We start from the raw sequence: 72,089 nt of genomic DNA, 5'->3' as shown, positions 1-72,089 counted from the left end.
CCAGCCAAACATCACTTGAATATTTATCCCAACCAAAGAATAGCAAAATATCCCCTTATTCACTCCTGGCATTTGCATGAAAAAGGACAGGTGGGGAATGATAAACATGAACTGGACAATACTGAGAGTGATAGGGCAGCTGGTAATAAATTTTCTTTCCATTCAAAGGAGTTAACTCATCCCTGCTAACTCTATATTTAGGCCCTGGATTTGACTACTGTTATTCTTTGACATAGTAAAAGAAATAGCAAGGCCTAGTGGATAGACCACAGGCCTAGGAGTCAGAAGGACTGGTTCTAGTCCTGACTGCCACTTGTCTGCCATGTGATCTTGGACAAGTGACCTGTCTTCTCTGCCTCAGTTACATCATCTATAAAATGGGGATTAAGATTATGAACCCCATGTGGAACCTGGACTGTGCCCAACATGGTAGCTTGAATGCAACTCAATTCTTAGTCTAGTGCTAATTAAGCCCTTAACAAATACCATAAAAAATTCCTAGCTCCCAAAGTAAGGTATAATTTCTTAGAATTGTACATTTTCCTGGAATGAAAAAAAATCCACTTCTTGATTTTCTGGCCAGCAAAATAGACTGGGTTTTCTAGTGAACATTTCTAAACCCTTATTTTGTCAATACATACCAAAAAAACCTAGATTTCACTTGATTATATAGATACAAACATATATATGCATACAGACACCATTGCAGACATATCCAAGCATGCATACACATATACACATATATATTTACATATACCCATACCTACTCTTCCAGTTTGAAGAGAACATTGTTGATGTTGAAATCTTATCATGTGAGCCCTTGTGGCTGGAAGGACCCAATATGTGCCTCTTCTAGACTAAGTTCATTATGGACAGAAATGTGTCTCTGTTGTTATATCAGCATGGCTCAATGGAAACAGCCTGGGCTTCGGAGTCAGAGGTCATGGGTTTGACTCCCAGCTCTGCCACTTGGCAGCTGTGTGACTGTGGGCAAGTCACTTCACTTCTCTGTGCCTCTGTTGCCTCATCTGTAAAATGGGGATTAAGACTGAGAGCCTCACGTGGGACAACCTTATTACCCTGTCTACCCCAGTGCTTAGAACAGTGCTCTGCACATAGTGAGCACTTAACAAATACCAACATTATTATATTGTACTCTCTCAAATGCTCAGATGAGTGCTTTGCACACAGTAAGCTCTCAATAAATACAATTAACTGACTGACAATACAATCCTCTCACCACCATAGAAGCCATGTCATGACAGCCTTGCCGAATGTATAAAAATAAAGGCCAGCAGGATAGTCAAGCTGCTGGTAGATGATCAACTCAAAGGGAGCATGTGCAAGCAGAGAGGGCAGAATATATGGTTTAAAGGTGTAATGAAACACAGCACATATAATGTAAAACAGAAGTACACTGTTGGAGATTCCTGGAGCAGACAGACAAGCCTTTCAGCCTACAGTAGGGAAAGGAGGAGTTCTGTTTGAACGAAGACTTCAGGAAGATCAAGATGCCAAGTGGCAGATTAACTTGGCGCCAGTAAGCAAAAATTTCATTCTTACAAGCAAAAATTGAGGCAGGATGTGTAGGTTTTTCATTGCTCTTTTCAGCGATTCTCATATGTGGATATGATTTTAATTTCAGGACTGTTATTTTTGAAAGTAAAGGATGATATGTATATATATATATATATATATATATACACACACACATGCGTATATCAATCAATGGAATTAAGTGCTTACTGTGTGCAAAGTACCATACAATTTATGGGGTAAATTAGATCCTGGGTACCACCATTTATATCAATCGCCAATTGTATTTATTGAGCACTTATTGTGGGCACAGCACTTGTACCAAGGGCTTCGGAGGGGGAAACTATAACAATGTAAGAGTTGGAGACGCATTCCCGGCCCACAGTGAGTTTACAGTCTAGAAGCAGAGACAGAATTAATACAATTAATAAGAGATGGGTGAATAAAGGAAGCAATTATTTTATACCTCTATATAGTTTTATTGATGTATTGGACACCTTTATATGTATACAAACTTAGTACAAAGTTTCAGAAGTGGGCTGGGGACTTGTAACCTGTTAACACTTGCCTCTAAGTGACTAATTACTAAAATCTTATCTAGGGTATATAGTAATAATTAACTAAGGTGCAAGTTAAGGGATTTGCCCAAGGTCACACAACCAGCAAGTATTTGATCTGGAATTAGAATCAGATCCTCTGAGTCCTGGGCCAGTGTGGCCTTTCCATAGGCCACCCTGTTTACTAAAGATATAGATGACTTTATTTGAAGAGGCCACCCAAAACTTCAAAAGCAGACACTTTAAGATATTTTTAGTGAAGTTGAAATCTCTACACTTATGATTTCTGAAATTTCCAGAGCATTTTTTCTTCATTTGGGAATTAAAGATTGTAGGAAATTTACCTGGTCAGAAAGTACCTAAAAGACAATATTTATATTGATTGCTTTACTTTACATCTATGTACAAAATTGAAGGAATATTGACATTCAGCCACAAAGTCAAATTCCAAAAACTTGGTTTCCCATTCTGGTTTTGCAAGCAATGTATCTGAAAATTAAAATCAATTTGAATATACTTTTCCGTTGCACAAAACCCCTTTCTTGTTGTGCTGGTAATATTTTACAAATTATATAACTTGAGAAGTCTAGAAATATATCATAAGCTGTGGTATACAAGTGAAATATGTGAACAAAATATGTTAATGCTTGAAATGAGGATTTTTTATTATTTTTGATTTGATCAAGCAATTCTATTAAATTATCATGAGATGATATAGTGGATTGGTCTGTTGAGGTATTGATATCATTAAAGAGATAATATTCACCTTTCTTGCATGATAGATAATATACAATATACTGCTTGTCCTGATGAATATGCTTGTCATATAAACTTTTGACAATTAAGCATAATTCCTTGAGAGTCTCTTCAGTCTGACCATACTATTCATCAGACTCCTTACAGTCATGAGGTAGATATATCTTGACTTCTATTAGTGAACAAAAAAAAAAATCCCTTTCATCTAAGGATTCCAAAATGCTTTGCAAATACCTTTCATTATCTTTATTTTTCAGATGGGAAATCAAGGCACTGATAGTAAAAATGGCTTTAGGAAATTCATATGGTGTGTTTAATGCATTCAGTGGAAAAATCAAGGTTAAATGGAAATCAGTTTCCTGAGCCAACCAGTAGAAAGTAATCTTTCACTTCCCAAACAAGTTTTGTTGAAATTTGATTTCCACATAGTATATAAAAAAGAGTATTCACTCAGTGATATTTACTGAGCACTTACTGTGTGCTGAACTAAGTATTCTAGGGGAAGCAGCGTGGCACAGTGGAAAGAGCCCGGGCTTCGGAGTCATAGGTCATGGGTTCGACTCCAGGCTCTGCCACTTGTCAGCTGTGTGACTGTGGGCAAGTCACTTCATTTCTCTGTGCCTCACTTCCCTCATCTGTAAAATGGGGATTAACTGTGAGCCTCACGTGGGACAACCTGATTACTCTATCTCCCCCAGTGCTTAGAACAGTGCTCGGCACATAGTAAGCGCTTAACAAATACCAACATTTTACTTAGGAGAGAGAATACAACAGAGTTGGTCACCTTTCCTGCCCACAACAAGCTTACAGTCCAGAGGGACCCATGGCTCAGTGGAAAGAGCACAGGCTTGGGAGTCAGAGGTCATTGGTTTGAATCCCAGCTCCGCCACTTGTCAGCTGTGTGACTGTGGGCAAGTCACTTCACTTCTCTGGGCCTCAGTTACCTCATCTGTAAAATGGGGATTAAGATTGTGAGCCTCACGTGGGACAACCTGATTACCCTGTATCTACCCCAGCACTTAGAACAGTGCTCCTCACATAGTAAGCACTTAAATACCAACATTATTATTATTATTATTAAATGACTGTGTCAGTAAGCTGTTGTGATGCAACATTTATCATATGTACAAGGACTCAAGCTAGGCTCTCTGTGGTTCTCAGATCCTGTACTATTTTGATGAGCACAAATGTAAGGCAGATCCTACCTTACTACCTACCTTATTTTATGTTTCAATCCCTGGGAATCAAAAGAGAGTGAAATTGAAAGAAGTCCAGAAATGCAAGGATCATACCTGGTTCTGATTTGCTCCTGGCAGAAGAAAAATTCTGCAAAATAATCAGTGGCAGCTGCAGGAGTCTATGTTGCTCTGGTTGCTGGAGCTCCTCGCTTTGCTGGGATCCCAGTGTTCGAGAACCCAGGCAGAAGCAACTCAATAATCAATCAATGAATCCACAATTGATTTTCATCACACCTTACACACTTACATACATATCTATCTATAATTTTTTTAATGTCTCCTCACTAGTCCAGTCTATAAATTTCTTGTGGTTGGGAGTCTACTTACTCTATTGTCTTGCAGTTTTCCAAGCACTTAGTACAGCAGTACTATGCCCATAGTAAGTGCTCAGTAAATACCACTGATTGATGTTTCGCTTCTTAAAAAAAAAAACTTAGATAGGATCCTTTATTACAGCTGCTCCTTTATTAGGTTGAGTCCACAGTAGACTACCACTTACACCTGAGATTCCCTTGATAAAATACTAATTTTCCTGGAAATCCTAACAAAATAATAATAATAATGATGGTATTTGTTAAGTGCTTACTATGTGCAAAGCACTGTGCTAAGCGCTGGGGGCATACAAGGTGATCAGGTTGTCCCATGTGGGGCTCACAGTTTTAATCCCTCTTTTACAGATGAGGTAACTGAGGCCCAGAGAAGTAAAGTGGCTTGCCCAAAGTCACACAGCTGTCAAGCAGCAGAGCTGGGATTAGAACCCATGACCTCTGACTCCCGAGCCCGGGATCTTTCCACAGAGCCATGCTGCTTCTCTGAATGATAAACACATTTGATTACGTTGGTTTCCCCTTATGTTTGGGTGTATTGGCTGGTTTGTTATACATCCAATTTAATTTAAATCCCAAGGGACAGTGGTACATTTTTTTTTTTGCATTCCTAAATCCATAGATGAAAAATCCCATTTCTTACACTTGTATAAATAAGTGATTGTGGTAAACCTGTAAAGAGATAACTCCATTACACCTGCTTAGGTAGAGTACAAGAATACTTGCAATATTATCTCCCTTGTCCATGAAAGCTTTGTCTATCTCTCTTTTCCCCTCTCTCTTTCCCCTCTCTTTCTGTCTCCCTTCATGGTCACACACACTTCATACACATGACAACCATATGGTTAACAGAGAACCTAGCAGAGCATGCTTTTTCTGAAAGGAAGTTTCCCCACTCCTCAAGATCTTCCAGTGGCTGCCCAATCATCTCCACATCAAACAGGAACTGCTTACCATTAACTTTAAAGCACTTAATCACCTTTCCCTCTCCTATGCTACCTGTGGATTTCCTACTACAATTTAGCAGGTTTGCTTCACTCCTCTAACACCAACCTACTTACTTTACATTCATTTCCTTTATCTTGCCACCAACCCTTTGTCTGTTTGCTGCCTCTTTACTAGAACTCCCTACCCCTTCATATCTGACAGAAAATCACTCTCTCCACCTTCATAGCCTTATACTACTACTACTACTAATTACTGTGGTATTTGTAAAGTGCTTACTATGTACCAGGCTTAGTACTAAGCACTAGGGCAGATACAAGCAAATTGGGTTGGACATAGTCACTGTTCCATGTGGGGCTCACAATCTCAATCTTCACTTTACAATTGAGGTAATTGAGGACCAGGGAAGTGACTTGCCTAAAGTCACACAGCAGATAAATGGCAGAGCTGGGACTGGAACAGTGACCTATTAAAACCCATGACCTATTAAAATCACATCTCCAAGAGGTTTTCCCAGAATAAGCTCTTATTTCCCCAACTCTTTCTCCCTTCTGCACTTGAATTTGTGCCCTTTTTTCACCCAACCCTCAGTACGCCAGCACTCATACACATAACTGTAATTAATTTTAACATCTGTCTCTCCCTCCAGACTGCAAACTCCTTGTGGGCAGAAAATGTGTCTACCAACTCTTTTATAGTGTACTCTTCTGCATGTTTAGTACAATGCATTGCACACAGTTTCTGCTCAATAAATATGGATTGTTTTTTGGCATGAGGTTGTAGCTGAAAAGACATAACTATAGACAATTCAAGAAGCATGGCTTAGAGCATACTATACGGCCTGGGAGTCAGAAGGACCTGGGTTCTAATTATGGTCTGCCACTTGTCTGCTTTGTGACCTTGGGCAAGTCACTTTACTTCTCTGTGCCTCAGTTACCTCATATGTAAAATGGGGATTAAGACTGTGAGCCCCATGTGGCACAGGGACTGTGTCCAATCTGATTTTTGCTTCTATCCACCCCAGAACTTAGTACTATGCTTGGCACATAGTACTTAGCAAATACCACAATTATTATTATGTACAACCTATCCTTTTAATAAAAAATTTTAATGCCCTGTTATTCAGAGCAAGCACTCTTTCACATTGAGATAATGCTGCAAAGTTTACCTTGGCTTTACTACTTCCTTGCCCATCCTGTGAAGTATTTTAATTGATACGACATAGTGATTAAAACCCATTTCAATATGGCATTATGCAATGACAACAGATCATTGCAGGCCTGATAACACATGGTGCCTTTTTACTAAGCTATGAAAGATAACACTAAAAATTAAGCCCAGTATTTACATATATTCATGAAAAAAATTAAATTCAAAATCTCTCATAATTGCTTATTCATTATTAGATAATAAAGGTATTTTTACTGAAATATCACTATTTTAAAATATATTCATATCATTTGAGTCCTTTAGTTTTAGATCATATCATTACATATCCCTGTACTCTGTTTCCTCCCCTACCTGTAACTATTTTAATGTCTGTCTCCTCACCCTGGACTGTAAGCCTATTGAGATGGGGGATCGTGTCTACCAACTCTATTGTATTATACTCTGCAGCACACTTAGTAGTGGACTTTCTTTGTCCACAGACAACACTCAGTAAATACAACTGATTGATCTTGGGAATCGAGTACCTTACGTGATTCTCTGAGGAAAGGTATCTACTTTTAGGCACCCTTTGGCTTAACGTTCTGTATTCATGGATCCCACTATGAGCACAAGTTGGGTTATAGCAGTCCACACAGTAAACAGCATGGCTCGGTGGAAAGAGTCTGGGCTTGGGAGTCAGAGGTCATGGGTTCGAATCCAGGCTCTGCCACTTGTCAGTTGGGTGACTTTGGGCAAGTCATTTTACTTCTCTGTGCCTGTTATCTGTAAAATGGGGATTAAGACTGTGAGCCCCACGTGGGGCAATCTGATTACTTTGTATCGCCCTAGAGCTTAGGACAGTGCTTGGCACATAGTAAGCGCTTAACAGATACTATTATTATTAAACAGTCTCTTCCCAAGGTTGTGAATTTACCACTGGGCAGAGCCTATCATTAATATGTTTGGATCTTCCAATTTTCCCAAAGCTGCTTCTTCAGCATGCTAGTGTGAGTATACAGTGCAGAGTAGGAGTGTGATTTGGGGATGCTGGGGGTGGCACGATCATTAGCGGACCACTGCCATTTCATTTCACCTCTGACATTCCCTAGCGTGCCAAAGAATTGCTCTGGAGAGGTGCAGAGAAGGTCACAATACAGGAAGTTACCACCTGGGGAGACAGTCTCCATTGGAAGCAGGCAAAATCCTGTCTCCAGTAGAGAATAAGGGAAAGATGAATAGGGCTTGTTTTCCCCATTGCAGTTCTGGAGGGTTTACAGCAGCACACTGGGAGTTCAGATACAAAGATGGGCTCATCTCGCTTTCAGAAGGCCATCTAAATAGGATACATTTAACAAGGAGGAGAAGTTTTGGAAATTAATTCCCTGAAAATATGAGTAAAATAGCTAAATGCCAGTGGCTTGTGCTCCCTTTTAGGACCTTCTCCTTTTTTCAAGACAATGTAAAAACAATAACATGAGTGAGAGACTGAGATGGATATAGGGTGTTTCCTGTTCCAGCTCATAACTTTCCTATTAGATGCTTCTGGGCTATTAAAGGTTTCATGAGCTCAGTGCCTTTTTAACATCTTTGATTCATCTTGGCTTTGGGAGAAGGAAACTGATTTTCCTTAATCTTTCTTTTGCATATGAACATATGGAGCTTATACAACCCCATCACATAATAAAATTCAGTGACCTTCTTCCCAGCAGATGTGACTGTGTCGGAGTAAGCACTCAATAAAATACGATTGAATGAATGAATGAATTTTGACAAAAGAAAGCACTCACATTGAATAAAATCTCTTTCCAAGTTTCAAAAATGATTATATCCTCTGGCCTCACTGTAAGCACTGAATTTCCAAATTCTAAATATTTATACTTTAGTAAGATTTGTCTTTGACACTGCTAAATCATGTAGGCAGCATGCTCTTAAGCATGCTCATGTCTCCTATTCCAAAAAAATCCCTACCTTGACCCCTCAGCTCCCTCTGGTTATCACTCCATCTCCTGTCTTCCATCTTTATAAACCTTGAGTGAGTTTATACCCACTGTCTCCACTTCTCCTCCAGTTGTCTCCTTGACCACCTCCAGACTTCTGTCCCTTTCACTCCTCAGAAAATGTCATCTCAAAGGTCACTAATGATCTCCTTCTTGCCAAATCCTATGGCCTCTACTTCAACCTAATAATCCTTGACCTCTCAGCTGCCTTAGACACTGCTTATCACTGCCTTCTCGAGGAAACATTATCTAACATCTGCTTCACTAACTCTGTCCTCTCCCGGTTTTCCCTCTATATCTGTGGCAAATCATACTTATTCTCTTTCAGAGGCTCCTTCTCTGCCTCCCATACTCTGTGGGAGTCCCTCTAGGCTCACTTGCCCCCTCTATTCTCCAAGTACACCTACTGCCTTGGAGAACTCATTCACTCCCATAGCTTCAATTAACACTTCTATGCAGAGGATTCCTAAAACTACATCTCCAGATCTCTCTCCTCTGCCATCTCACATTTTCTTTTTACTTGAGGATACCTCTACATGAATGTTTTTCCTACACCTCAAACTGAACATGTCCAAAACTGAAGGCCTTATCTTTCCACACAAACCATGTCCTCCCCTGACTTTGCTATCATTGGTATAGACAGCACCACCATCTTTCCTGTTTCACAAGCCTGTATCCTTGGCAGGCTCTAGACTGTGAGCTCACTGTGGGCAGGAATTGTGTCTCTTTGTTGCTGAACTGTACTCTCCAAGCGCTTAGTACATGGATTTGCACACAGTAAGTGCTCAATAAATACGATTGAATTAATGAATGAATATTTTTGACTCATCTATATCATTCTACCCACATATTCAATCACTAAATCCTGTCCAACTTTTGCAACGTTGTTAAGATCTGCCCTTTCCTCTCCATCCAAACTCATCTTGTGTTATTCTGTTGAGTCAGCTCCAACCCATAGCGATTATATGGACATCTCTCTTCCAGAACACCCCACTCTCCACCTGCAGTCATTCTGGTAGTGTATCCATAGAGTTTTCTTGGTAAAAATATGGAAGTGGTTTACCATTGCCTTCTTCGGCTCAGTAAACTTGAGCCTCTGCCCTCAATTTTCTCCCATATTCCCCTTCAGCACTTTGTACAATGCCTGGTACATAGTAAGTGTTTAACAAATATGACAATTATTACATATCTATAATTTATTCATTTATCAAAATCAGGAAAATACAGAGTATGTTCAGAAGAAATATTAAAGATAAACTTTTTAGATTTTCTCTATTCTGTATTAAACCAAGGGTTTTTAACAAGAACTAAGGTTATGAATCACAACTGTAAACTTTACCTTATTTCTCTTTTTCTCTCTGTCTCACCCCCTCATTCTTTCTCTCTTTCTCTCATGGCTCTGATATTTCAGTCTGCCAAGTTGTTTTCATTGTTTTTGTAAGCCACTTACTGATAGTAACTGCTGTGACCCTGGTTATGTCAACTCTGGAGAAAAAAACCTGGATGAAATAATTTTAGATTAAGTGACTTACAGTCTGACTTCATCTTCATAGCTTGACCCATCATTTTAAATGCTATGGGTGCTGTAAGTGAAAAAGAACACATCTTGTGGAAATTAGATAATGGAGATTTTTGTGGGTCTGGGTATTGAATCCAGAGCATTAAAATTGCGTTTTAGTTTTTGTTTTGTTTTTAAGAAATTGTTTATGGCAAGAAACTAAAAGCTAATTAACATGGAGCAAAGATATATTTGTTAGCATTGTGGTAGTCCTTGGAGACTAATCAGATATTGTCACCTGTGCCCTTAATCCCCTGAAAAAAATGAGTGCATTTTTCTTTCTGGGTTCACTTACACTGCTCTTCCTAAAGGAGTTTGGGAAGTGAAGGATAGTGTCATGACAGCTTTTGAATTACTTTCTCATTGAAACTTAGCTTTTTTATATGAAGTGAATGTCATCTAAAGGAAAATAGAGTATGTTCAGAAGAAATGTTAATGAAAGAAATTAAAGTTGTTAGATTTTCTCTATTCTGTATTAAACCAAGGGTTTAAACAAGAACTAAGGTTACAAATCACAAATTCAATGAAAGTGAAGGTTTAGCAGGAGTGCAAACTCTAGTAGGTAGCATCAAAAGGAGAAGATGCAATCAAAACTGAAAAAAGCATTGAAAGGGATCACCGAGTCCTGTAAACTTTCCTGAGGATTTGTTTTCAGAGAGATGATTCATTTTGAAGAAAAATTTGAAGAAATTCAGCGAAATATTTGGCAACAAAAGTGATAAATCAGAGGGTAAAATCTTCTTATGGGGGTCCAGTGAGAATAAGTAATGGCTGGAATCAGAAAGGATGCTGGGATCAAATGAGATGCTCACAGACCCTTAACTAGAGCTGTGCTAGCAATGCCTCGATAATACTTAACACATAAAACAAATTATAACAATATCCTTAAGATTACTATACAAGTAATAGTGCTATATAAAAACTCATAAAAACAAAATGTATGGCTACAATAACCATATTAAAACTACAGTTCTCCTTTAAATAACTGTATAACCCATGCTTTGAGGATATTATGCTATTTAGTGATTAAGCTCAAGAAGAGACCTATTCTAGTCATTGGAGGCCTGAAAAGAGAAGAGACACCAATTTCATCCTTTACTCTAGATACTACATCTCTAACTTGTGATAATGACCTCAGAAGGAGGGAGCACACTCTTCTCCACAAATTTACTCTGAAGATAAGAGGAAGCATCCCCTTTGATGGCAGAGACAGAAAACCTAAACCAATGAAACCAGTTCCTTTTATGTACAAAGGAGACTTTTTGGTTTTTCTTGAAGGGTTCAACAAGGTGCTACATAATTACAAAGCACAACAATTCAGACTTTGTTTTGAGCATTTCATCTCCTTTCTTCCTTCTTGTGTTGTCCTGATTCCTTAGAGGTGAAGCTTTGAACTGTAGGACTAAGGTACTTGGACATTTAGTAGTTGACACTAACCCAGGGTGAATTAATATGATCTGCTGTTCCTTCAAATATTGCTTTGTCAGAGGTGCAGGGAACTGAACAGTTAGCAGCCTGGTTAGAAGTACTTCAGAAAAAAAATTTGAAATGAAATTTTCAGCAGGATCTGGAGCTAACGATTTTAGGCTTCTCCCAGTCTGAATCCTCTAGCGCCAAAATATGCTTCACTGTTTTTGATGATAATTCAGTGTTTATCTTCAGTTTCCATAAAGCAAATGCAGTCTTATTGTCATTTATGCTGCAGTGCAGAGGTAAGACTGAGGTTTTTGGTGCCTCTTATTAGTGAGCCAATGTCAAGGGTTCTGATATCAGCATGTCTACTTGACTGATAAACTGAACCTGGGGGTTTCCTATCTTCCAGCCTGTTCCTATACTCCACATTTCTACACAGGACAGGCTACAGGCCGTTTTGAAAACTGTTCAGGAGGGGAACCGCAGGAAAATAACTTAGGGTAGCAACTGTCAATTGGGTGGGCCATGGGGCCCAACAAAATATTTTTCAGGCCTGCTTCAGAACTGGTTTAACAAAATTGATGTTCCAGCTGAGTGATACCTAATTATCTCATATGCAAATGCCTCTAATTTTAGCCCATTTCATCCCTTTATCACTTTCCTTAACTCTAATTTAAGCTCTGTCACCCTCTTTCATGTTGGGAATCTGGCTGTCACTCTAGGACAACAGGCAAGGTTGTGATTCCCCCTCCTAGTGTTTACACATTTATCTATCTTCCTCTTCATTTCCATCCTCATCATCACCACCTTCCCTCCCATTCCCACCAGGTGATCCTCTTTCCTTGATTTAAAGGTGATAACCCAAAAAGGTATCTAGGAGCTGGATGTAAATGAAGCAATCTATTGAGAAGCAGAGTGGATTAGTGGAAAGAACCCCTGGATTGGGAGTCAGAGGGCATGGGTTCTAATCCCAGCTCTGCCACTTGTCAGCTGTGTGACTTTGGGCAAGTCACTTAACTTCTCAGTGTCTCAGTTACATCATCTGTAAAAGGGGGATTAAGGCTGTGAGCCCCATGTGGGACAACCTGATAACCTAGTACCTACCCCAGCACTTAGAAGAGTGCTTGGCACATAGTACGCACTTAAATACCATCATCATTAAAGAGAAGCAGCATGGCTTTGTGACAAGAGCTCATGCCTGGGAGTTAGAGGTCATGGGTTTTAATCCTGCCTTTGCTACTTGTCAGCTGTGACTTTGGGTAAGTCACTTAACTCCTCTGTGCCTCAGTTACCTCATCTGTAAAAATGGGAATTGAAAAATGTGAGCCCCACGTGGGACAATCTGATTACCCTGAATCTACCCCAGCACTTAGAACAGTGCTCAGCACATAGTAAGCACTTAAGTACCATTATTATTCTTATTATTATTCACATATTCTGGCTCACCAAATTCTTCATTGTGAGGCATTAGTGGTCCCTCAGAGAAAGGATGGGATTAGACAGTTCTTCATGATTGCCACATATGTATGGAGATTTAAACCTAACACCAAATGAATTAAGGAAATGGCTTCTGAGGTAACAGAGACTGGTTTTGATTTTAGTTTGATACTAAGCAATCAGCACTATCCTTTGATAATTTTCCTTAGCCATATTCATTACTAACATCACCATTACTTGTCAGAGTTGAGGTGGACACTGCAATTTCAATAAGGAAAAGCAGCTTTTTGTAGAGAGAATAAAGGCCAATAGGTAAATTTAAATTAAATTTTATATTTTAAATTTCAAGGTTTTTAAATTTCAATTTAGTCTTCTCCCAGCCTGAATTCTCTAACTCCAAAATATGCTTCATTGTTTTTGTTGATAATTTTTTCAATGTTTGGCTTCAGTTCCCACAAAGCAAATGCAGCCTTAATGTTACCCATGTTCCAATGCACAGGAAAGACTGAAGATTTGGAGGCTCTTGTTACTGAGCCACTGTCAAGATCTTTGGAGGCAGTTCATCCTTTATTATCCATATAATATTGTACTGAATATATTATTATCATATTGTAGTATGTGCATTTCAAGTAGTGTTCTAAGCACTGGGATGAATACCCCTCCTTCAAAGCCTTACTGAAGGCCCATCTTCTCCTAGAAGCCTTCCCTAAGCCCTCATTTCCTCTTCTCCACTTTCTTCTGTACCACCCTTGCCCTTTGATTTGCACTCTTTATTCCCCCCTTCTCAGCCCCACAGCACTAATATACATACCATAAATTATTCATATTAATGTCTGTCTCTTCTTCTAGACTCTAAACTCCTTGTGGGCAAGGAACATGTCTACCAATTCTTATATAGTGGACTCTCCCACATGCTTACTACATTGTTCTGCACTCAATAAGTGCTCAATAAATGATTGATTGATCCACTGATTGATTAGACACCATCCCTATCCCACATCAATGTCACAGTTGAAACCGGGTGAAAGAGGATTTAATCCCCACTTTACATTTGAGGTAACTGAGGTCCCAAAAAGGTAATTGTCTTGCCCAAGGTCCTACAGCAGGAAACTGGCAGTGCTGGGATTAGAACCTGGCTCCTCTGACTCCCAGAGGACCACATTCTTCCTCTTGTATAGTTTTAGCAAAGGTGTTAAGTGTCAAGAACAGGTATCTGCTAATTGGAAGAGTGTGAAGATATATTCTGCTTCATGGCCCCAGACTTACTACTCACCAACTGCCTCCCAGTGTATGTTGATGGTCATGAAGGCATAGTGGAAGGGGCACAGGACTGGGAGTCAGGAAACCTGGGTTCTAAATGCAGATCTGTCACTTGCCCACTTGATCACAAGCAAATTACTTAACTTCTCAATGCCTCAGTTTCCTCATCTGTAAAATGGGAGTTATATATCAATTCTCCCTCTTGTGTTTGTTCTGATTTTCCTGAATTTACCCTAGTGCTTGGCATATAATAGGAGATTATTAGTCATATTGAGATCTTATTGTGTACAGACCACTGTACTAAGCACTTGGGAAAGTACAATATAGCACTCTAACAGAGTGGGTAGACACATTCCCTGCTCACAAGATTATAGTCTATTATCATCATTATCATGCTGAGCAGCTGCGTGGCTCAGTGGAAAGAGCCCAGACTTGGGAGTCAGAGGTCATGGGTTCTAATCCTGGCTCCACCACTTGCCAGCTGTGTGACTTTGGGCAAGTCACTTCACTTCTCTGGGCCTCAGTTACCTCATCTGTAAAATGGGCATGAAGACTATGAGCCTCCTGTGGGACAACCTGATGAACCTGTATCTATCCCAGTGCTCTGCACATAGTAAGCACTTAACAAATACCAACATTGTTATTGTTATTAATGGTAGTAATATTACCTTTACTGGAAAAACAACTCAACTGCATGGCCTACTGATGGTGGAAATACCTAACAAAAGTATCTTAAACCAATAGACAGGGTATTGGTCACTGGGTTGTTCTCAGAGGTCACAAGAACCTTGTTATGAACTTAGTTTCTGAGCAGGTCCATAATGGGGATGGGGACCAGAAAAAATGCCCTAAAAATTTACCTTCCCTACCCAACCCCAAACAAACCAGGAGACTGTGACTGCTCAACCCAGCAGGGTAAAATTGAAGAAACCCAAAGGCTATCAAAAACAAAGTACTACAAGTAGCTATTTAGCTACATGTCTCTGCTTTAAAGTCTGCTTACATTCTTTTACACTCTTTTTAAAGAGTTCACTCTCACAGGTACAAGTTGCAAAAAGTACTCTCGGTCATGCATTGATCTTATCAGCTTCCCTGAACACAAGCCAAGACTCATTGTCCTGGATCTTAAAGGACAGCTAAACACACACATCATCATCCTAGAACGAATCATCTACACTCGCTGCCTAGAATTCCTTAACTCCCATTCTCTCCTGGACCCGTCCAATCTGGCTTCCTTCCCCTCCACTCTACCGATACTGCTCTCTCAAAGGTCACCCATGACCTGCTTTTTGCCAAATCTAATGGCTCCTACTCTATCCTAATCCTCCTTGACCTCTCAGCTGCTTTTGACATTATAGACCATCCCCTTCTCCTCCACCTTGGTTTCACGGACTCCGTCCTCTCCTGGTTCTCCTCATATCTTTCTGGCCGTTCATTCTCATGACTACTTTGAAGTTCATTTTCAATTTTGGGGTAATGTCTAAAGTGGTAACTAACACCACTTTTCTCTTAACATTTTACTTAGCTTTTGTTTTTCTATATGTGAAATTAATCCAATCACTTGTTAAAAATCCATGTATCAACCTAAAGAAATGATATCCCTACTTTACCCATGGCCCTCTAGTGAACTTCCACACTAAAAGTCCAGTTTGGTCATGGTGCCAAATTTCTACTTTTCCCAGATCACAGTGAAAAATAGAGTTCAAGCCTTTCCAGACCTAAAGCATAATCCTTCTACTTATTCTAACTTTCTGACGGGAGAAATCGCTGTGCTTGTGACACCATTGCCAAATTTGCATTCCTCAAGATTCCCCTACGGGAATGAGGCAGAAACATGAGAAATGGGTTACAGAGACCTCCCCATTTAACATTCCATATCATTAGCATGGTCTTATTTATAAAAGAAAACACATTTTTCCTTATTTAATATTTTTAGAGGGAAAGGACATCATGCTATTTTCTAGACAGCACCCAGGATATTACAGATAGGCGCATGATATGCATCAAGCAGTTCCGCTACATCGTTTTTTTAACTCGTTTGCTAGCTGCAAAATATCATATGCTGTAAGAGTAGCTTTCAGCATTTTGTCAGTGCAGGAAGTGGTAAATAAATGTTGTAAATAAAGTAATTCGTAAATAAGTACCCCAAAAGAGAGTACAAGGTGACTAATGCACTCCAAGTGCTTGCAGTGGTGAGGCTCAAGTGTGGCTGTTGGAAGAGTCAATGAGAAAAAATTATCCATGCTCTAATTGTGTGCACTGACATCATTCCCTTGATGTTAGATTATGATCTCATAATATGCAAGTGGTTTTCTGGCCCATTCTCTTCAGACAACCTCAATGTAAAATATGTTTTCTTTACCACAAATTCCCTATTTTACCAGAATGACTAACACAATATCCTGGAGTGACCGCTTTAGCTCGACTGCATGGAATTATCCCTAATGTCTTGGAGTCTGATTTAGGAAGATAATAAAATCCTGTTGGGAACAGTCTGTGCTGTTGGAGTTTAATTTTAATTCAAGCACAGAGGGTGAGCTCAGTGACCCTCCAACACCTGGGTAGTGATTGGTCACATAAGGGCACCTTATGTGGTCCAGAAGACCTGGACCTTATTTCTTGACAAGCTCTTAGGGAGATTGCCTCCAAGATATGATGTTTCTGCTTATGAGGTTTCTAAACACATACATGATTCCTTTACCAATGGCAAGACACCAGCTTCTTGCATGCTGTATTTTCAAGCAGAGAGAAACTATTTTTCTGTTTACCTCTCCAGAAATTAAATGTTGACTATGTAAGGGAAACTATTTTTTTACCCATTTGAAGATGTTTTGTGATTAGGGCAGAAACAATTCATAATGATTCTTTTACGGAGTAGCAAAAATTTGGAATAATTTCCTCTCCTTGCTTTTCATGCATATTTTTGGAGAATCATTTTGACTATCAAGGGATATGTCTTTGCCTTGTTTAAAGCAATTTGATTTCATACTAAAGCAGAGTTGACTTTTGAAATCCCTGTTCAGGGCAGCTTCAAAGTTCACTCAGTGACTAGGAACTCTTGCACAGGACTGTATCATCAGCATAAAGATGAACGCAGCACTCAGACACCGACTTGTCAGCTCATTTATAAAGATCATAAATAACAATGGTCCAAGGATTGATCCCTGAGGTACCCCCATAATGACATCCATTAAATCTGACATGACACCGTTTAATAACACAAGTTGTGTGTGCCCTCTTAAGTACCTAGCACAGCAATTAATTAAGAATGATGCCATACCAAGTCCATTCAATTTATCTGGCAAAGGAGTCTGAGCTACCAATTAGAAAAAAAAATATTTAAAGGATCTCTACCACATTCACCAGTGGGACACTCTCTTATTTGAGCTACTATGCAGAAAGAAGTTGAAGTGTCTGAAACTGGAGAGAAAATTTTTTAAAAAAACAGGATGGGACAGACAGCTAGAGACTGGGAAATAAAGATGGAAACAGAAATCAAAACATTTCAAGATAATTCCTTAATAAATATAGAAGACAAAATTAAAATAAAATCATCTTCTCACACCATTGTAGGTCCAGAAGCAGGGTTGTACAAAATAAGAGGAAGTACCCCTCTTTCTCAGAAATTGTGGAAAGAGAACAGAAGGAAGACACCTCTTTCAGATATCATGGCAAACAGAGGTAATGATAATTATGAACCTCTGATTGCACATAATGATGTCGAATCAATTGATGACTGTATTTTAACATGAATCATGAATAAGTGGGGGAGGGAGAAAGAGGAATAGGGAAAGAATTAAAAAAAAGAGTTAAGGATACATGATTATTTTTTATAAATGGTACATCTAACACTCAAATGTTGATTGTTTTCTAAACTTCGATATTAATTTAAGTCTTCTATGACAGTAGATCTTTATCATTAGAAAATGATTTTTCTTAGTTTTACACACACACACACGGAGAAACATGTTATGTGTGCAATCATTTGACTTTCAGGGTGGTGGTTCCAGAGTTAGGTTCAGATTGGGGGATTATGGCTGCTAGAGAGGTAATATGGACAGAAGAATTCTCCCTTTTGTGGAGAGGGATCAGAGAACAATGCTTTTCTCTCCCAGAGCTCAATCCAAGCTAGGGAACTGAAATCCTCTTTCTCTAAATCAGAAACTCTCCTATTTTTAGAACTATTGGAGCCCCTTTAGAAAGGCAGCAGATTGTCCTGATAATATTGTAAGCTTCTCAAGGACAGTTACTCTGCCTGTTACTTCTATTATTAGTATTAGAGAAGCAGCGTGGCTTAGTGGAAAGAGCACTGGCTTGGGAATCAGAGGATGTGGGTTCTAATCCCTGCTCTGCAACCTGTCTGCTGTGTGAACTTGGGCAAGCAACTTCTCTGTGCCTCAGTTACCTAATCTGAAAAATGGGGATTAAGGCTGTGAACCCCACATGGGCTAGCCTGATTACCTTGTATCTATCCCAGTGCTTAGAACAGTGCTTGGCACATAGTGAGTGCTTAAATACTATAATAATAATATTAATGATAATTATATGCTCCCTCAAATCCAGTCTGGTGCTCTAGACAATATAAGTAATTAATAAATAAGCTAATTGTGGGCAGGAAACATGTCTGCTAACTCTGTTGTACTTTCCCACATGCTTAGTATAGTGCTCTGCACATAGTAAGCATTCATATACCAGCAGTCTGGCCTCGTGGAAAGAGCACAAGTCTTGGATTCCGAGGACCTGAGTTCTAATTCCAGCTTTACCAAATGCTTGCTGTGTGACTTTGGTCAAGTCACTTAACCTTGTTGAGCCTCAGTTTGCTCAACTGCAAAATGGGGATTTAACGGCTGGTCTCCTTCCTACTTAAAACCGTGATTCCCCCATGCGGCATACAGCACAGGGACTGTGTCCAACTTAATTACCTTGTACCTACTCCAGTACCTACTCCCACATTGTTGACACATACGTGATTAACAAGTACCATAAAACAAACAAATGATTGGTTAATGATTAAGAAGGAAGATCTTTTGAAACTGTGTTTCCTCTATAACCTCACAAACAAGCTGTATGAACTTGTGAGTTATATAAAAATATACTTATTTAATTACTATCTGGACTGTGTATGGGCTTTGGTCTGAAGAATTTCTGCTCATTTTGTCATTGTTCCAAGGATTTTGTTAATAATACCACTAATTCAACTTTGAAGCATTCCATGCCAGAATCTCAAAGTTCTTTATCAACTTAATTACCCCAAATCGAGAATACAATAAATGATCAAACTCAGGAAAATCATCTTCAGCTTAAAGCTAAAGATGCTAAGGGGATGGAGGAATTCAGTGAATGATCTCACTTCATAATTATAACTATGGAATTTACTAAGCACCTGCTCTGTGTCAAGTACTAAGGTAGATATGAAAACATCAGATGATGTTCCTGTCCCATACTGGGATCACCATTAATAGGTAAGGGAACAGATATTTTGTCCCCATTTTATGGATGATGAAACTTCAGCCCAAAAAGTTAAACAATTTGCCTAAGGTCACTCGGTGAGCAAGAAGGATCTTGAAGTCAAGAAGACCTGGGTTCTATCCTGAAATCCACCACTTCGCTTCTGAAAGGTGGATCTGTGAATATTACTCATGTTCTCTGATTATTATTTCTGTGTTCTGTCCAGTTGACCACATTATGTCCCTTTATAAATAACAAAAACTTCAGGGACCCTAAGAACAGATCCAAAGGCTACGGCTCCTTTTGCACTTTAACACCTTCCTAATGCATCATTAAGCTTATGTTTCTGTATTTTATACAATTTTTCTATATTTGCCTTTCACGCTGCTTTTACTGTGCTTTCAGGAACAAATGATACTATCTTGTTTATATATAATGTCATTACTAAAGTTTCTGATTTTTCTATATCATTTTTTTTTTTGTCTGGGGCCAAGTTATACAGTTTAAAGCTTGAGCAATGAGACATCGAAAAACCAACCAACTAAAATTAGGAGTCAAAATACTGAAACCATAAGCCTAAACATTTCAAAACTCATTGAAACATTATTGGTAGACTCAGGAAAGTCTGTAATCAGCTCGTGTACTTTTCTTCCCCCCCTATTGGCACATTATTACAGTTACAATTAATAGTTATTTGTCACCAAATCTGTTACCAAACTATGTCAGTTCTACTTTCCCAATGTGGTTAAAATCCACCTTTACCTTTCTATCCAAAGGCTACCACACCATTCCAAGAACTTGTCATATTCCACCTTGACTTCATCATCCTCTTTGCTTAACTCTCTGCCTTGAATCTCTCCCCTCTCAAGTGTATACTTTACTATGATGTCCACATCATTTTTCTAAAATAAAAATTCTGTTTCCCCACTCTTCACGAAGCTCCAGCATGATCTTTGCATCAAACAGAAACATCATTTGCCTTAAAGCACTCAATCAGCTCACCCTGATCTTCTGATTTTCTACTACACGGAGCTTGCAAACTTCACGCCTCTAGTACCAACTGTGATTACAGTGATCAAACTGGACAGAGTTCCTCTTCCACCGTTTAAGTGGTAGGAAACAGCTGAGAAAACTGAGGCTGTGATTGGCCCAAGATGACACCATGGGCAGAACTGGGACTAAAACCCAGGTCTTCTGACACCCCGTCTCATGTCCATTCCATTAAGCCATGTGCCATCTCCTCATATTTCCCCATTTCAGTCCTTTATCCCCATTCCATATCTTCATATTCCTTTCACTCCCCCTATTCTTCCCCAGTGTGAAGATGACCTGTGGGAGCCCTATCTCTCCCCCACTACACCTTAGACACTAGAAGGAACCTAAGGGTTTGCTAACTGATAGAGCAGAGATAATTTTTATAATAGCTACAGAGACAGGAGGTGAGAGGGAGAAAGAAAAAAAGGGGGTGGTCCGGGGGGAGGAGGGTGTTGAAAACAGGGTAAGAATCTCACAGAAGTGGTGTAAATTAAATCTGTGCTCCCCAGATTGTCTGGACTCCATCAGGACAGATGGAGTGTTGACAATCACTTGGAGAGATAATTTAGATCTCAATCAAATCTTCAATGATCTATTTTCAGATGATTTGATTTTAGATGTTATATTTCTGACAGCTTGTTACAGATCCTAGTTCTGCTCCTCTTTATTGCTTGTCCTCTTATTTTCTCTTGTTAGCAATGGTGTACTCTTATAATACCTCAGACATAGTTCAAGGTATGATCTCCCTTTTCCCCTCCAGTAGCTTCCTAAAAGACATAAAGCTCACTTCATTTCTTTACTAGCACCTTTCTTCCAAGTTTGTCAGATGTCCCTAAAGACCCATAAGCAGCATGGCTCAGTGGAAAGAGCACGGGGTTGGGAGTCAGAGGTCATGGGTTCAAATCCCGGCTCTGCCACTTGTCAGTTGTATGACTCTGGGCAAGTCACTTCACTTCTCTGTGCCTCAGTTACCTCATCTGTAAAATGGGGATTAAGTCTGTGAGCCTCACAAGGGACAACTTGATTACCCTGTATCTACCCCAATGCTTAGAACAGTGCTCTGTACATAGTAAGTGTTTAACAAACATTATTATTATTATTATTATTACCCAGAACATAGTTTTGTCAGTCCAGTCCTGGTACCTGGAGAAGTGTGTCAAAGCTACTGTGAACTGGGTAAAAAGTGCCAAACAACAAGTGGCTGCCTTTGAAGATTATGAGTTGGACTGATGGACTCCTGGTTTCATTTCCACAAGTCACTGAGGTCCCCAGCTCCTCTTGGGAGTCCTGACCCAACATTCATTCATTCATTTGTATTTACTGAAGGCTTACTGTGTGCAGAACACTGTACTAAGCACTTGAAAAGTACAATTCAGCAAGAGAGACAATCCCTACCCAACAACAGACTCACAGTCTAGAACAGGGGAGACAGATAAAACAATTAGACAGGCATCAATAGCGACAATATAAATAGAATTATAGATATATTGCACATTAATAAATAGAATAATGAATTTGTACATATATGCACAAGGGTTGTGGGGTGGTGAGGAGGTAGAGCAGAGAGAGGGAGGAGAGGAAAAGGTGGACTGACTTGATGGACATGGAAAACATCAATCAGTGGTATTTGTTGAGCATATACTATGTGCAGAGCTCTGGATTAAGCACTTGGGAAAATATAGTATATAGAGTTTTTGGATGTCATCCCTGCCTGAAAGGAGTGTACAATCTGACAAACTAACAGTCAGAAGCCACTATCTTCCTTCCTTTATGGAGGTGTGTCAGAAGATTCTCCTCCCCTCCCAAACTACCCCTCCTGCCTTTTCCTTTGGTCTTGCTTAGTAAGAGTAAGGGCCTTGTGGACCAGGATCATGTCTACCATCTCCATTGTATTGGACATACTGAAGAAATTAGTACAGTGCTCTGCATACAGTAATAAATAACATTGTTTGACAGAGAATGGTAGCATGTCTTCCTAGAGAAGTATCTACATTAATACAGCTCCAGCCCTGATCTTCTCCCTCTCTGCAGTCTCATGTTTCCTCTGGCCTTCAAGACAGCTCTATTTGGATATCCTTTTGTCATCAAAACAGAAGTTTTATTTTCCCATTACTACAGACAACATCACCATCCTTCCTGTCTCACAAGTCTTCCATGATTTCTCTCTCTCTTTCAATGTATTAAATTACTAAATTTTCTTGGTTCAATCTTCACAATATTGCCAAAACCTACCATTTCCTCTCCCCCCAAACTGCTACCATGTCAATCCAAGTACTTCTCCTATCCCACCTTGATTGCTAACCTCCTTGTCTTCCCACTCTATACTTCATTCTGCTGGGGGTATTTTTCTACAAAAACATTCATTCCATGCTTCCCCACTCCTTAAGAACTTCTAGTAGTTGCTCATTCATCTCCATATTTAACCAAAACTCCTTAACCATCACCCTTAAAAAACATTTATTCATTCATTCTTTCAATAGTATTTATTGAGCGCTTACTATGTGCAGAGCACTGTACTAAGCGCTTGGAATGAACAAATCGGCAACAGAGACAGTCCCTGCCGTTTGACGGGCTTACAGTCTAATCGGGGGAGACAGACAAAAACAACGGCAATAAATAGAGTCAAGGGGAAGAACATCTCGTAAAAACAATGGCAACTAAATAGAATCAAGGTGATGTACATTTCATTAACAAAATAAATAGGGTAATGAAAATATATACAGTTGAGCAGACGAATACAGTGCTGAGGGGATGGGAAGGGAGAGGGGGAGGAGCAGCTCCTGCTGCCTAGCCTTGCTGCTCTTCTACTATAATCCTGCCCCCACACTTTGCTCCCCCAATGCTAACCAACTCATTGTACCTTGATCTTGTCAATCTCATCTCTGACATCTTGCCTCGGGCATGGAATGGCCTCCCTCTTTGTACCCTGCTTTCAGGCTTATTGAAGGCATATCTCGTCCAAGAGGTCTTCTCTAACCCCTCATTTCCTTTTCTCCCACTCTCTTCTGTGTTGCCCTGATTTGCACCTTTTATTCCTCCCCTTGCTCAGCACATAGCACTTCTGTACATATACATAATTTATATTAATGTCTGTCTCCCTTTCTAGACTGTGAGCTCACTGTCGGCAGGGAATGTTTCTGTTATATTACATTGTACTCTCCACGTAGGACAGTGCTCTCCACACAGTAAGATATCATCAAATATCACTGAAGAGAGTAACTGCTCAAAGCTTTATTAAAATAATATGTCCTCCAAGACGCCTTTCCCAACTGAGCCCTCATCTCTCCTCCTCCCTTGTCCTTTTAAGTCACCCTGTCACTTGGATTTGTACCTTTTATTTGCCCCACCCTCAACCCACAGCATTAATGAACATATCCATAAGTTATTTTAACTTCTGTCTCCTCCTCTAGACTGTAAGCTCCTTGTGGGCAGAGAAAGAATCTACCAACCCTCTGATATTGTCCTATTTCAAGAGCTTAGTACAATGCTCTACATACAGTAAGCACTCAAAAAATGCATTTGAATGATTGATTGCCAAGCACCCTACTAAACACATGGGAGAGTACCACAGAGTAATAGAAGAGATCCCTATTCTGAGGAGTTTACAATCTAGAGGGTGAGATACACACCAAAATAAATTATGGGCAGGGAAAGTAGCTGAGTATAAAGATACTTATACATTGTTTTGGGGATCAATAAATGCTGTGCTACTGCTATTACTCCAAGCTCTATTATTACTTCTTTACCTGGACATCAGGATGATGAGAAGTGGGCCAATAGGAATCCTATCTTGTCACTCCATCCAGTGTGACCCTGAATCCTGACTCAACAGTCATCAGGAATTTGGAGACTCTCGCTGACTGCATGGGGAAAAGGTGACCAGGTTACTGGTCTTAAAGAATTCACAGCCACTGCCCAGTGACATCACATGTTGTGTGAAGTGATGACATCGACTCATCGGATCTTACGAAATTGAGTAACTCCCTCCCCACCATCTCAATGTGGATAAAGTTGATCGTGGATTCTAGGGTCCTTCTGCTTCTGAATGGGGATTTCAGACTCAGATAGTTCTGGGGAAATCTCTTGATAGTACATATTACCTGCATTTTATAAATATTAGATGTAATTTTTTTTTCCAGTTTCCAAGCAGAATGTCCAGGACATATATTTGACTATGATCTGTTTGTATATGTCTTCACAAGGCTTTTTGAAAGACAATATTTTCATTGCATATTGAAATGCATTTTATCTGCAATATTATTTCTAATGGCATCCACCCCATCCATATACTGCAAGGTTGCACCTCACCATTATTATGAACAGTAAATATTCATCATTGCCTACCATGTACAGGCCACTGCCAAAGGTACTACCTAAATAAATCTTGCACAATTCCCATGTTGCAATGATCTTGTGGGCACTATGGCCATATTGCACAAGTTATATAAATCTTGTGGTGCAAGGGCAATTCTGACACTTTGATTTCTTCATCTGAACTCATCCATGTCCTCAGGACTATACACTATCTAGGAGAACATCTTACAGTTTACGAAGACATAATAGCATGCTAAAAGTGGCTGCTATAACTAAGGCTTTCTGTTCCCTCGTGCTGGAGTAATTTTTTTTTTGTGGGGGGGGTGAACAAAATATTTCTGCTGAAAAGGTACAAGAGAGATAAAAGAAAATAGTTATAAAACACTGCGACCTTGTGGAAAGAAGCCTAGGAGTCAGAGGACCTGGATTCTAATCCCAGCTCCATCACTTCATTCAATCATATTTACTGAACACTTACTGTGTGCCTAGCACTGTATTAAGCATTTGGAACAGTACAATACAATAACAGTCATATTCCCTGTCTGCTGTGTGACTTTGGGTGAGTTACAACTTCATTTAAGTTTACTTAAATGTACAATAGGGATTCAATATCTGTTGTCCCTGCTATTTTGACTGTGAGCACCAATTTGAACATGGACTGAGTTTCACCCGATTAAGATTCATCTACCACAGCATTTAGAAGACTGCTTGACAGATGGGAAGGGCTTAATAAAGAAAAACAAAGGAAATAAGTGGGAGAAAAAATATAATCTGAGCCATCCACAAGAAAAGGAGAAAGAAGAGGAAATGTAAGGGAGAAGTGAGGTGAGGGGGCGGGGGAACCCTGTTTCATAGATTTCTTTCTGTGAAACAAAAAAAAAAAAAAAAGGGAAAACAAGATGAGATATCACAGCACCAAAATTTTCTCTTTTCCAGCAAGTGATTCCTATAAATTGGTACATTTCTTGTGAACAATGTTCAAAATCTATTGATATTGAGCAGGGACAATTTCACTAAGGTGGGTGAATTCATGAAAAATGAAAAGAGGAATCTCTGCAGTAGAACTTACTACAACAGGGCTAAGATAATGATGGCAGAGAAAACCAAAAGGTCACAAGTATGGTACAGGAAACTGACAGATTTTTTTTTTCCCTGATACTCTGTAGGTAGCCAAGGACAACGGATATATTCCGTATTGTTGATGGGTAGTCAGAGAAATGAAAATAATGTCAGCATGTTAGAAATGGCAGAAAGAAAAGGAAGAATCATTGAGCTCACATAGGAGAGACAGATAGATGTCATCAGAAAAGTAGATAACTGCCACTCAGCTGGTGATGAGGAAAAGACATGAGGGACAAATGGATTTATTCATTCATTCAATCCTATTTATTGGGTGCTTACTGTGTGCAGACCACTGTACTAAATGCTTGGAAAGTACGATTCAGCAAATAGACACAATCCCTGTCCGCAATAGGCTAGATGAATGTATCAAATCAATCACTCATCTAATCAGTCACCAAAACCTGCCGGTCTCACCTTCACAGCATCACCAAGATCCACCCTTTCCTCTGCATCCAAACTGCTACTTTGCTGGTACAAGCTCTCATAATATTCCAACTGGATTATTCCATCAGCCTTCTCTCTGATCTCCCATTCTCCTGTCTCTCCCCGCTCCAGTCTACACTTCATTCCACTGCCCAGATTATTTTTCTACAGAATGCTCTGGGCATATCACTCCCCTCAAAAACTTCCAGTGGTAGCCTATCAAGCTTCGCATGAAACAAAAACTCCTCACTCTTGGCTTCAAAGCTCCCCATCACCCTGCCCCCTTCTACCTCACCTCCCTTCCCTCCTTCTACAGCCCACCCCATACACTCCAGCCTTCTGCAGCTCACCTCCTCATGGTGCCTAGTTCTCACCTGTCCCGCTCTTGACCCCTGGCCCACATCCTACCAGTGATCTGGAATGCCCTCCTTCCTCACATCCGTCAAACTAACTCTCTTCCCCTCTTCAAAGTCCTACTGAGAGCTCACCTCCTCCAAGAGGCCTTCCCAGACTGATACCTCCCTTTCCTCTGCCCCTCCTAACCTCCCCATTCCCCCTACTCCCTCCCTTGGCTCTACACCCTTCCCCTCCCCACCACACTTGTGCATATTTGTATATATTATTACTCTATTTTATTAATGATGTGCATATATCTATGATTCTATTTATCTTGATGGTATTGATGCCTGACTACTTGTTTTGTTTTGCTGTCTGTCTCCCCTGCTTAGACTGTGAGCCCATTGTTGGGCAGGGATTGTCTCTGTTGCCAAATTGTACATTCCAAGTGCTTAGTACAGTGCTCTGCACACAGTAAGCATTCAAATACGATTGAATGAAGTACCACTGCTTTATAGATTTACTGCCCAGTTGGTTAGGGGTACTCTTCTAGGTACTTTGGAAGTACAGAGCAATATATTTCCACACACAAAGTGCTTACACTGTTAATGGGGAGAAGAAACATAAAATATTTACAATTATTGTAGTAAAACTCCCTATTATGTGGGTGTCAGTTCTGGGACCTCTTATTTTCCATTTACACCCATTCCCCAAAATGGCTTCAACTACTATCTCTAAGAGGATGCTTCCCCAATCTACCTCTCCAATCCTTAATTATTTCCTTCCCTGCAAGCTCAAATTTCCTTCTGCCTACAAATCATTTCTTCTTGGCTGTCTTCTGATATCTCAAACCTACCATGTACAAAACAAAACTCATCATCCTTCTCACCCAAATTCTCTCCTCCCCAAGATTTTCCAATCACTGGTGACAACACAATTATACTCCCTACCTCACAACCCTGACATTATTCTTTATTCATCTCACTCCTTCAAACCACATAGTCTGTTCCCAAATCCTGTCAGTTCTACCTTCATGCCATCTCTGAAATATTCCCCTTCCTTTCCATCCAGATTGCTCTCATGTTGATCTAGCACTTGCCATAACTTGCCTCTATTATTGCATGAGCCTCTTCACTGAACTTACTGCCTCCAGCATTCCCCCTCTCCGCTGCTCTCTGAGGAGCAGCATGGTTCAGTGGGAAGAGCACGGGCAGGGGAGTCAGAGATCATGGTTTCAAATCCCAGCTCCACCGCTTGTCAGCTGTGTGACTTTGGGCAAGTCACTTAACTTCTCTGGGCTTCAGTTACCTCATCTGTAAAATGGGGATGAAGACTGTGAGCCCCACGTGGGACAACATGATCACCTTGTATCATCCCCAGCATTTAGCATAGTGCTTTGCACATGGAAAGCACTTAAATGGCAACATCATTATTATTAAACATTTCACTTTGCTGCTAGGATCATTTTTTCTAAATGCATTATTCTGGGTGCATCTTCCCACTCCTCATAAAGCTCCAATGATTGCCAATTAATCTTTGCATTAAACAGAAACTCCTCAACACTGGCTTTAAGACCCTCTATCAAATATCTCCCTCTTATCTATTGTCCTCTCTTTTTTCCAATTTGCTCCAACATTAACCTACCCACTGTGTCTCAATCTCATCTCCCTCACTGTCTACCCCTTGCTCCCACCCTCTGTCCTGCGTGGAGTTCCCTCCCACTTCATATCTAACAGACTCCCTATTGAAATTATATCTCCTTCAGTCAGTCTTCCCAACTAACCCATCTCACCATGCTATCCTCTCTCCTTTATGTATCACTTATGCATTTAAGTCTGTACTATAGCTCATAAGCACCTTAATACTCAACCCTCCCCCTACCCATAGATAAGTCACTTAACTTCTCTGTGATTTCAGTTACCTCATCTGTAAAATGAGGATTAAGATTGCAAGCCTTACGTGGGACAGGGACTGTGTCCACACCCATTACTATATATCTACCTCAGCACTTAGTACAGTGCCTGGCACATAGTAATCACTTAGTACCATAGTTATTATATCTGTGTTCTATGTTACTTCCCCAACATGTAATTTATTTTTTTAGTCTGTCACCCTTATATGGTAAGCTCCTTGAGGTTATGGATCCTGTCTACTAAGCTTATTGTAATAATAATAATAATGGCATTTTCTAAGTGCTTACTATATGCCAAGCATTTTACTAAATACTGGGGTAGATACAGAATAATCATGTGTCACATGAGGCTCATTGAGTAGATAGGTGGGAAAACAGGTATTGAAACCCCATTTTGCAGATGATGGAACTGAGGTACAGAGAAGTTAAATGACTTGCATAAGACCACACAGTAGGTGACACAGCCAGAATTAGAATCCACAGCCTATGACTCCCAGGTCCGTGCTCTTTCCACTAAGCCACACTGATTCTTAAGTGCTTAATACAGTGCTCCTCAACATAGTAAGTACTCAATAATTTCATTTATTGATTGATAGCAGTGCTAAGGAAAATGTTAATAGTCTCATAAGTACAGATTTGACATAAAGGATGGTAGGACATAGCTTGATAGGAAATTAATAATAATGATGTTGGTATTTGTTAAGCACTTACTATGTGCAGAGCACTGTTCTAAGTGCTGGGGTAGACACAGGTGCATCAGGTTGTCCCACATGGGGCTCACAGTCTTAATCCCCATTTTACAGACGAGGTAAGTGAGGCACAGAGAAGTTAAGTGACTAGCCCACAGTCACACAGCTGACAAGTGGCAGAGCCAGGATTTGAACCCATTACCTCTGACTCCAAAGCCCGTGCTCTTTCCATTGAGCCATGCTGAAGAGACTGTTGGAATAAGTGCAGTTTAGGAGGTACTTGAATCTGATTAGAGCTGTGGTCTGAGGGGGGGAGGAAGTTCCAAACTGGATAACGGCACGAGCAAAGTGACAACCCAAGGAACTAGAGAATGAAGTACAACTAAAAGATTGGCTTAGCAGAAGTAAATTTTCATGTAGTGGGAGTAGAGAGTTGCAAGCCCCCAGTTTGTACTAACCAGGACCTTCCTGAACCAGGGGAACTTCACTGACCTGTGGTAGAGTTTAAACCACACCTCTAATCACCAAGGTTACTGTGGAAAGTTTTTTTTTTTTAACCATCATACAAGGGAGTGACACATACACACACTTGCTCACTCCACTCCACCAAGGGTCCAGTACCTGTCTGTGGTCAAAGGAACCCATTCTGCCAGTGCTCTTTCTTCCTGCTTCCAAGTGCTGCTGCCTCCTGCTGCTTCACTACTTACCTACTTATCTTGACCTTCCTATGCTACTTCCAGGTAACCCTTTTGCAACTCAAAGCGACTGCCTTTTATCTGCTTTAGGAGTGGCAGCTGTGGCTCTAAATAGCAGTCACTGATTGGTCCAGGCCCATTACCGGGTAGAACAGGGAGAGAAAGGCCCTCCTCCCTTCCATGCTCGACCCCACAGGCCAGCAACCACCTGCCTTGAGTAAAGCCCATTAATGGTTTTGCAAAGTCTCTCCCTTGTTGTTGTTGTTCCTGGGATCACCAGCAGTCACTTGAAAAGCAGTTTGTTATGGGCTCATCACAGAGAGTCTCTGTGATGAGAGGCCCAAAGAGGCTTTGGGCTCATCACTTTATTGAGCCTGTCTTTGGGCAGGGATTGTCTCTATCTGTTGCCAAATTGTTCATTCCAAGTGCTTAATACAGTACTCTGCACAGAGTAAGTGCTCAATAAATACTATTGAATGAATAGATAAGGTGGGATCATATGGTGATAGTCTTAAAGCTGACTGTGAAGTTTCTGTTTCATGTAAAGAGGCACAGAAAGGTATGGCAGGATTTCTAGGAGGGGAGAGTCGTGGGCTGCACAACAATTCAGGAAGATGATGAGAAGGACCATGGTATAGTGGATAGAGCTTGGGCCTGGGAGTCAGAAGAACCTGGGTTCTAATCCTGACCCCACTACTTTTCTGCTCTGTAAATTTGGGCAAGTCACTTCACTTCTCTGGGCCTCAGTTACCTCATCTGTAAAATGGGGATTGAGACTGTGAGTTTCACATGGGACAGGGACTGAATCCAAACTGAATTGCTCATATCCACTCCAGTTTTTAGTACAGTGCCTGGCACATAGTAAGCACTTAACAAATACCATTATTAGTATCATTATTATTATCACTGCAGCAGCGTGGAGTATAGATTGGATGGAAGGAAGAGAGTTTGGAGATGGGGAGACCAGTGAAGAGGCGCAAGTATTAGTCTAAGTGGAAGTATGGCCATGAGGTGTGTTGGAGTGGTAATGTTTTTGGTGAAGTGGAAGAGTGAATCTGGTAAATGCTGCCAAGGAAGAACTGGCAGGATTTGGAGAAATTTACTTGTGAGAGTTGGGCAGTAGTAAATTATTAAGAATCAGTGACACCATGGTACTGACTGTGAACTGTGTGCAGAACACCGTTCTAAGTGCTTGGGAAAAGTGCAGTACAATAAAGTTCATTCATTCAATTCATTCAGTCTTATTTATTGAGTGCTTACTGTATGCAGAGCACTGTACTAAGCACTTGGAAAGCGCACTTCAGCAATGAGAGACAATCCCTGCCCACACAGGACTTACAGTCGGGGGGGGCGGGGGGGAAGACAGCATCAAAACAAGTAAACAGTTATCAATATAAATAAATGGAATTATAGATATATACATATATATGCATCAGTGCTGTAGGGTGGGGATGGGGAAAGAGCAAGGGAGCGAGAAGAGGTGATATGGACGAGAGGGGGAGTTGAGGAAAAGGGGGGCTTAGTCTGGGAAGGCCTCCTGGGGGAGGTGCGACTTCAGTAAGACTTTGAAGTGGGGAAGAGTGATTGCTAGGCAATTTGAAGAGGGCATTCCAGGTCAGAGGTGGACATGGGTCAGGGGTCGATGGCAGGGCAGGTAAGATAATAATAATGATGATGTTGGTATTTGCTAAGTGCTTACTATGTGTGACTTTAAGCAAGTCACTTAACTTCTCTGTGCCTCAGTTTCCTCAACTGTAAAATGGGGATCAAAAACCTGTTCTCCCTCCTACTTAGACTCCACACTTCATGCCCCGATTAGACTGTAAGCTCATCAAACGGCAGGGACTGTCTCTATCTGTTGCCGACTTGTTCATTCCAAGCGCTTAGTACAGTTCTCTGCACATAGTAAGTGCTCAATAAATACTATTGAATGAATGCGGGACAGGGATTGTGTCCACCTACTCCAGTGCTTAGAACAGGCTAGATAGATAGTTTGGGGAATCATCCACTTAGTGTAGTAGTTGAAACTGTGAGTGGGTCAGCTCCCTGAGACAATGAGCACGAAGTGAGAGAAGCAGAGTAGTCTATAATGGATAGAGCATGAGCCTGGAAGTCAAAAGGACTTGGGTTCTAATCCTTACTCTGCTCCTTGTCTCTCTGTGACCTTGGACAAATCACTTAACTTCTCTGTGTCTCGGTTACCTATTTTGTAAAATGGAAATGAAGACTGTGAGCCCCATGTGGGACAGGGACTATGTCCAACCCAATTTGTTTGTAACCACCCCAGTGCCGAGCACATAGTAAGCACTTAACAAATGCGACAATTACTATCATACCATGAGAAGAGTAGAGGATGCCTGCTTGCTCATTCCACTGGACTGTGAGCACCATTAGGACAGATATAATGTCTATTGTCTTATACTTGCCCATGTGCTTAGTAAAGTATTCTGTCCACAGTAAATCCTCAATAAATAACATTGATTGATTGACTAATCACATATTCCAGCAGGAACATGATTGAAAGGGCAAGAGGGTGCGTGACTGGCTCTATGCAGACCTCCAGCACTAAAATCACTTTCTTCATGAGGCTTGTCAGGCCTGAAGTCCTAAAACCAAGGTTCACATGTTGTTTCTGAAAGGAAACTCCATCATCATCACCATCATCATCAATTAAAAAAAAAAAGTATTTTGAAGCTAAATGCATTTTCTAGCTATGGCAACTTGGTTACTGCAGTATATACAATTCATCATTTCTTTGGCTCTTTTATTCCATCATCTTCAACAGGATTTATTAAGTATCTAACGTATATGGAGCACCGACCCAAGAGCTTGAAACCAGGGGATTATAATTGCTGTTTATGCCAGTTATTTCCCAGGTCTCCTTTTCCTCTATCTAGATGTCAAGTTCTCTGTGAGCAGAGAACATGACTACCAACTTTGTTGTATTGTACTCTCCCAAGTACTTACTACCGTTCTCTACATACAGAAAATTTTCAATAGATACCACTGATTAGATGATTGATCCTCATACTAATGTGGCTGCCTCTCCCCATTATATCCCTACTTCAGTGGACTTATACAAGGAACCTAATAGTAATAATTATGGTACTTATTACGTGCTCACTATGTTCCAAACACTGTTCCTAAAGCTGGGATAGATACAATTTAATCAGGTTGTATTCAGTCTCTGCCTCACATGGAGCTCCTAGTCTAAGAGGTTGTGATTTGAAAATTGACAATCTGAATGTATCTGTAGATTAAATTAGATAAAATTAGACTGTGATCACCCTGATTATCTTGCATCTATCCTACACTTAGTACAGTGTTTGCTGCATAGTAAATCTGGTTCTCCTCTTACCTCTCTGGCCAGTCATTCTCGGTCTCCTTCGCTGGCGCCTCCTCCCCCTCCCATCCTTTAACTGTTGGAGTTCCTCAAGGGTCAGTTCTTGGCCCTCTTCTGTTCTCCATTTACACTCACTCCCTCGGTGAACTCATTCGCTCTCACGGCTTTGACTACCATCTCTACGCAGATGACACGCAGATCTACATCTCCGCCCCTGTCCTCTCCCCATCCCTTCGGGCTCGCATCTCCTCCTGCCTCCAGGACGTCTCCACCTGGATGTCGGCCCGCCACCTAAAACTCAACATGAGCAAGACTGAGCTCCTCATCTTCTCTCCCAAACCCGGTCCTCTCCCAGACTTCTCTATCACCGTGGATGGCACGACCATCCTTCCCATCTCTCAGGCCCGCAATCTCGGTGTCATCCTTGACTCGTCTCTCTCGTTCACCCCACATATCCTATCCGTTACCAAGATCTGCTGGTTTCACCTCTACAATATCGCCGAGATCCGCCCTTTCCTCTCCACCCAAACGGCTCCCTTACTGCTACGGGCTCTCGTTATATCCCGGCTAGACTACTGTGTCAGCCTTCTTTCTGACCTCGCTTCCTCCTCTCTCGCCCCGCTCCAGTCTATTCTTCACTCCGCTGCCCGGCTCATCTTCCTGCAGAAACAATCTGGGCATGTCACTCCCCTTCTTAAACAACTCCAGTGGTTGCCTATCGACCTCCGCTCCAAACAAAAACTCCTCACTCTAGGCTTCAAGGCTCTCCATCACCTTGCCCCTTCCTACCTCTCCTCCCTTCTCTCTTTCTACTGCCCACCCCGCACGCTCCGCTCCTCTGCCGCCCACCTCCTCGCCGTCCCTCGGTCTCGCCTATCCCGCCGTCGACCCCTGGGTCACGTCCTCCCGCTGTCCTGGAACGCCCTCCCTCCTCACCTCCGCCAAACTGATTCTCTTCCCCTCTTCAAAACCCTACTTAAAACTCACCTCCTCCAAGAGGCCTTCCCAGACTGAGCTCCTCTTCTCCCTCTACTCCCTCTGCCACCCCCCCTTTACCTCTCCCAGCTAAACCCTTTTTTCCCCTTTTTCCTCTGCTCCTCCACCTCTCCCTTCCCATCCCTACAGCACTGTACTCGTCCGCTCAACTGTATATATTTCCACTACCCTATTTATTTTGTTAATGAATTGTACATCGCCTTGATTCTATTTAGTTGCCATTGCTTTTACGAGATGTTCTTCCCCTTGACTCTATTTAGTGCCATTGTTCTCGTCTGTCCGTCTCCCCCAATTAGACTGTAAGCCCGTCAAACGGCAGGGACTGTCTCTATCTGTTGCCGACTTGTTCATCCCAAGCACTTAGTACAGTGCTCTGCACATAGTAAGTGCTCAATAAATACAATTGAAAGAATGAAATCACTTAAAAAGTACCATATGTATTAAATACATCTTGACATTCTCTTTTTCACTTAGTGAAATGCCTCTCTGGAAAATATTACATTCTCTAAAGCATATGATCTTCCTTTAAAATGAAAAGAGACAGCAATACCTGGTGATCTGAAGCAGGCCTGCATCTTATTTCCACCACTGGATCACTAAATGACCTTGTTGAAGTCATTTAACCTTTCAGTGTTTGTTCCCTCATCTGTAAAATGAGGATAATTATCCTTACCTTCCTCATAGGGATGTTGTTCAGATTAACCAACTAATGATTAGAAAGTGCCATATCAGTGCTAAAAACTATTAAGGAAATCTTAGTACTTTAAATGTCTTTGGGTAACAACGTAACGACAGAAATGACTTGAGAACCAGCGTGGCCGGCCTAGTAGAAAGAGCATGGGTCTGGGAGTCAGAGGACCTGGGTTATAATCCCGGCTCTGCCAAGTGCTTTCCTGTGACTTTAAGCAAGTCACTTAACTTCTCTGTGCCTCAGTTTCCTCAATTGTAAAATTGGGATCAAAAACCTGTTCTCCCTCCTACTTAGACTCCATATTTCATGCGGGTCAGGGATTGTGTCCACCTACTCCAGTGCTTAGATCAGTATTTGACACACAGTAAGTGTTTAGCAAATACTATCAAAAAAAAAAACCCAAACAAATAGAAGTGACTTCAAGAACTCCTCTAACCAGTGACCGACCATACTTTACTCTGCCCAGGTCATTTTTCTATAAAAATGTTCAAGACATGTTTCCCCACTCCTCCAGAAACTCCAGTGGTTGTCCATCTACCTTCACATCAAACAAACACTCTTTACCATTGGCTTTAAAGCATACAATCACCTTGCCCCCTCCTACCTAATAATAATAATGTTGGTATTTGTTAAGTGCTTACTATGTGCAGAGCACTGTTCTAAGCACTGGGGGAGATACAGGGTAATCAGGTCATCCCACGTGAAGCTCACAGTTAATCCCCATTTTACAGATGAGGTAACTGAGGCACAGGGAAGTTAAGTGACTTTCCCACAGTCACAAAGCTGACAAGTGGCAGAGCTGGGATTCAAACTCATGACCTGTGACTCCAAAGCCCGTGCTCTTTCCACTGAGCCATGCTGCTTCTCCATCATGTGTACCCCTCTGTACTAATGGGAGTGGTTGAAATGAAAAAAAAATATCTTTGGTTTACTGGTTTTTGTTCTTATTTGCAAGACAAAACTAACCCATAGCAAAAGTTCAAATGTTGCTTGATGGGTGGAAAATAAAAGTCAACAATCACTGTTGTACAAAAATAATCTTCTTAAGTCAACAATTGTGAGACTACTAAAAATTATATTTGGGACATGAGAATTCTTGATATCTGTCCAATTTCTAATTGGCAAAAAAAATCCACAATTCATTTGGTTACCTTGGTATTTCTTTTAGCAGAAGAAAGTAGTAATAATAATATTTATTGAGTGTTTTAATTAGTGTCAAGCACTGTACTAAGTTTTGGGAGAGATAAACATAACCAGATCAGATTAGACACAATCTATGTCTCACATAATGCTTACAGGATGCCTGGAGGGAGAGAACAGGTATTTAATCCTCATTTACAGATTATAAAACTGAGGCACAGAGATTTGCCCAAATCACTCAGTAGGCAAGTGGTTGAACCAGGATGGAATTCAGGTCTGACTCTCAGGCCCATGCTCTTCCCACTAGAACACACTGCTTCTTTGAGAGAAAGGAAAGAAAATGATTGGAAACTGAACTAGTCCTTTTTCTTTACAAGTCATGTTTATAGTATAGAACTCAGAAGCACTGGTAATGTCTGTTCTTCTCTTTGCAGCAGAGGTGGTAGATGAAGTAAAGAACTCTGTTTGCAACTGATTTAGGACTTGTAAATCTTTAAATTTTGCTTACTTGGATAAAAGAGCCATAACAATATTATCCTTTCTTTTTTAATGCCTACAAACTGCAATTCAAAGGAAAATGGTTTACAGGAACATCCACATGGCTTCTCAGACATTAGACAGTTCTTAACTCATCAAAATATAGTTTGGTAAATGTAAACAAATCAGAAAAAATGGATTAAATTGCCTTTGAGATACACAAAGTTTAAGCAGAGGGGAAAAAAAGATTGGAAAAATATGTTTCTGCACCATAAAATATGACTATCCGAGACACTACTAAATTCACCTGGTGTCATTTTTGAGGGATACCAACATAGCAGTTTTTATATAACATAATATAAAATTGCTATTAAAATAAAGTGACAATATTTCTGGTTACTCTTTGTGCTTCAAAACACTGCACTAGAAGTGTGTAGAGAGAACAGAAGTGGGCATAGGAAGAAAGGGGAGAAGAAAGTGGGACAAGGAGGGAAGAGGAGAGGGGCGAATGGAAAAGGAGTTGAGGAAAGAAGAAAGGGGAGAGAAGGACAGGAGGAGAAGAGAAAGAGGAGAGGGCATCCACCCTATGCCATCACAGTCTTCTGATGCCGTTGTCACCACCCAAGTGGGAGCCTACGAAAATGACACAAGATGGACACAATGGGCCAGATTCTTGCCAACTCTACTGCTGCTTTTCCATAGATGAAGGTTGGCATGGTGGTGCTGGCTTGGTTAAACCAGGTCCTACCTGGTTCACGGTTTCCAGGGTCCCACTGCTTCTGCTATAATAATAGTAATAATGCAATTACTGCTACCAGTACTATTACTGTTATTAATGATGATGATGGTGTGTCAAGTACTGTATCAGGATACCATGTGTTAAGTACTGTAGAGAATCAATCAGACACAGATCCTTTCTCACACATGGAGCAGAGATTAAGAGGAACTGAGGCTTGTTATTGTTTGTCTATTTTACAGATCAGAAAACTGAAGCACATTTAAGCCACTTGTCAAATGTCACAGAGCCCTGTAGCACTTTGAAATGGATCTGTAATTTATTTATTTCTATATTTATTTATGTATATTAATGTTTGTCTCCCCCCAGACTATGAGCTCGTTGTAGGCAAGGAATGTGTCTGTTTATTTTTTTTGTACTTATCCAAGAGCTTAGTACAGTGCTTTGCTCATGGTAAGCTCTCAATAAATACAATTGAATGAATGATTGAACAGAGTCGGCAAGTGGCAGAACCAGGACTGGCAAATTGGTTTCTTGACACCCAGGCCTGTGCTTTTTTCAACCAGGGTAAGCGGCATGGCTTAATGGATAGACCACCGGCCTGGGAGTCAGAAGGACCTGAGTTCTAGTGCAGGCTCTTCCACGTGTCTGCTGTGTGACCTTGGGCAAGTCACTTTGCTTCTCTGTGTCTCACTTCACTTAAATAGGGATTAAGAGTGTGAGCCCCATGTGGGACAGGGACTGTCTCCAATGCAACTTGCTTGTATTCACCCCAGTGCTTAGAACAGTGCAAGGCACATAGTAAGTGCTTAACTAATACCTTAATTATTTTTAATACCTATTTTACCCATGTAATGGGGCAGAGCACAATGGCTCTGGATCGACTATTCGTTCACTCAATTGTATTTATTGAGCATTTAATAATAATAATGTTGGTATTTGTTAAGCGCTTACTATGTGCCGAGCACCGTTCTAAGTGCTGGGGTAGACATAGGGGAATCGGGTTGTCCCACGTGGGGCTCACACAGTCTTAATCCCCATTTTACAGATGAGGGAACTGAGGCACAGAGAAGTCAAGTGACTCGCCCACAGTCACACAGCCGACAAGTGGCAGAGCTGGGATTCGAACTCACGAGCCCTGACTCCAAAGCCCGTGCTCTTTCCACTGAGCCACGCTGCTTCTCATATATATATATATATATATATATATATATATATAAAATATTTGCATATTTACTATATGCAAAGCATTGTACTAAGCATTGGGAGAGTACAAGTGATCCATCCTGAGCTTGGCCACTGAGTCCTCTGCTGCTGCTGTCACTAGACAGAATTGATGGTAGCCCTCACAAATTTCCATTCATTCATTCATTCAATGAATGTCCAGGCTCCACTAGCCTATTGTAGGATCCTGGATGGATGGGAGTTTCCGGACCGGCCAGAAACACGGGGTTCCCATTATTCCAGATACCCCTATTGCTCATTAATCCCAAACGGGCCAGTGCAGGCCTGGTGGCAATCCTGATGGCAGTGGCAATGACAAGTACATTCCAAGCACTCAGTACAGTGCTCTGCACAAAGTAAGCGCTCAATAAATATGATTGAATGAATGAATAAATTGCTAGTCCCCAAAAGCAAATGGAGGTGAAAAATAAGTCATCTCTGTCCAATGGCTGTCAAGCCATTTCTTAACGCTGTGGCTGTTGGATCATTTTAATGATAATACTGATATAATAAGAAAACTGATAGTTATAATAATCATTCTATTATTTAAGCACTTGTCATGTGCCACTGTATTAAGCACTTAGCATCTACAAGATAATCAGATCAGACATACCTCTGTCCAATGTGGGACTCAGAGTCCAAGTAGCAGGGAGAACGGGTATTCAATCTCTATTTTACTGAAGAGGAAGATGAAGCACAGAGAAGTTAAGTGCTACACAACAGACAAATGGTAGCGCTTCTTCGATGGATCCGTGAAAAGCATGACCACCCCACCTAACATGGGATATCTGGTCATCTTATATTAAAATCCCATTTAGCCTAAGATCAATGAGGACAGCAGATCTTTTCCATTTCCTTCTCTAATGGCTCATTATAAATATTTAAGTGTCAGAGCTCTAGATGAAACCAGAACTGCCTACACCCAAGTATAAAAGGAGAGGTTTTATCCACTGCAGACTTAACAGAATAGATTTCTTGATCAATCAATTAATCAATTGTGTTTATTGAGTGCTTACTCTGTGCAAGGCACTGTACTAAGTACTTGGGAGAATACAACACAACAATATAATAGACACATTTTCCTGCCTACAGTGATCTGTCTGCTCTGATTCTCTGGTGTCTTAATACAACTCTTAACACACAGTATCTTGATACATTACTTGATGCACCACCATCAGTTGTTAACTTCCTGTCAGGAAAAATAGCTTTTCCCTAAAGCATTATATATTTGGAGGGGCCAAACAGAACATTTAGAAAAATGACATTAAAACAGGCTTTAGCCTTAGTCTTCATTTAGCCTTCACCTACCTAATTCTGACATATATAAATGAAATTTTAACTTTTTCAAAGCCCCAGATATAAAGAATAACTATTACTAAGCCTATTGGATAAGTGAAGATGTTGACCAATTGAAAGATAACCATGAGCAAAAATACAGCATCGGAAGCTCCACATCTTTAGGAAAAAGAACCATGACTTATTGTCCTAAGTGCTTAGTACAATGTTCTGCATATTGTAAGTGTTCAAGAAATATTCTTGTTTTTAGTAATGGATAATAATGTGGCATTCTTCTATAATGTATACTATTCAAATTTCATTACCCTCAGGATTTTAGGATATATTTTATTAATTATGGTACTTATTAAGTGCTTACTATGTGCCAAGCACTGTCCTAAGCACTAGGGCTCACAGTCTAAGGAGGGAGAACACTGCACCTCACTTGTTCCACATACTGGTCTGTGGTGGGGTCCATTCGAGGGATGCAGTTCTGGGGGTCTGAGAATTGGGTTCTTTCCTAACTCTGCCCATAGCAGGGTCAAAGCAGTGTAGACATTGCATACACTTTTTCACATGCCGCGCCCATGTTGGCCAACTGACCCGTTGATTCATTCAATTCAATAGTATTTATTGAGCGCTTACTATGTGCAGAACACTGTACTAAGCACTTGGAATGTACAATTCGGCAACAGATAGAGACAATCCCTGCCCATTGATGGACCTACAGTCTAATCGTTGCACTGTGAACCCTGGGAAGAACACAAATGGCAGGACGAAAGAGGGTGAGTAATCTGTAATCAATCAATCAACCAATGATTTTTAATGAGTGCTCAGCATATGCAGAGCACTGTACCAAAATCACAAGAGGGTACAATGCTGTAGAATCGGTAGACACAATCTTGCCCAAAAGGAGCTTACAGTCTTCAGTGGGAGACTGACATTAAACTAGATTATAGGAGACGTAAGCATATGTATTTAAGTGTTATGTATTGGAGTGATGATCAAAGTGTTTAAGGGTACAAACGTAAGTACATAGTTCATTCATTCATTCAATAGTATTTATTGAGCGCTTACTATGTGCAGAGCACTGTACTAAGCGCTTGGGATGAACAAGTCGGCAACAGATAGAGACAAGTCCCTGCCGTTTGACGGGCTTACAGTCTAATCGGGGGAGACGGACAGACAAGAACAATGGCACTAAACAGCGTCAATGGGAAGAACATCTCGTAAAAACAATGGCAACTAAATAGAATCAAGGCGATGTACAATTCATTAACAAAATAAATAGGGTAACGAAAATATATACAGTTGAGCGGACGGGTACAGTGCTGTGGGGATGGGAAGGGAGAGGTGGAGGAGCAGAGGGAAAAGGGGAAAATGAGGCTTTAGCTGCGGAGAGGTAAAGGGGGGATGGCAGAGGGAGTAGAGGGGGAAGAGGAGCTCAGTCTGGGAACGCCTCTTGGAGGAGGTGATTTTTAAGTAAGGTTTTGAAGAGGGAAAGAGAATCAGTTTGGCGGAGGTGAGGAGGGAGGGCGTTCCAGGACCGCGGGAGGACGTGACCCAGGGGTCGACGGCGGGATAGGCGAGACCGAGGGACGGCGAGGAGGTGGGCGGCAGAGGAGCGGAGCGTGCGGGGTGGGCGGTAGAAAGAGAGAAGGGAGGAGAGGTAGGAAGGGGCAAGGTGATGGAGAGCCTTGAAGCCTAGAGTGAGGAGTTTTTGTTTGGAGCGGAGGTCGATAGGCAACCACTGGAGTTGTTTAAGAAGGGGAGTGACATGCCCAGATCGTTTCTGCAGGAAGATGAGCCGGGCAGCGGAGTGAAGAATAGACCGGAGCGGGGCGAGAGAGGAGGAAGGGAGGTCAGAGAGAAGGCTGACACAGTAGTCTAGCCGGGATATAACGAGAGCCCGTAATAGTAAGGTAGCCGTTTGGGTGGAGAGGAAAGGGCGGATCTTGGCGATATTGTAGAGGTGAAACTGGCAGGTCTTGGTAACGGATAGGATGTGTGGGGTGAACGAGAGGGACGAGTCAAGGATGACACCGAGATTGCGGGCCTGCGGGACGGGAAGGATGGTCGTGCCATCCACGGTGATGGAGAAGTCTGGGAGCGGACCAGGCTTGGGAGGGAAGATGAGGAGCTCAGTCTTGCTCACGTTGAGTTTTAGGTGGCGGGCCGACATCCAGGTGGAGACGTCCTGGAGGCAGGAGGAGATGCGAGCCTGAAGGGAGGGGGAGAGGACAGGGGCGGAGATGTAGATCTGCGTGTCATCTGCGTAGAGATGGTAGTCAAAGCCGTGAGAGCGGATGAGTTCACCGAGGGAGTGAGTGTAAATGGAGAACAGAAGAGGGCCAAGAACTGACCCTTGAGGAACTCCAACAGTTAAAGGATGGGAGGGGGAGGAGGCTCCGGCGTAGGAGACCGAGAATGATCGGCCAGAGAGGTAAGAGGAGAACCAGGAGAGGACAGAGTCCGTGAAGCCAAGGTGAGATAAGGTATGGAGGAGGAGGGGATGGTCGACAGTGTCAAAGGCAGCAGAGAGGTCAAGGAGGATCAGAATGGAGTAGGAGCCATTGGATTTGGCAAGAAGGAGGTCATGGGTGACCTTAGAGAGAGCAGTCTCGGTAGAGTGGAGGGGACGGAAGCCAGATTGGAGGGGGTCTAGGAGAGAATGGGAGTTAAGGAATTCTAGGCATCGATTGTAGACGACTCGTTCTAAGATTTTGGAAAGGAAGGGTAGTAGGGAGATAGGACGATAACTGGAGTTGACGCAGAGGAGAGGATGGATAGAGGAAATAAGGGCTTAGTCAGAGAACAGCATTTGGAGGAGATGTGATTTTAGGGGGGGTTTGAAGATGGGCAGAGTGGTGGTCTGTCAGATACGAAGGAGCAGGGAATTCTAGGTCAGTGGCAGGAAGTGGGTGAATGGTTGGTGGTGAAATAGCTGAGATCTAAGTCCAGTGAGCAGGTTGTTGTTTGAAGAGTGATGTGGGATGAGTTGTGGTAGGAGATTGGAGAGGAGGGGTAGGAGGGAGACTGGAGATTGGGTAGGAGGGGTTAAGATGATTGAATGCTTTAAAGCTAGTTGATGTGGAGGTGGTTGTGTGAGTGTGCGGCAACAGCTGGGTTTTGTATCTGGGGGTGTGTCTGTTTGGGAGGTTTCTCTGTGTCAGCATGCCTTCCCCCCTAAAGACTATAAGCTCTCTGTGGGCAGGGAAAGTGTCTACCAACTCTGTTGTGTCGTACTCCCCCAAGAGCTTGGTACAGTGCTCTGCACACAGTAAGTGCTCAATAAATACCATCGGTGGGGCTATGGACTTCACCACCATCCTCCCAGTTGCACAGCCCATAGTCTTAGTATTATCCTCAAAACTCTTCTCCTCATTCAACCATACATTTTTCATTCAGAAGCAGCATGGCCTAGTGGAAAGAGCCCGGGCCTGGGAATTAGAGAATCTGAGTTCTAATCCTGGCTCTGCCACTTGGCTGCTTTGTGACTTTGGATAAGTCACTTACTTCTCTGAGCTTCAGTTACTTCATCTGTAAAATGGAGATAATGACTGTGAGCCCCATGTGGGACATGGACTCTGTGCAACCTGATTAGCTTGTATCTACCATAGTGCTTAATACAGTGTCTGGCATATTATAATAATAATTAGGGTATTTGTTAAGCATTTATTATATTCTATGTATAGTGTTCTAAGTGCTGGGATTGATACAAGGTAATCAGTTTGTCCCATGGGGCTCACATTCTTAATCCCTATTTTACAGATGAGGTAACTAAGGCACTGAGAAATGGAGTGGCTTGCCCAAGGTCACACAGCAGACAAGTGGCAGAGCTGAGATTAGGACCCATGTCCTCTCACTCCCAGGTCCATGCTCTTTCCATGGAGCCATGCTACTTCTCAAGCAAGTGTTTAACAAATACCATTTAAAAAAAGCCCCCAAAACAAACAAAAAAGCCCACCAGGTTTTGAATCCCCATTTTGGAGCTGAGGGAACCAGTTAGGTTTTATTTTATGGTATTTGTTAAGCGCTTACTATATGTCAAGCATTGAAGCACAGAGAGTTTAACTGACTTGCCTGAGGTCACACAGCAGGTACATGGCGGGCCAGGAATTAGAACCCAGGGCCTCTGAGTCCCAGTTCCTTGTTCTTTCCACTTGGCCATACTGCTTTTAAGACTGGATGAAAAAAATGAGCCTACATAAGGAGTGTTATGTGCAAGATTTAGATGCAGGGTACTTGTAAAGCTATAAATAGAGAACTGCCCATCAGTAATTAGATGCCTTTCTTTTTAAAATTTCACTGAGAAACAGAAAAACAGATGGAAACAGAGAAACGAGCTCTGTGCTGGATTGTTATTATTCAGTAGAGTAGGATGGTGTGATGAAAAAAAAACTTTACCACCAGGTTCCTCTTGACATGTGTGTTGAATAGCTCTACCTGATGCCCCAGATATGAACTCTTATCTCACACCACTCACCATTTTCCTAGAAAGAAAAATTAATTTTTTCAAATTGACAATGATAATACTGCCTTTGGAGTTCAGAGAAGGGATGGGTATTAATGTCCATTTTTATTTTATTAAAAAACACACTCAACTCTGCATTAGCAGATATCTCTAGCAGTGCAACCTGTTCTTGTCATGCAAGTCAGCAGACACTGCATCAAGGTTATGTTTTGGGGAGGAGAAGTTGATGGTTCTTTATCCACATGGCCTACAAGGAAGACCCTTAGACAAGTCTCAGAGATGGCAGCTGGGTGAAAAGAGACTTGAATGAAAACTAACTCTGAGAAACCAAGGCATCCCAGACTGTCTAGATTGTAAGCTCGTTGTGGGCAAGGAATGTGTCGGTTTACTGTTGAATTGTATTCATTCATTCATTCATTCATTCATTAGTATTTATTGAACGTTTACTATGTGCAGAGCACTGTACTAAGCACTTGGAATGTACAATTCGGCAACAGATAGAGACAATCCCTGCCCAATGACGGGCTTACAGTCTAACTGGGGAGAGACAGACAGACAAAAACAAGACAACATAATCACGATAAATAGAATCAAGGGGATGTACACCTCATTGACAAAATGAATAGGGTAATAAAAAGATACACAAATGAGCACAGTGCTGAGGGGAGGGGAAGGGAGAAGGGGAGGAGCAGGGAGGAAGGGGGTTTAGCTGAGGGGGAGTGAAGGGGGAAAGAGGGAGGGAGCAGAGGGAGCAGAGGGAAAAGGGGAAGCTCAGTCTGGGAAGGCCTCTTGGAGGAGGTAAACTCCCAAGGGGTTAGTACAGTGCTCTGCACAGAGTAAGCAGTCAAAAAATATGTTTGAATGTATAAATTAATAAATAATGTATCCCTTTTGTTTGCAGTGCTCTGGAGCTTCTCACCCAATTACTTGTGTAGAACTCATAAAATGCAGGAAGTACATCTAGGCTTAGATATAGATTCACTTCAGAGGGTTAAATTAAAGCCTTTACAATGTTCTCTCATTTCAGACTGTGAGCCCTAGATGGGCTGGAACTGTGTCCAACCTGATTAGCTTAGATCCATCCCAGGGCTTAGTACAGTGCTTGATACATGGTAAGCATTTAACAAGTATTAGTATTATCATTGTCATCATCATCATCTTCATTATTATTGCTTTACAAAACTGGGGTTACTACAGAACTTGAGTAGGTTTTTCCCACCAGTCATTTCTGTTTTACCATTTTGGATGGAGGAACAGAAGGAGGTAAGGAACTTCACATTAGGAATAATGATGATTATGGTATTTCTTAAGTACTTACTATGTGCCAAGCACTGTTCTAAGTGCTGGGGCAGATTCAAAATAATCAGGTTGTCCCATGTGGGGCTCACAGTCTTAATCCCCATTTTACAGATGAGGTAACCAAGGCACAGAGAAGTTAAGTGACTTGCCCAAGGTCACAAAGCAGACAAGTGATCGAGCCAGGATTAGAACTCAAGACCTTCTGACTCCCAGGCCTGTACTCTATCCACTATGCCATCCATTTGTTAAGTAATAAATTATTAATAATTTATGACAAACACCTCTCTATTTCCCTCTCCCTGCCCTATTACCCTCTTTTTCACACTCAAAATAATTTGAGAATTGTGGATAATTCTTCCAAACTTCATTTTCCTTTTCCCCAGATTGATACTGTTAACATGCAGACAATACTGAATAATTCATATGGATGTGAATATGAATTTGTGATAATAATCTTGATATTACTTTAAAAACTATGAAATCATGTAATAACTTTATAATTTAGGCACATAATATCAAAAAGCCTAAGATATAGTGAGATAAGAATGTTATCACTAAAATTTTTTATTTATATTTACACTGACATTTAACAGCTACAATTGTGACCATTTTCTTTCATCTTCTCTTTATGCGTTCCTAATGTGCTCCTTTAAAAAAAAAAATGTACTTGTTTCTCAAAATGTAGTTATGTGCAGCAGACTGGCATTTGAAGTAAATGAACCATTCAAGGATACCTGGATATCATATTAGCTCATTAGTTAAGGCAGCAGATCATTTACCAGTTAGTTTGAGGGCTAAATGGAGGTAGATCTCTAGATTTCGGACATAGAATTTTATTCCTCATGGAAGCAGAGAAAACATGTAGATATCTATCAGACCTCAGATCAGCTCTTGATGGAGTCCATCTAAGTGGGGTATTTCTTTCATATTTGTCCACCTCCACCCAAACATAATCTCATATGAACCCTGAGAAATGAAGAGAACCAATCATAATCTCATATGAGTCCCAGGAAATGAAAGGAGCCAATTTCTAGGCAGTCAGCCTGCAAAGTCACTTGGAAAAAGCCCAGGCCTGCTTGAGAGTTTGAAAACCTTACTTCTAATTCCAGCTTTGTCAATTGCCTGTCGTATGACCTTGGACAATTCATTTAGCTTTCAAATTAATTAAGTAATTAATTAATTCCATTGCATTTATTGAGCACTTACTGTGTATGGGCCACTGTACTAAGTGTTTGTAGATACCATGGCTCAGTGGAAAGAGCACAGGCATGAGAATCAGAGGTCATGGATTCTAATCCTAGCTCTACCACTTGTCAGCTGTGTGACTTTGGGCAAGTCACTTACCTTTTCTGTGCCTCAGTTGCCTCATCAGTAAAATGGAGATTAAGGCTGTGAGCCCCATGTGGGACAAGGACTGTATCCAAACTGATTAGCTTGTATCTATCCCAGCTTTTGGGTCAGTGCTTGACACACAGGAAGTGCTTAACAAGTTCCATTATTATTGAAGCAGCATGGCTTAGTGGTAAGAGCCGGGCTTGGGAGTCAGAGGACATGGGTTCTAATCCCGGCTATGCCACTTGTCCTCTGTGTGATCTTGGGCAAACCAGTTAACTTCTCTAGGCCTCAGTTACCTCATCTGTAAAATGGGGATTAAGACTGTGAGCCCCACATGGGACAACCTGATTACCTTGCATCTACCCCAGTGCTTAGAACAGTGCTTGTCACATAGTAAGTGCTTCAGAAATACCATCATCATCATCAGGAAAGTACAATACAGAAATAAAGGGAGACAGTCCCCCCCTATAACGAGCACACAGTGTTCTCCCTCCTACTTAAGCCATGGATCTACTTTGGGACAGGGACAATTCCAACTTGATTATCTTCTATCAACTCCAGAGCTTGTAACAGAAAGTAGGTGTCTAATTACCTCAATTATTATTAAATATCACTGTGAAATATTTAATTATCATTAAATATCACAATGGGCCCTATATATACCCTTGCATTGGAAGCTGATGCAATAGTAGTGATATTTATTAAGCACTTACTGTGTGCAAAGCACTCTTATACAAGCTGGGACAGAATACACAGAGGGTAATTAGACATGAGCCCTCATGGGAATCACAGTCTAAGGGTATAAGTGGGGAGAAGAGACTGGAGATGGACACATTTAGAGTGATGTAGCATTAAGTCATGAGAAACAGCGTGGTTTAGTGGAAAAAGCACGGGATTGAGAGTCAGAGGTCATGGGTTCTAATCCCAGCTCCGCTGCTTGCCAGCTGTGTGGCCTTGGGCAAGTCACTTCACTTCTCTGTGTCTCAATTACCTCATCTGTAAAATGGGGATAAAGACTGTGAGCCCCATGTGGGACAACCTGATCTCCTTGTATCCACTCCATCTCTTAGAACAGTGTTTGGCATATAGTAAGTGCTTAACAAATACCAATATCATTATTATTATTAAAACCCAACATAAACAAATAGATGAAATAGGCTCAAAATCTCAGCAGTGACAGAGGAGTACGAGAATGCCTGGGTTTAGCTGTTGTCCCCACTTTAGTGTATACAGAGCAAGCTGGGAATGCGAACCCCGGGTGGTAGAAGGGAAGACAACAGTTACCACAGTGGTTTTTCTGGCAGAGATTGGGGACCCTAAGAGTGTTCCAGAGTAGCTTTTATCCCTTGCCCAATGGGCACAACACACTCAGGGGCAGAAGGGAAGGTGACAGTTACAATGGTGATTTTTTTTGTGGTGATGGATACTAACAAGAACAGATGGAAGTGACTTTTATCCCTGGTTCAGTCTGCATGGAGCATGCCAGGAGCACGGGTCCTCATGGCAAAAGGGAACATGCCTACCATGGTGCTTTGATCTGCATCTTTGGGAAGAGTTAAGGGTTGGAATGCTCTGGTAAATAACCAATGAAGCAATCGATCGTTTTTATTGGACACACACACAACCCTGCACTAGACACTGGGGGAAGTACACTGAAGCTAGAAAATATAGTCCCTGCCCTAATATTATTATTAATCATAATAATAATAATAATGGCATTTTTTAAGGGCTTACTATGTGCAAAGCACTGTTCTAAGCCCTGGGGAGGATACAAGGTGATCAGGTTGTCCCACATGGCGCACAGTCTTAATCCCCATTTTACAGATGAGGAAACTGAGGCACAGAGAAGTTAAGTGACTTGCCCAAAGTCACACAGCTGAGAAGCAGCTGAACCGGGATTGTTGTCTAGTGAACAGAGTACAGGGCTGGGAGTCAGAAGGATCTTGATTGTAATCCTGGCTCTTACAAGTGCCTGCTTTGTGACCTGGAGCAAGTCATTCCACTTGTTGGCTGTGTGACTGTGGGCAAGTCACTTAACTTCTCTGTGCCTCAGTTCCCTCATCTGTAAAATGGGGATTAAGACTGTGAGCCCCATGTGGGACAACCTGATTCCCCTATGTCTACCCCGGCGCTTAGAACAGTGCTTGGCACATAGTAAGCGCTTAACAAATACCAACATTATTATTATTATTATTCTCTGGGCCTCAGTTATCTCACCTGTCAAATACTACTGAGAGCCCCATGTGGTGCAGAACTGTGTTCAACCTGATTAGTTTGTAGTTACCCCGCCACCTAGAACAGTGCCTAGCACATAATAGTAAGTTCTTAACCAATACCATAAAAGAAAAATTAAAACCTGGCTATCAATCATTGATATTTATGGACCATTTACTATATGTAGAGTGCTGTAGTAAGTGTTTGGGAGATTATAAAAGAGTAATTAAACCCAATCATTGCCATCAGGAAGCTTTCAACCTAGCTAGGGAGACAAATATCACAATGAATTGCAGGAAGAAGTAGCTTCAGAATGTTAGGATGCACCTCTAAGCGTTGTAAAGGTAGAGTGAATTTCAAAGTGCTTAGGGAATATTGATTTAAGTGCATAGCTGACCCAGAAGGAAGGGAAAATAAGTCGGAGAGGTGAGAAGTCAGTCAGGGAAGGCTTCTTAAAGGAGATATGATATTAATAGGGTTTGAAGATAGCGAGGGTAGTGGTAAATCGGATATAAATAAAGAAGGAATTCCATGCAGGCAGGAGGACACGAGCTAAGAATCAAGGTCAAGAAGGACAAGATAAAGGTGCTCTACACAAAGAAAGTAGTCAATAAATACCACCGATTGATTATATAGTAGTAACCTACATTTGGAAAGACTATCATGAGATCATTTAATCCATTCCCCTGACTCAGGCAGGTTGATTGGCTCTGGAAAATCCAAGAGCTTTCACAGCCATACACTAGCCAAGTGCTGGTCTGATTAGGCTCTGAGTTGAGGTGCAGCAGCCCTGGGTGAAATTTGATAAGGATCAAAAGGCATGTAATAGTGCAATGACTGTTTAATATGATAATTGTGTTGGAGAATGAAGAAATTAGTAAACAAATGTGTGTATATACTGCACGGTGCTGGGAGTAGAGGGAAACAATTGTTATTCCTCCTCTCTTACACCCCGCTGATCTTTTCTCATTCTCCCTCGATTATCTTATTTTCCATATTGTCTCCTGCAGCATTTACTGCTTAAATTTGAACTGTTGATTGAGCCCTGAAAAAAAACCAAGGTTGCTTCTAGGTTTTATTAATGTTTCTCAGTCCTCTTCTCTTTCTCTTGCACTGACAAGGGCTCTCGTTGGTGGGTAAGTAATGATTATAGTGAGCAGGCAAGTGACCTCCTGTATATTCCTCGAGAAATGATTAGCGAATTAAATAACCAAGAGACATGGGTGATGTAATACAGCTTGTAGGTGGTGTAGGGTGGCAGATATTGTATCACCCACACGACTCTAATAAACTTATATATTTTAATGCAGAAGCAAGGCAAATGCCTTATGAAGAAGGAAATGTGTTTAAATATACAGTTTCCCTTGGATCTGTGTGAAATGCCTATAGAACATTCATTACATACCTGACGCCACTCTGATAACTGATGGAAGAGCCAGATGGGCATCAGCTAAACTCTTGAATATGCCTTATTTCAACAAACAACTGATAAAAGTCTCTGGGCTAGGATTTTGCAATAAGAAAAAACAATGTAAACTAGGCATGCTCATTTTTCACCTTCCCTCCAGGGGTTTCTGTACTTGCCATCATCACTAGAGAATTCACCCCTGCATATCTTAGATCTAGAAACTGATTTGCCTTTGAAGCAATGTACCAGGGAAAATAGTCCAGATAGTAGCATTCATTTTCAACAAAACACTGTATTTCCTGTTGATACTGTCTAGCAAAATCTATAAATTGACTCATAAAACATGTTCAGTCATATTCTCGGTGCAGTATGCACTAAATAGTATATTCAGATTCCGAGTCTGATGATTAAGAATGGCCTGAAGTTGTGATCCTCCATTAAGGCTGTGCTCCTGTCCCACTTTAAATTGCATATCCACAGCAGCGTGGCTTAGTAGAAAGAGCACGGCCTTGGGAGTCAGAGGTAATGGGTTCTAATCCCAGCTCCATCACTTGGCAGCTGTGTGACTTTGGGCAAGTTACTTAACTTCTCTGTGCCTCAGTTACCTCATCTGTAAAATGGGGAGGGAGTGTGAGCCTCACGTGGGACAACCTGATTACCCTGTATCTACCCCAGCCCTTAGAACAGTGTTCTGCACTTAGTAAGCGCTAAACAAATACCAACATTATTATCATTATTATTAAAATGGGGATTAAGACTGTGTGTGAGCCCTATGTGGGACAACCTGATTACCTTGTATCTACCCCAGCACTTAGAACAATGCATGGCACATAGTAAGAGTTTAACAAATACCATCATTATTGTTATTCTTATTATTATATCATGTATAAATACCTGAGGAAAAGGGCTTTTAAATCCTTATACATGAAGCACTTATCATATGTGAAGGCTTTATAAAAGCATTTAATTTAGCAAAATATAGTCTTCTGATGTTGACAGTATTCAGTTCTAGGGAGGAATGAACTTTCATAGTCAATCAGAGCCCCGCTAATCTGTTGTCTGGTAACCTTAATCTAGGCTTTTTTTGCAAGGAAAGTTAAAAAAGGAATACAAATTCAGAACTAAGTGAATGTTTAAGACTTTGGGAGCATGCTATCTGATGTGATCAAAATTTCACTATATTAAGAGTTACATGACATGAAAATGTAATGCTGAATATATACAGTAAAATTTGTTTAAAAAAGTCTGATGGAAGCCACTATAGAAAACTGCTTTAAGAGGTAAATGTAGGTAATAGAACAGATTTTAAAGTGGTGTTGGAAAACATGGTGAGACTCTATTTGTACACACTTTTTTATACATCCTTTCAAAAGGCACTTTGTATTCATTGTCCTATATTCTTATTGTGTTTAATTTTTCAGATTTTGAAAATTGCCCATTTATGCTGAAGCAAACATCTTGGCCAAAGTCTATAAAGTTCATGTTTTTCACTTATTTTGTAAAACTTGGATGATCTGACCTCGTCAGATAGCTACGTGGTGAAGATAGCACAGATTCCAGAGTTTGAGAATTAATTGCTTGTTTTCATCAGGAAACTGCAAGCAGAAAAGAGTTATCCACTTATTTATGCAAGTCATCTGGTTACAGTTAATGAAGTAAAAGGGCTAGTATCCAAAGCTATGCTTATTGCCTCCCATACAACTCCGTATTTAAAAAAAAAAAATCAATCATAGTCATTGCTTTGCAAAATCAGGTGTTTATTCATAGGCTGAATCACAGGCTGAAATAAAAAAAATTAAAGACCTTTAACTCCAAAAGTTTCTATTTCTCTTAACTATTCATAGCTAAAAGAAAGACATACCAATTGGACTTCCTATATTTTAGTGCTTCCTGGAAAATATTCACACAAGCACCAGCATAATTATGAGATATGATTATTTACATGTGTTTCATACATTTTTTCATTCATTCATTCAGTTGCATTTATTGAGCGCTTACTGTGTGCAGAGCAGGTACTAAGCACTTGGAAAGTACAATTCAGCAACAAATAAAAACAATTCCTGCCCACAGTGGGCTCACAGTGTAGAAGGGGGAGACAGGCATCAAAACAAGTAAGCAGACATCAATAGTATCAATATCAATAAAAATAATTATGGTTATATACACATCATTACATATTACGTATATACACAAGGGAGTGAGTTGGGGCAGTGGGGACGGGAGGGGGAGCAGAGGAATAGGAGGCTTACTCTGGGAAGGCCTCCTGGGGGAGGTGAGCCTTCAGTAGGACTTTGAAGGGGGAAAGTGTGATTGTTTGGTGGATTTGAGGAGGGAGGCCATTCCAGACCAGAGGTAGGATGTGGGCCAGGGGTCGATGGTGGGACAGGTGAGAACGAGGCACAGTGAAAAGGTTAGTGGCAGAGGATCAGAGTGTAAGGGCTGGGATGCAGAAGGAGAGAAGGGAGATGAGGTAGGAGGGGGCAAGGTGATGGAGAGTTTTGGAGTAAATAGTGAGAAGTTTTTGCTTGATGCAAAGGTTGATAGGCAACCACTGGAGATTTTGTAGGAAGGGGGTGACATGCCTAGAATGTTTCTATAGAAAGATAATCCAGACAGCAGAGTGAAGTAAAGACTGAAGTGGGGAGGACAGGAGTTTGGGAGATCAGAAAGGATGCTGATGCAGTCATCCAGTCAGGATAGGATGAGTGATTGTACTAACGTGGTAGCAGTTTGGATGGAGAGGAAAGGGTGGATCTTGGCGATGTTGTGAAAGTGTGATCAGCAGATTTTGGTGATGAATTGGATATGTGGGGTGAATGAGAGAGCGGAGTCAAGGATGACACCAAGGTTGTGGGCCTGAGAGACAGGAAGGATGGTAGTGCCATCCACAGTGACAGGAAAGTCAGGGAGAGGACAGGGTTTGGGAGAGAAGATAAGGAGCTCAGTCTTGGACATGTTGAGTTTTAGGTGGTGGGAGGACATCCAGGAGGAGATGTCCTGAAGCCAGGAGGAGATGGGAACTCTCTATATTATGATCATTAAGAAGTCTACAAAGAATGTACATTAATAGACAGTGAATTTTCTTGTTAAGGATAATTTAAGAATTACATATTGTATATCTAAACTGTAGCTTGAAATTTCAAAAGATCATTTGAGAGCATCACCTCTTAACAATAAGTTCGTTATGGCCAGGCAATGTGTCTGCTAATTCTGTTATACTATACTCTTCCAAACACTTACTAATAAACACTATTGATTGATTGATCCCCAGTATCACTGTCCATTTGCTAAGCACTATTAATGGATAGATGTTTTTTGCAAGCTTTTCTATTTCTACCTAATATTCTTGAAAATAAGCATTTTTAAATTTTATTCCAATGAAGGTTTTCCAAGTTAAAAACATCATTTGTGATTAAATAAAATTAAATGGTCATAAAATTTGATCCTTGAGGAAGATGTCTTTCTTTCTTGGCTGCATTTCATGACTTTCTAAAAGCAGTCATTTTTGCCAATCAGTTACAATTCCCCTCAAATATTCAAAACTCAAAGCAAAGCAACTTAGTATATCATAAATCCACAATATATGATTGCTAACTTTAGTTTTGCTAAATTATTTCAGTATTTTGAGTCATCATAATGCAAAGAAAATATCTAGTCATATGTTTAGTCCATTTTTGATTCTGGATTTATTTCAAATTGCATGACTATTTAGCATTTGTTGGTTGGGAGGCATTCCATTTATTTTTTAGCTCATTCTCCCATCATCCCTTTGAGACCGATAAGTGTTAAAAGAGATAGCCAGAGATGAGGCCAATGAGAGAGTGGCAATTCAGAGGTTAAAAATAATAAGGGCTTACCGTCCCCTCTCCTTCCCCCATACCAGCAGAGGGCATGTTTTTAGCCTTCTCTCCCCATGCCCACTAAAAAAAGAAGAGCAGATATCAAATGCTTTGAGATCCTGTCAAATCCCACCTAATTGAAACTCGAATACCTAGAAGTAAAGTAACGTGCTGAAAGGTCACTCAGCATGTCAGTACCACAATTCCAGTCTTCCAGCCCAAAGCTTAATCACTGAAAGGCACTGCTTATTTTTTTAAAATAACAGTCATATGGCCTTAGAGGGCCTATGAGCCAATTTTTTATATACATGTAAAGAAATAAATAAATGATCCCTGAAAAGGAATAGAATCATTTTTAACAATTAGAGAAAATGGAAGTGGATTATTGGACACTTGGGAGGGAAAGAGTAAAACAGACCTTATAAAAGAAAGTGTAATGAAATTAATTGGAAAGAGAAAGAGCAAAAAAGGAATAAAAATATCACAGGAGAATGAATGCTAATAAGTTATAAAAATATTCTGTATATGTAGGAAATAAGAAGACAGGCAGAGACAGACATGAAAAAAACAAGTCATTGAGGAAGGGGATGAGGTTCGTTTAGCTGAGAGCAAAATGAATTCTTTGCTTGAGTATTCCCAAAAGAAGGGAAAGGTAACATTCTAGAGACTGCAATGCATTCTCCTTGGGGGAAAGTGAGATGCTAAAAGGTTTTACCATCACACTAGAGCAGATAATTAGGCAATTACAACTATTAAATTTGACAGAGCATTAGGTTTAAATGCATTACATACCAGAATTCTGAAGGAAGTAACAAATAGTAAAATCTTTAGTGAATTCTTTTGATAACTAACTCATTGAGGACAACACACTACCAGAGGGCTGGAAGGTGCTAGCTAATGTATTTCCCATATATGAGGATAGAACAAGGAAATTTCCTGGAATCTACTGCTTGGAAAAGCCTGGGATCTTTGAGGTCATTTTTTTTTTTACTGTTTTTTATGTCATAATTACAATGTACTTTGTGCTATTAACCTGTTCATCTCAAAGCAGCTTGCTAGCAGGTGGGCACTTCCCAGATCATTTTAAAGGTACCTTAGCAGAGACACACAATGTCACACTGTGAAGACAGAACCAGCATCTAGATCAGCGTGTGAATCATAGATCTAATCACTAGATCAAATTGCCATCTCTCTGAAAAGGAAATACTACTAGAAACACTGTTTAGCGATTAGTAGAAAATATTTAGTAGAGCATAATTTACTTACGTAAAGTCAGAGAAGGAGCATTATCCTTTTTAAATGATTATGAATTCTTTGAATGGCTTCCTTCACTAATTCTAAATTAATGCACTCATGAAATAGTACTTTATGTGTTGCACTTTTCATCCAAAAAAAGTTTTATAGGGCTCAGTAGATTCTGAAAGTTCCACTCTATGTTACAATATGTGAGCAACCAAATATTTATTTAAAGAGGGAGCCTGCGAATCAACAAAGCTTCTATACTTATTAGTCCCACTGGTAATTTTGTAAATCTTCCTAGCCTTTGGAATTTATGTCTGATACACACATTTGAACCCCTTTCACTTACTTTCTCACCAACCACCACACACACACACACCCCCCAGCAAGAAACCTAAACATTGGTGGAAGCACTAAACACAAACTATCTCAATAAAGCAACTGCTGATCATACATGCATATAGGTCATGTGCATCAAGTATGTATAGTTAGCTTCAGAAATGATAGATTTAGAAATTATTTCAAAATAGCCAAATCTCCTGAAAAATTCAGCTTTGAATGGAACAGCACTAAATACAGAGGAGCAGAGCAAACAGCAATAATGATTTGGATAGATTAAATTTATGGGATGCTAAGTGGCTTATGTGGTTCCATGTAAAGAATAGTAAAGTAATGAGACTGGGGACAGAAAATAATCATAGAGATGACAATCTAAATTAGAGTACAATACTGAAAGCAGACTATGGAAATCACAAGGGAATAAGACTGAACAAAATTTATTAATGTACTAAAACTATCAATATAAGATTTTGCAGCAATATCAAGGCAAACAAAGTACAGAATTTTGGTATTCATTAGAGAAGGAGAGCTAAATGATAGACAGAAGAGGGTTTACAAGGCAATGGCAGGTATTTTGGCACTACATAATACAGAAGCCCATTTTTTTTTTCCACTCTATGTGTACTTCAGACCATCACACTGCTCCATAGGATAAGCAGCTGCAACCAAACCAACTACTCAGAGAAGAGAGATGGAACATTAGTTCTGAGAAATGATGATCCATTTCGGTGTATGGATTTTTTTTTTAAAGATGACTAAGTGGGATCTGAACGATTAATTCAAAGCTCAAAGGAAAGACATGGATTTATCATGGCCTGAATTGAAAAAGGAAACTTTTAAATTAGACTCCAGGAAATATTTTCTCATTGTGAGGGTCAATTAGTCAAAAGAGCTGGCCAATGGTGATTGTGAAGTGCCATTCCGAAAGGTATTCAAAAATGGATAAGATAAAATACTTGACTATTATGGAGAAAGCTTTGGAAGGATTAAAACCACATAATTACTACTGAAGCAAAGTATCCTGCTAAAATACCTTTTTAATTTTTCTTTTAAAAGAGTTAGGAATTTAATGTGGAAAATTCAGAATCTTGAATTCCCAAAGAAATATAATTTTTAGCACTTTAAACATAATTCTCAAGTCCAATATAGTATAAGAAGACAGTTTATTCATAAACACCATTGGCTGGTTTAATATAGAAACTTCCTTTACACAATACAAGTTGCCTTATTAGCCATTGCCTGGAAAATTTTATTTAGATGCTGTTTCAAATGCATATCTGCAACCACTGCAAATGTTAGAAACAAATATCATCTTAAGTATTCTTCCTCTTATTTGAAAGCAAGTTGCTAAACCATGCTTATTGTTTTTCGATTGGGTAAAGACACAAATACTTTCCCACTCTTGAGCATGCAACATAAAACTGAGAAAAGCAAGAAGTTTCCAGATTAATGTTCCAAAGTGGCCTAAAACTTGTTCCTGGATCAAAGTTTGGTTGAACTGCCTTCCTTGAGGACTGTATGAGGAAAACAGGCATGAAAATATTCTAAAATACATTAGCTAATAATCCATAAAGGAGACAGTCAATGAATACTGAAAAGAGGGAAAGAAATCATATATCATTTACTTCAATGTGTTTTTTCGTATAACATGTTTCAATTTTTATTTTTAGTACTATATTTTTGTAGCGATTCTTGTGGAAATATCTTCTTGGATATCGGTGTCATTTTGAGGAAGAGGAAATCCACAAATTGACAGTAATATGTACCTTTTTTGTAGTTCATTTCCTTTTATTTATTCTTGTTCATTCTTTTCTTCTTCACTGTAGTTCCATCCTGCCAGGAAGAGAGTTTCATATGATCTTTAGAATTCCATATTCCTTAAAAATATTGAGTTTACAGGTTTTGAAAGATTTCATATTTTCTTTTTCTTTCCCCAGTTAAAGAATTTGCTTTGGATGGACTGGAACATATTTTCAGAAAAAAAAGTACATTAAGGGAAGAATAAGAGATAGCTCTTTTATGACAGTACATTGCCTTTCAAGATTTAATTCCTCTCTGTTCCTTCAATCTAGAATGTTATGAAAAGCAGGCAGTACTGGCAGCTATTACAATCACCTAATGCAGCCAAGGGCACACAAGTACTTAGATAAAATTCTTTGAAGATGTTTGCATTTAACAACCCCTTCAAATGTAGGTTTAATTATCTATGGACCTAGTTTGTAAAATAATTTCATCACCTGGAGGTGCTTAAAGATATATCTTGGACAGATGGGAAGATTCTTGTCACATTTTAAGTTATTAACAGTATAAAATCTCAACGAAGATCAAAAGAGCTGATATTATATTTGAAGTGAAGCAAAGATCAGACTTAGAACTTTATAATGGATGTATTTGCTGAAACTTACATGTATGGCGACTATTTTGATCGACTGAATGACCTGCTGCATCCCATTTGCTTCCTGGACTTCAGTGACATTCAACACTTGCTTTTAATTTTATTTTGTTATATCTTCCTATGGGAACTTGAGGGTAGAATGAGATGTTTGCTCTTTGTGGATAGGAAATACACTTCCTTAGCACTTTGGACATTTCACCAAGAGCGGCTTTAGTAAATCCTCCTTCCCCTCATCCCCCCTCCTTTTCTTCCTTCTCCTCCTCCATCTCCTCCTCCATGTCCTCATACTCCTGAAAGTTAGGAAAGGGTTCTGTCATTGCACTGGAAGAAAGCTGGTCTAGACAAGGGACAACAGAGACCCTCTTTTCTTCTGCATCCTACTAGCTTCTCTCCCAATATTTGAAAACTGGTGATTCTTAATCCAAATAATCCCTAAATTGATATTCTGCGATGGACCTGCAGGATGCCTTAATGTGGTTTTACATGGTGGTAAGCAAGACCCTTAAGTACTAATGCGGAAGACACATCACTAGTCATACTGAATCTTCCTTTGGCCCCAGTTGGAACAAGTACTGTGGGGTTGGAGATCACTGAGTCAGAGCTGTGAGCAGCAGTTCAGCAACAAAGCCCTTTTGGGCCTCCCAAATAGATATCTTCCCAGGACACAGGGCCTGAAATCCCAGAATCCCCATCGGAGCCACAGAAGAGTTTGAAGACTTGGAACAAGGTGGCTAACTATAGACATTATAGTTACATATATATTACTTATTAAGTGCTTACTATGTGTCAGGCAGTGTTTTAAATGCTGAGGTATAAACAAGGTAGTCAGGTTGGGCATAGCCTATATCCTACATTTGACTCACAGTCTTTATCCCCATTTTATAGGGAAGTAACTGAGGCACAGTGAAATTAAGAGACATGCACGAGGTCAAACATCAGTCAAGAGGCAGAGCGGTATTAGAACCCAGGTCCTTCTCACTCCCAGGCCCATGCTCTATTCACTAGACCACCATGTTTCTTATACCTTCCTAAGGAGTGAGGTGTTCCACTTATGTGGAATGAAGAGACTGGTTTCCAGTTGGTAATTGTATGTTCTAATGGTGTTATTTGATAAACACTTACTTTGGGCTAAGCACTCTGAAACACAGTCCCTATCTCATCTGGGGTTCACCATCTAAGGGGAAAACAGGTATTGAATCTCTACGTTACGGATGAGGAAATGAAGCATAGAAAAGTGAAGTGATTTATCCAAAATCACAGAGTAGCCAAATGACAGAGGTGAGAATAGGGAATGTGTCTGTTATGCTGTTATAGTATACTATAATGGTTAGAGCACAGGCCAGGGAGACAGAAGGTCATGGGTTCTAATCCCAGATCTCCCATTTGAATGCTGGTGTGACCTTGGGCAAGTCACTTCACTTCTCTATGCCTCACATACCTCATCTATAAAATGGGGATTGAGACTGTGCGCTCCATGTGGAACAGAGACTACGTCCAACCCAATTTAGTTGTATCCACCCCAGCACCTTGTTCAGTGCTTGGCACATTAGTAAGCACTCATCACATACCACAGTTGTCATTATCATTACTCTCTCAAGAACTTAGTAAGGGCTCTGCAAACAATAATAGTCCAGTAAATGCAATTGATCATTCCTGTCTCCCAGTCCTAGGCTCCTCCCACTAGGCCAAACTGCTTGTCAACTGGTCTCTCACTTTTCCAGTATTCACATGGAATATTTCTGCCTAAAACTTTGTCATGTGTCCTTACGACACCATTATGTTATGCCACATAACCTAGATAATGTAAGTAATGTTCATTCATTCATTGTCATATTTATTGAATACTTACTGTGCGCAGAGCACTGTACTAAGCGCTAGAGAGAGTACAATACAACAAAACAGGCACATTCCCTGCCCACAACAAGTTTACAACCTAACTCAGGGAAGATAGACATTGATAGAAATAAATAAATTACAGAAATGTGTATAAGTGTCTTAAGATTTGCTTGGGGGGAAGAATAAAAGGAAAAAGTCAGGGTACTGCAGAAGGGAGTGGGAGAAGAGGAAAGGGAGACTTCGGAAAGTCTTTGGGAGGAGATGTGCCTTCAACAAGGCTTTGAAGACTGCGAAAGTAATTGTCCGATTTAAGGAGGGAGGGCATTCCAGACCAGAGGCAGGATATGCGCAAGTGGTCAGTATTGAAGTAGATGAGATCAAAACACAGTGAGAAGGTTAATATTAGAGGAGTGAAGTAACCAGGCTGAGTTGGAGAAGGACAGTAGCAAGGTGAGGTAGGAGGGAGTAAGGAGATTGAGTGCTTTTAAGTCAGTGGTGAATTTTTGTTTGATACTGAGGTGGATGGGCAACCACTGGAGTTTTTAGAGGAGTGGGGAGATATCTCCTGAACTTTTTTGTAGAAAAATGATCTTGGCAGCAGAGTAAAATATGGACGAATAGGGAAAGACACGAGGCTGAGAGATCATCAAGAAGGCTGATGCAATAATCCAGAAAGGATAGGATGAGTGATTGTATTAACATGGTAGCAGTTTGGTGGAGAGGAAGGGGCATATTTAAGCAATGTTATAAAGGTGGGCTAACAGGATTTATTGATGGAATTGAATATGTGGGTTGAATGATAGGATGATACTAAGGTTAGAAGTTATGGACTTGTGAGACAGGAAGGATGGTGGTCATCTACAGTGATGGGAAAGTTGGGGGAGGGCAGGATTTGGATGGGAACATAAGGAGTTCTGTTTTGGACATGTTAAGGTTAAGGTGACAGGAGGACATCCAGGTAGAGATATCTTGAAGGCAAGAGGAAATGTGAGACTGGAGAGAGGGAGAGAGATCAGGAATGGAGATGTAGATTTGGGTATCATCCACATAAAGGTGGCAGTTGAAACCATGGGAGTGAATAAGTTCTCTAAGGGAGTGGATATAGATGGAGAATAGAAGGGGACCCAGAACTGAACCTTGAGGGACCCCCACAGTTAGGGGGTGGGAGGCAGAGGAGGAACCCACAAAGGAGGCTGAGAATGAACAGCCAGAAAGATGAGGAGAAACAGGAGAGGACAGTAGCAGTGAAGCCAAGGCTGAATAATGTTTCCAGGAGAAAGTGGTGGTTGACAATGTTGAAGGCAGCTGAGAGGTCGAGGAGGATTAGGATGGAGAAGAGGCTGGTGGATGTGGCAAGAAGGGGTTCATTGGTGACCTTTGAGAGGAGTGAGGGGACAGAAGCCAGATTGGAAAGGGTAAAAGAAAGAATTGGAAAAGAGGAATTTGAGACAGCAGGCATGGACAACTTGTTCAAGGAGTTTGGAAAGGAAAGGTAGGAGGGAAATGCAGTGATAACTGGAGGGAACCGTGGAGGTGAAGGGGGTTGGTTAGGATAGGGGAAACATGGGCATGTTTGAAAGGAGTGGGGAAGGAGCCATTGGAGAGTGAACAGTTGATGATTGCTGGTAGAGAGGGAAGAAGGGAGGGGGCAATCACACCGAGCAAAGGGATATCAGGTATATGGGCAGCATAACCCCCTCCAACTCTCCAGGGGATGAATATCTGCTCCCCTTCCGCAAATTGGGTTTAGTTTAGTTAGGAATCACGGTGGCTTGGGAGGTCTCAGAAACTGCAGTTCCAGCAATAAACCTTGAGAAGTAATTATATGTTTCTGACTTAAAATTCCCCTTAATAATAATTGTTTTGGGATGGTTAAGAGGAGCAAATACCTGGAACTAAGAATACCAGGGTGCATATTTAAGCTTCACTCTGGCTGGTATGCTCTGGGTGAGTCACTTAGTCTTAGTTTTTTTATCTGCAAAATGGAGACTGTAATGACTGCCTCCAATTTAATGAATATGAACCATAATTACTTAGGGATTTTCAAGTTTTCATTGTAAAATGGCATTCTTCTTATTTGAATAAATGGCCTTCAAGCATGGTCAGAAGAGAAAGGGACTCTTTAGTTTTTGGAAATTTTTCTTTATTTACCTCTTCCTAATTATATTTACTTCCTACCCAGCTTCTACTTTGATAACTTTTCTAGAACTTAAACATGTTTTAAAAGTAACAATAATAGGATTACATCATGGACTAGTAATTGGAATCAGTATGGTCTGAGGAGTCGAACAATCTGAGTTCAAAAGCTGATTCGACTCCTTGCCTTCTGCATGACCTTGGGCCAGTCACGTAAATACCTATTTTCTCTCCTACTAGACTGTGAGTCCCCTGAGGGACAGGGACTCTGTCCTCCCTGATCAGCCCGTTGTTGGGCAGGGATTGTCTCTAACTGTTGCCAAATTGTACATCCTAAGCACTTAGTACAGTGCTCTGCACACAGTAAGCTCTCAATAAATACGATTGAATGAATGAATGATTCATCTTGTATCTACCCCAGCACTTGGTATAACTCTTTGTTATTAGTAAGAACATAAAAACTTTGGAAGCAGCATAGCCTAGAGGAAAGAGTACGGTTATGGTAATCAAAGGACCCGGATTCTAAACCCAGTTCTGCCACTTTCTTGTTGTGTGACTTTGGGAAAGTCACCTAATTTCTTTGTGTCTCAGTTTCCTCTACTGTCAGATGGGGATTCCATACCCTTTCTCATACTTAGACTGCAAGACCCATGTGCTTAGTACAAGGTCTGACACATAGTAAGTGCTTAACAAATGTAATAATAATAATAAAAACAGATACCTTCTTATTAAAATTTGTTAGTTATTCCCTTACAAGGGTGTCTAAATGGGATTTGGTCTTCAAATCAATTCATAATTATTGTGACTGGCTGATAACCATCAGTTGCATGTAACCTTGAAGTGTTCCTCAACTTTCAGGCATCATCATCTATAACTACCAAATTAGCAATATGACAAGTTCTAACCCAGCCACCTCTGGCATATACACAAGCATGATCTTGTGCCTCCACTAGACCTTATTTAATTTGGAAAGGTCTGCCAAGGAGATGTTATGACACAAAGAATATATTTTGAAGAAGAATGCTCTCTTACCACACCAAGTCCTCTCAAGTGTAAACGGTCAGTGTCAAAGAGGAAGAAAGCCTGGAAGCTATGCTCTATGTTGGATCATATATTTCTTAGGAGGAAGTCTTCTCCCTAATCAGTTGACAAGCTGGGAATATAATTCATATAATTCATCTGCAGTCTGTTGCACTTGAGTACACTCTTAAGAATTCTTTCTACCATGGATTTCTCCTTTTCTGCTCTTCCTGGAAATCTTAGTGAGCCGTGCTGTGTTAACTATGTTAGAGAGAAATGGGTGTGTTCATCTCACTTGTTCAGGAGCTTCTACTATTTTAATTATTGTTATTAAGCAGTGCATAAACACAATAACGAGTATATCAATAGATGACATCCTTTAATGCAAAATTCTGCTTCAAAGATAATGCAGTAACAGTGATTCAAAGATAGATGAATATGTAGAAAATGATTCAAGAAGGCCTTGTAATGCTATGAGTTTGAGAGGTACTTTGGCCCCAGGGATCTCAAGAATCAAGCCAGACTTAGTCCATTCAGAGACCTTTTATGTGTCAAGTTTTCTGATTGGCTGACGGACCTCAGGGTCCATATGAGCCTTTTTCTAAATTTCCTTCAGCAGCACCTACTTGCTGTGTGTGGATTTTAATGCAACTCATATCCCATCTGAAACATTAGGAAATGGAAAAACTGTAGTTATAATTGAAAGAAACTGAAGAGTACAGATTTCACCCACTTTTCCACTATCTCCTGCCCTAGCCCCTGGTAGCCTCACCAACTACTTTGTAGGAAAAACTGAAGCCCTCAGACTTAAACTTCCCTAAATATCCTTGTCACTCCCCTCAACACTTCTGTTTTCCTCCAGCTTCTCAAGATGAGATCTTCCGTCTTCTCCTCAGAAACGTCACCTTCTGCCCTGTGACCCTATCTCCTCTCACCTCCTGAAATCATTTGCTTCCATTCTCTTACACTCCCTCACTGCCATACAACCTCTCACTCTCTCACAGCTGCTCCCCTTTGCCTTCAACATTGGAAAAATCTCCCCCATTTAAAGAATCCCCTTGGCCCCATCCAGCTGTCATCCCATTTCCCTCCTGCTTCCATTCTTCTTCAAACTTCTAGAATGGGTCAGATACCCCCACTGCCTTAATTTTCTCTTTACTTTATCACTTCTCCATGCCCTGCAGTCTGGCTTTTGACACCTTCACACCATCATCATTATGGGCAGGGAACTTGTCTGCTCATTCTGTTACATTGTGCTCTCCCAAGTGCTTAGTATAGTGTTCAGTACATAGTAAGCACTCAACAAATATAATTGATTGATGTATTGATCACCAGTAACATCATGGGAAAGCAGCATGGCCTAGTGGAAAGAGCATGGGCCTGGCAGTCAAAAAGACCTGGGTTCTAATCCCATCTCTACCACTTGTCTATTGTGTGACCTGGGGCAAGTAACTTAACTTTTCGGTTCCTCAGTTACCTCTTCCGCAAAATTTGGATTAAGATTGTAAGCCCCATTTGGGATAGGGACTGTGTCTAACCTGATTAACTTGTATCTATCCCAGCACTTAGTACAGTATTTGCCAGATAGTGAGCACTTAACAAATACCATTAAAATAAAATAATAAAAAAAAACAACTTCCAATGGCTTCCTGTGTTTTTTCACTTCAAAAAAAATCTCACAGGTATCTCCATGGCTCTCCCTAACCTGACCTCCATCTTACCTCTCAACTCTCTTCTCCCTCTATTTCTCAATCAGCTGTCTCTCTTCTTCCAAAGCCAACTTTCTATCTATACCTCTCTCTCTACTCTTCTGTCTTGGGACCCTTACTTATTCTGATCCCACAGCTTTGAACTCCTCTACAGAACAAACTTTGCCAAGTTAGTTTCCGGGCACACTGAGCTACATCATCTCTGTAGCTAACTGTAATAGTTAATGATGTTACATCCTCCTTAGCACTTTCACACACACATATCTGATTTATATATTTTTGACTTCTATAGTTGTAAATATTTTTATGTTAGTCCTCACTTTAGAATGCTAGCTCCTTTTGGCCAGAGAATAGGCGACTTCATCATTATTTATCTCCCAAACAGCTAGCACAATGTACTGGACCAAATAGGCCTTAATTTAAGATAATATTTTAAAGATCTGAACTGGTATTCAACAACAAAATGTAAAAAAAAAAACCTATACAAAAGATTAACTCTTGTAGAAAGTTTTTAACAGAAAGGTGTCTTTAATTGTCATTTTTAATTATTCAACAAAATTGCATGTCCAAAGGTTCAGCAGAATGTCATTTCTGCTCGTTGGGCACTGAACATATTTTTTTTCCATCATATATGAATTTTTGCTTTAAACATTTGTAAGACGGGCTATTGTGCCAAACCAATCGTCCATCATTCCAGCTTTCTGCCTCCAGCAGTGGCCCCCGAATGCTTAGAAGAACAAAGTGATGTTGCCCTAATTGAAAAAATGAAACTATTTAAGAATAAAGCTGGGGAAGGAATCTGTAATTATAAAGTAGAGAAATAAAGTGAAAAAAAGGCAATACCGGGAAATGTCATATTTCATTATAGTTGAGTTCTTGGAAAATAATGTGAAATGCAAAACTGTGTTATATGAGTCACTGAATCGATAGAGATTAGGTTCTTGAGTTTCAGATTTTGACAGAGTATTTGAGAATAGCAAATACTTAAAAGGAATATTGTAAAATATGGGGATATATGTGGTCTTCCATAGACTTCTCTGTATTGTTGCCATTCTTTGTGTGCTTGTACATGTATTCGGTATGTACGTTTATTTTTCTGCATGAAGTTTTGTATTTACCTGTGTGTCTATTGTTTCACCAAATCTTCTTGATGTCTCTGCTTGTCTGGCTCTTTCTGTTATTGCCTCTCTATATCTTAGTAGGAAACTGGAGAAGCTCTCCCTCCCCTCTTTCTCCCTGCCTCCCCCATCCTGTTCTCTAAGGCTGTTTCCTGCTGTTCTGCACAGCAGGTACAATTCACTGTTATCTGAAGCTTTGTTAACCACTCTGTAGAGCAAAACCTTCTACTTGAGATCAAAATGTGCCTTCCTTTGGAGAACTCTGTGCAAATAAAGGGCAGTGGGCAAAAATATAATAATAATTTCAAGTCAGTTCCCATATTCCTCAAAAACTGGGGATTACCAACCATATTTGGTTGAACTCAAGGATCTAAGATCACTTTATACATACATGCCTTGGCCCACAGATATTGACTACCCCACAACTTTAGGCAGCCTAGGGATATGTCTGCTACTAGTTGCTGACACACCCAACCATAAACTGTAAGTCCCAGCCCAAGTGTTCAACTACTCACTGTAGGTAAATAGATTCCCTTTTTTCACCTCACTTCCTTGCTCCTCTCTCTTATTCCTTGCAGTTTTTTTGACCCTTTCTTTGGTCTCCCATCAAGATTCCTATATCAATTTTATCTTTTTCAACACATGTGAGCTGTATATCAGAACAAGTTACCTCAGGCTGCCTGGGAAACCTCGGCCGCAAGTTGCATGGACCAGCACGGTGTATGCCCCCGCAGTGCATGACCACCAAAAACAGCAAGCAAAATGGAAAGCCCCTGCTCCTTAAATATTAAACAACTTTGGTTCACTGATCCTGTCCTTTTTTGGTTGTTCTATACCTCCTATTGCTCCTTCTAAGTGTCTTTCACAGCTCTTCCTCCGCTTCCCAACCTCTGGTGGTGAGACTCCCTCAAGGCTCTGTTCCACTCTTTTGTAGAACTTATTCAGTCCCTCATCTTCAACTACTACTTGGGTGCCTTGCCAACACTTCAGATTTAACATGTCCAAAACAATACCCCTAATCTTCCCACCCAAGCCCATCCTCCTCCCCACAACCCGCATCTTTCTCATCACTTTAGACAACACTATTATCTTCTCTGTCTCACAAACGCATAAGCTTGGCATTATCCTTGAGTCATCTGATCTTTCACAATCAAACACACATATTCAATCTGTCAGTTCTACCTTCACAATTGCTCCTTTGCTCTCCATCCAAACTGGCACTATATTATTCCAAGCACCAACATATTCCTGCCTGATGACTGCATCAAACTGACTTCCCTATTTCTCCCCTCTTCAGTTCTTACTTCACTCTCCTGCCCAGATTATATTAATCTAAAAAATATATTCAGGCTGTCTCCCCACTCTTCAAGAATCTCCAGTGGTTTTCAACCCCTTTCTGAATAAACAATAAACTCCTTACACTTAGCTTTAAAGCACTCAATCACCTTGCCCCCTCATATTTTGCTTTGCTGATTCCCTACTACCACCCAGACTGCACACTTTGCTCGTTTAATTCCAACCTACTCACTGTACCTCAAGCTTGTCTATCTCTATGCCGAACTTTGCCCTCATCCTCCTCTGGCCTAGATCTCTCTCCTCCGTCATACATGGCAGGCCATACTCTAACCTTACATCAAGGCCTTATTAAAATCATATTTTGTCCAGAAGTCCTTCCCAGACAAAGCCCTCATTTCCCTTATACCCTCTCCCTTCTATTTTGTCTATGCACTTGGCTCTGAGCCCTTTAATCACTTGATATTCACCTCACTTTCAGTCCCACAGCACTTATGTACATAGCCATAATTTATTTTAATGTCTGTTTCCCATTCTAGGCTGTAAGCTCTTGGAGGAGGGGGAACTTGTCTACCAACTCTGTTGTACTGCACTGTCCCAAGAGCTTAGTACTGTGCTCTGCACATAGTATTAAATAAACAACACTGATGGATTGATTGATTGAAAGCAGTAGAAACTTTCTTCCTTACTTCATTCATTCATTCATTCATTCAATGGTATTTATTGATTGATTCATTCATTCAATAGTATTTATTGAGCGCTTACTAGGTGCAGAGCACTGTACTAAGCGCTTGGGATGAACAAGTCGGCAACAGATAGAGACAGTCCCTGCCGTTTGACGGGCTTACAGTCTAATCGGGGGAGACGGACAGACAAGAACAATGGCACTAAACAGCGTCAAGGGGAAGAACATCTCGTAAAAACAATGGCAACTAAATAGAATCAAGGCGATGTACAATTCATTAACAAAATAAATAGGGTAACGAAAATATATACAGTTGAGCGGACGAGTACAGTGCTGTGGGGATGGGAAGGGAGAGGTGGAGAGGGAGGGGGGAGGAGGGATAGTGCGGAAGCGGCATCGGGGCGAGAGGAGGAAGCCGACGCCTCCTCCCTTACCGGTGAGTCTGGGGGAGTGGGAGAAGGAGAGGCCTCCGCTGGAGAGAGCGGCGGCGGAGACCGTGTCTTCGGGAGAGAGCCACGTTTCCGAAAGGGCGAGGAGGAGGAGAGAGCGGGAGAGGAAAAGGTCATGGATGAAAGGTAGCTTGCCTGTAATAGAGCGGGGGTTCCAGAGGCCACACTTGAAAGTAGCTGTGGGTGCAAGGGGAGGAGGGGGGGAAGGGCGGGGGAGCGCTTACTATGTGCAGAGCACTGTACTAAATGCTTGGAATGTACAATTTGGCAACAAACAGAGACAATCCCTGCCCAGTGATGGGTTCACAGTCTAACTAGAGTCCTCTTGATGGAAGGATAGGTGTCACTCTATGGGAGTAATGGGTTTGTTTGACCCAACTGGTTTCCATCTGTGAGGGAAGAGTCTTCATTTTCCTCTCTCTCCTAAGTTTGGAATGGACTCCCAACCTCGTTCATACCAGTGCGTGCTGCTCCTGAACTTTATCCCTCTTGCTTCCCTGTCAAATCCCTACCACCTCTCACACCCTCTACAGTACTGAACAATTTGATACCTATGTTCCCTAGTCCAGGGATTGGCTGGGAAGGGTGGCGAGAGGCAAAATAGCATCAGTACAAAACCTTTTTATAACCACCTATTCAAGTAATCAGATTCAAGAGCCCGTTTCCCCTGCGGTGAAGCATACATAGACTTTGGATAACTCCTATGCCTTTGATTTGAAGTTGTTTTTGGTTCTCCTGGATTTTGAATCATAAAGGCTAGAATACATTCACTATTTGGATTTTAGTCTTCATTTTGGCCTAATTAAAGGAGACAGTACAATGAGATGGGTATTTCCTTTGTGTCCATACATTCACTGATGTTTGCATGTTTAACAGTAGCTTTTGGTTAAACAGCATGGTACATTGGATTGGAACATGCATAAGGGTCTAGATATCAAAGTTAGCTTTAGTTTGACTTTGTGAGATTCTAAAAGCAGCTGTGCTTTGTTGCACTTGCTTAGATCCCAACAGTGATTTAGTTCTGAGGATTATATATTTGTCTCTTATGTGTCAAAAGTCTTATCCCTTGTGACTTTACAACTCTGTTTTTGTATTTAATGTAAAAGCATGATAGCTTCACATTGATGATTGTCAGCAGTTGCTATTTATCATCTGTCAAAAGTTTTCCTCATGGGAAGACAGAAAATCAAATGGATTATGGCTGTTTTTTTAGTTGCTTAAAGGAATCTTACATGACACAAGGCAAGAAAGAATGGCAAAATGATTCCTTGACAAGTAAGTTAGCATTCAGGAATTGTTTGATTTTATGCACGTAGCAAGATTGTCAATCATACTGACAAAGAAGCATTTTTTAAGTGTTATGTCAGTTCACTCAGCTGACCTTTAGTCTTCCAGACCACCTGGCAGAGTCATTCTGTGTTGCTGCCCTAACCTACTGGATTCTCCTAAGAAACAGAGGGGCATCACAGATATCAATCAATTAATAGTATTTATTAAAAGCCCACATTTTATGGTATTTCATAAGGGCTTATTGTATGTCAGACACTGTACTAATCACTGGAGTAGATACAAGAAAATCAGGATGCACACAACATATCCCACATTGGGCTCACAGTCTTCATCCCCATTTTACAGATGAGATAACTGAGGCACAGAGAAGTTAAATGACTTACCCAACGTCTACTGTGTGCAGACACTGTACTAAGCAATTGTGGGATTACTGTAGAATCAACATTCTTTATCCCTGCTCTTATGATGTTTACAATATAGACAAATGACAAATGATATAAGGGAAATGATTTTTTTTTTTATTTCTGGACTCTGAACATGTGGTTGAAATTATTTTCCCAAATTCATTCATTCACTCAATAGTATGTATTGAGCACTTACTATGTGCAGAGCACTGTACTAAGTGCTTGGAATGTACAATTGGGCAACAATCCTCCATGCCAAGAAGGCAAATTTCACAGATTGGTAATACTTAACTAATGGAAGACATGGACATAGACATAGAAGCCAGGTGAATGCAGGGAGGAATCATTTTTTCCATCCAATAGGCTGAATTTTAAATTAGTAGTAGAGCTAGGAGTGCTTTGGCACAGGCTCTATGGACTGGAGAAATGACAAATACCTGAATACTTCCCTGGGGTTGAACCAAGAGGTGACACAGCCCCTCAAAGCTTCGCAGACTCCTTATAAGGCAACGTTGGTTGAGACAGGCAACTGAAGAGTCATTCCTATGCCTTGTTGGAATCAGAAACACCCTTTTCCCAATTCTGCTCCTGCCTCCCTCATTCTGTCCCCCAGCTGACTTGGGACATCTGGACTTACGTGTTGAGAAAGTCAGATTCAAGGTATTCCTCGTGTCCTATATTTCCCAATTAGGATGCTACATGTGGATTTCATAGAAGAACCCTCCTATTTAGGTAGAAATTATCTTCAACCGGGGATGAAGGGGATAATCTATTATTGAGACAGATGGAGATGTTTTCTCTCCTCTGTTGCCCAGGAAAATGAGTTTCCATTTCATTCTGGTATTGGGAAAGGAAAACAGGAAAATGGTATCTTTTCTGGGTCCTCAAAAAAAGTTTTCACCTTATAATACATACAATGAAGTCTAATTCAAAAGAAGGGTTTTATTTTCTTCCTCCAGAAAAGCAAATTGACTGACTCTCTTTGTTTTTCTGATCACTTAGTCTGGTTGAGTACTTGCCTAGACAAGTTCGAAGGGATTTTTTTGTGTGTGTTTTCTCCATCACTCATGGTTCTCAATTTAGAGTTTAGATAAGTGCCTTCATTACTACTAATTCAGGTTTCATCATCAAGCATTAATCACATCTTGGCTGGACTACTGAATCAGCCTCCTCACTGACCTCCCTGTCTCCTCTCTCTCTCATCATCATCAGTGACTTTTATAGAGCATCTACTGTGTGCAGAGCACTGTACTAACAACTTGGGAAAGTACAATACAACAATAAAATAGACGCCTTCACTGCCCACATTGAGCTTCCTTTGTAGAGAGAGAGGTTTGAAAATGGTCTGGGCAGGGTGAAGTTTGGATTGGAAATGGGTCTCTCCCAATCTTATTTGACTCTGCTGCCCAGACCATTTTTCTAAAAAAAGTCCATGTTTCCACACACCCAAACCTCCAATTGTTGCTCATCCAGCTCTGCATCAAACAGAAATTACCATCTGCTTAAAGGCACTTGATACGCTCCCTCCCACAACCTAACCTTGCTGATCACCTACTCACACACTCAGCTCCTCTAACAT

The sequence above is a fragment of the Ornithorhynchus anatinus genome, chromosome 4, assembly GCF_004115215.2.
Source record: "Ornithorhynchus anatinus isolate Pmale09 chromosome 4, mOrnAna1.pri.v4, whole genome shotgun sequence".
Classification (NCBI taxonomy): Eukaryota; Metazoa; Chordata; class Mammalia; order Monotremata; family Ornithorhynchidae; genus Ornithorhynchus; species Ornithorhynchus anatinus.
Note: the sequence above shows the minus strand (reverse complement) of the source record.